The sequence below is a fragment of the Lissotriton helveticus genome, chromosome 8, assembly GCF_964261635.1.
Source record: "Lissotriton helveticus chromosome 8, aLisHel1.1, whole genome shotgun sequence".
Lineage (NCBI taxonomy): Eukaryota > Metazoa > Chordata > Amphibia > Caudata > Salamandridae > Lissotriton > Lissotriton helveticus.
In genome coordinates this window covers 646424911-646496999 of record NC_136069.1, presented here as the reverse complement: position 1 = coordinate 646496999, position 72089 = coordinate 646424911, and positions in this window count along the sequence as shown.

Sequence of the window (72089 nt, the reverse complement as noted above, 5' to 3'; positions counted from 1 at the left end):
GATTCCCTGCTCAGCAGGTCGTCACCCTCTTCTCCAAACAGTGGTGTAACGAAACTCGAGGGGGGCCCCCTGCAAAGAACTTGGAGGGCCCCCCTTCCAGCTAACTTAGGAGCTCTCAGGCCAGCATACTTTGCTGAAGGGGCTCCCTGGAGCTAGGTGTTCCCCGCACTGCAGGGTCTGTTGGGGCCTTTGTTATGCCCCTGTCTCCAACAACACTAGCAGTTTTTTGGCTGCTACGGTGTGCCTCCCAACGGATTGTATGGTGCTTTCTCAAATTGGTTATTTGACCCTGGGCACCATAGTTAGCCCAATATTTCTATACATGCATAGATAGTGGTTGGACGATTACATGAGTGTGACTCTATTGCCTGGATCATTGAAGGAGTGCATAGATAGTATATAGGTGATTTATAGAGTGCAATGATAGTGCATACATGATCCAATATCATCCAATCTGCACCTAGCAGATTGGATGAGTGCATAAGTAGTATTTCAGTGATTGTATGCTTACATGGCTGCTGCCCATGTGTTTTTGGTTAAGTGAACAGGTAGTGCCTGGGTGTTTACATAATTCAATGGGTAGTGCCAGGATAATTAAATGAGTGTATTAGTAGGTCCTGGCTGATGAGTGCATGACTGGTGTCTGGGTGAGTGCATGACTCCACTTTTGAAGCTTGAGAGATTGGATGAAAGTAAGTTTTCGGCTGAGGGTATTTTATTAGTGCTAGAGTATTGCCTCAGTAATTAAATGAGTGCATAGGTAGGGGATGGATGGATGTTAGGTTGATAGGTTTACTACAATGGCAGCACTCTCTATGTAATTATATGAGGGCATGAGTAGTGCCTGAGTGTTTGCATGAGTGCATGTGTGTGCCTCAGTATTTCAATGACTACATGGGTTGTAAGTGGGTGTTTAGATAACTGCATATGTTCTGCCCAAGTGTTATAATGACTGCACAGTTACATCTTTGTTAATTGCATAAGTACATGGTTAGTGCCTGGGTGATTAGATGAATGTATAGGTAGTGCTTGCATAATTCAATGACTACATTATTTCTGCCTGTGACATACTTGCAGTTTTACTTTCTGAAAAAAGATGTGTTCTAGGATAGACGTTAATACAGTTGGCAACATGTTATAAAACTCACATTGCTCTACCAGTTTCATCAAAGAGACTGAGCTTCCAGTGCCAGGTCTAACCAAAATGAAAGGCCCACTCCTGTTATGGCACTCTTATTATTAGCAGCAACTTTGTAAAGATCTTGATAAGGGTATCAGTGTATTTTAGGGGTAAGATGAGACATGTAAAGAATCCTTTAGGTAGTAGACTACCTCTGTTTCAGTCCATATGGTGTATAAATATGTTTTGAAGAAGCTGCATGGATCAGTTTCTGCTTTTTATACAAGGCAGCCAAGTATGAAGATTTGTGCTCAAGTGCTTCCACGATGGCTGCCTACTTAAAACATCTGTGCTTCTGGGACTGAATACTGAAGGAAGTAGCTCTGATAATATTTTTCTGGGGGAATAATAGACTGTATAGTTTTCAAGTTAGGCTCATCAGCTGCACCACATGTTTCAATCTATATGTAGAAATACAAACATAAGTGAGACATTACAGCAGCCATAGATCCAAACTTGACAGTATTTGTTTTTAGTTTCAAGCAGACACATCATTATCTACAACCTACTAAAAGTGTTCGTTTTCAGAGATCTATATGGACTAGGATAGAGGATAATACATTTGGCAACACGTTTTAAACCTCACATTTCTCTACCAGTTTCATTACAGAGGCAGAGCTTGCTTTACAAGGCCTAAGCCAAAATAAAATGCTGACTCCTGTCATTGCGCTGTTATGAGTGTCATCAGGTTTCTAGACACTTCATTGAGTGTGTCAGTGTCTTTTAGGGGTAAAATGACCCGTGTAAACAAATCTATAGATGCTAGACTACGTTTGTTTCACACTGCATTCTCTGTAAATGTGTGTAGAGGAAGCTCCGTGGATAACTTTCTGTTTATTACACAGGGTAATTGGGTCTTAAGCTGTTTGTTCAACTGCTTCCATGAGGCCTACCTTTCAAAGAGATGTATGCTTCTGGGAGTAAAGGTGAAGTAGCTCTAACAATATTTATATAGGAGTGAAAAAGATCATATAGTTTTTAAGTTATGGCCATGAGCTCTACCACACATGTCAGAGTATATATAGAAGTACAAAGATGCCTGAGACATGGTAGTAGTGAGACAATCAAATTTGACCGAATAATTAAGAGTATTTTCAATCCAGATGACATAAACATTATAGACTGTAAAAATAATAAATGCATTAGGGTAAATCCCGTCAAAACACCGTCAATCACACCAGAGGAAGTGAAACTTGCACTCCAGAAAAGCGCAAGCGGGGAAGCAGCAGGTCCAGAAGGTGTGCCGATAGATGTTTTCAGGTATGATCTGGATTTCTGGACACCGATATTAGTGACAGTTTTTAATGCTGCCTTGGGAGGAGCCTTGCCAATTACATGGGTTGAAAGTATAATCGTCCCTATATTTAAAAAAGGGGACAGGGGAAAGGCAAATTGCTACCACCCAATATCCTTTCTAGATTCCTCTTCTAAGATCATGGGCCGAATTATGTTAGAAAGGCTAGAAGACTGGGCCAGTGAAAATGACATCTTAACAGTGGCACAGTATGGTTTCAGAAGGGGTATTGGGAAGGTGGAGCAAAGCTTAAATTTTGATTTGTTAATTGGGAAGTATACGTTAGCCAAGGAAGGTACCCTCCACTTATGCTTCGTAGATTTGACTAGTGCTTTCGATCTAGTCAACCATAAATAACTATGGCAAATCTTAAGAGGGCTTGGTGCTCCCCTAGAAATGATCCTTTTTTTATCACAAATTTACACCTATTTAACCTCAAGGGTACGGTACGGAAAATCTGGGGAATGCACGCTTGACTTTGCAGTAAAGCGTGGCATTAGACAGGGATGTGTATTGGCCCCCCTTTTATTTTCCTTATACATAAACAATGTGGACCCGTTTTTACAAGAACTGGCTGTAGATGCCCCAAAAGCTGGAATACGCCCCACCCCTCTGTTATTATATGCAGACGATGCAGTTCTAATGTCCAGAACTGCAAATGGCCTACAATGCCTAATAGAACATTTCTCCCAATACATGACTAATATCGATTTACAGTTGAACTTAAAAAAAACATTTGTAATGTCATGTGGGGGAAAGAAACAAAAGTGTAGACAGCACCATGTGGGTGGGTCCCCATAACTAGAGCCCCGACCTTTTCATACTTAGGTTTGTTCTTTTTCAATAATGGCACATGGAATTCGCATATTGAATTATGTAAAATGAAATTATTAAAAACGACTGAGGGAATTCTTAGTTTCGCATCAATACTTGGGAATAAACCCCTACGAGAAATTTTAAACTTGTATAGAACCAAGTGTGTTACAGGGGTTAATTATGGAGCTGCCATATGGGGAAGATCAAACACGACAATTCTTCAAACTAATGAAAATAAGTTTTTAAAAAGAATGCTGACAGTCCCTAGTGCATCTGCAAACATGATCGTTCACAAAGAATTGTCTGTCCCATATTTAAGTGATACACTAAATATAGCTGCTCTTACACTTTGGCATGGCCTATGGACAAAGGAAGAAACAAAATGTTCTAAGGACCTAATCAAAGACTGTCTAGCGTTACATAATAGCATGAAAATACCATGGTTGTATCACATTTCTAAACTTTTGATTAAATGTGAAATATGCATAGACGATCCCACAAGCATACAAGAATATAGTAAAAGTGACTTGAAATTGAGATATGTTACTGCTACAGAACATGATAGGGATAGGACGAATAATCAAAAAAAGACAGTAGCAGCCTATTGTGAACGTCCATGCATGAGAGGTACTCAGTTATATCTTATCTTTGTCCAGAATGTCCAGCATCGTTTTTATTTGACCAGGCTAAGGTTGAGCACTTTACATTATTTAACTGCATTCCCAAGAACTGAGAAATGGCACAGAACTTTTCCCCCTTGCCCATGTGATGGGAAAACCTCCAGTCTACTTTGCACTTTATTCTCTTTTGCCTTTTTTATATGGATATCCGAAAAACTGTATTGAAACCACTATTTTTAAAAAATATGCTTTTTAATTACAAGGATGCATTTCATTTTTTATGTAGCATGGACACAATGAAAATAATAAGCTTTGTAATCTGTTACATCCAAAACGCTATCAGGAAAAGAAAAGATTATGCTTTTTTGGATGTTCTGTTGTATGAAAAAGATGATGAGTAATATCATTACTTAATCGCATTCTTTCGCACTGAACGCACTTGCACTTTATGGTACGGATTATTGGTAGATTGTATTTTTTGGATTTTTGAAATATGGGCTTGTCATTTTATTGTGTCATTATTTCCATGTATTTTAAATTGGTACATATCTTATAATAATCATTTTCCCCTTGTGAAATATGTTGAGAATGTATTTTCTATTTGATATATGTGTGTTAGTATGCTTTTATGGTGCTTGCCTTGTTGTCACCGAATAAAGCTGCTTTGATTTGATTTGATTTGACAGAATGCGCTTTCAGGTTCAAGCAGAATTATCAGTATCTACGATATCTTTGAGGAGAGTTATATGGACTAGGATACAGGTAAATACAATTGGTAACATGTTTTTAAACTCAAATTTCGATACGATTTTCATTAAACAGATAGATCTTGCAGTACGAAGTCAAGCGCAAAATAAAATGCTCACTACTGTCATGCCACTTTTATTTGTGTCAGCATCTTTCTAGAAATCTCATTGAGTGTGCTACTGCTTTTTAGGGGTGGGATGACACATGTAAAGTAGCCTATAGGTACTACATTATCTCTGTTTCACACCAATAAGATATTTGTACATGCTAAACTATTATCGAATGACATATGTCTAATACATATAGAGTCCATCACCAATATTATATTCTATATTCTTACCTTTGAAGTAATTTAGATAGATCATCTAGTAGACATATTCTTGGAGTACTATTGTCCTAAACAGTACTAAAGGTGTTTTCAATGTTGAAGTGTAACTGCTATTTAGAAGACAAATAAAAAGTAATATATAAGCACATTATTTTAAAAACTTTAATATTATATTTCTTTTTAAATAACTTTGTATTATAATTAGATGTCAGTTTCAGTTTCCCTTTTTTACTGTTCTCAGATTGCATATAACTTCAGCGTACACAGTTGTTTGAACATAGCATCATCATTGAACAGTGGGAAAAAACGATTGAATGGATTTTATAAAAAGTGAAACAGCATAGTACATCATGAATATGTGTATCTAAGCTTTATACTCACTACATTTTCTTAGCCACTTCTTTCATCAATATAAACTCTGCAACTTAACATAAATAGAGTTTATAACATTTACTATTATTTTATACCTGCCACAGTATTGAAAACAAATATATAAATCAATCAATCATTACATTTGTAAAGCGCACTACATAGCCGCGAGGGTCTCAAGGCGCCGAGGGGGGGCTGCTACTGATCGAAGAGCCAGGTCTTGAGACGTCTTCTGAAAGCCAGCAGGTCCTGGGTCTGCCGTAGGTCGGTGGGGAGCTTTTTCCAGGTTTTTGCGGCGAGGTAGGAGAAGGATGTGCCGCTGGCGGTGGTTTTCCGAATGCGTGGCACTGTGGCGAGAGCGAGGTTGGCAGAGCGGACTCTGCGGGTGGGGGTGTAGAAGCCGAGTCGGTCGTTGAGGTATGCCGGTCCGGCATTGTATATGGCTTTATGTGCGTGGGTGAGGAGTTTGAAGGTGATCCTCTTATCGACAGGGAGCCAGTGTAGGCCTCTTAGGTGGGGTGCGATGTGGCTGTGTCGGGGGATGTCGAGGATCAGTTGTGCCGAGGCGTTCTGGATGTGTTGCAGCCGTCTCAGGAGCTTGGTTGTTGTTCCTGCGTAGAGGGTGTTCCCGTAGTCCAGTCTGCTGGTGACGAGGGCCTGGGTGATGGTTTTCCTTGTGTCGGAGGGGATGCATTTGAAGATCCTGCGGAGCATTCGGAGAGTGTTGAAGCAGGACATGGAGACGGCGTTGACTTCCTTGGTCATGGAGAGGGCGGAGTCGTGGATGACCCCTAGGTTACGCGCGTGGTCGGTGGGTTCCGGGGCAGTTCCTAGCGACGTAGGCCACCAGGAGTCGTCCCAGGCTGATGGGGTGGGCCGATGATTAGGACCTCCGCCTTGTCTAAATTCAGTTTCAGCCTGCTGTCCTTCATCCATTCAGTGACGGCCTTCATGCCTCTGTGGAGGTTGTCTTTGGCGGTGTGGGGGTCTTTGGTGAAAGATAGGATCAGCTGTGTGTCGTTGGCGTAGGAGATGATGTTGAGGCTGTGTTGTCGTTCGACGTGGGCGAGTGGAGCCATGTAGATATTGAACAGTGTCGGGCTGAGGGAGGATCCCTGAGGAAAGCCGCAGATGATATATATTCTACTTGTTTTTTAAAGTCATTTTTCAAAATATATTGTCAATTAGGGAAAACAATAATCAAAACATTAATTAGAAATACTGATAGAATCCAATGCTTTCTGTTATTTAATGACATTACCCCCAATAGGCTGAAGGATGTTCTTAGAACATTGGCTGCAGAAATAACATACAAGAAGTTACTAGTTGAGAAGGCAATCTAGCTTTGAATTACAGGTGGGTATCATTGCAATGTGTCCATCCACTGTTACACTTTAAATTCACAGTATAATGTCCAGACTATATTGTAGCTCCTTCATGAAAACGAATAGCCTGTGTTGTATATGTTCTTCCTGAAATAGATATTTGACTTGCTTTAAAGTTTGTAATTTTTGTTTGCAATTTTGTTCCATCTGCTCTACAAATCTTTGCATGTGCCATGTAGAAATCATATCTAATGTACAGTTTGAGCAGGTCACATTTTTATTTGCTGTTTTAATTAATTTGTCAAAGGATACTGTTTTACATTCTGGTAATGTAAAGTATAGGAATCGTTCTGCATGTATGTAAGTGGCAGAGGTAAATTAACAATCTTCACACATATGCTGTCATTTGTAATTTACTCCAAATGTGTTATCAATATTTACTTTTTCATCCTCTAATACTCCTAGCATAATCATTAGTAATTCTTGTGCATCTTGTTGTATGTTGAGTTTAAATGTGACTGATCCACTACATGTACCGAAAATATGTTGATTTCCAGAAGCAGTATGTATTTTAATTCTGTCAGTAAGCAACTGTTGAAGTAAATACTGTTGCGAATAACAACATATTTTTTATGTATTTCCACAGTTTCATTTAAAAGATGTGGGAAATGAAAGATTACATTGAGAATCACATTAGCATAACAGTTGATTCCTAAACTGTTTTCTAACTGGTATGCTATAATATTACTGTTGCTTTCCACTTTTTTCTGCTTTATCCCTTCAACTTTGTCTTCTTTGCCTTTCTTATGATTTTCATATATTGGGTACTCACCTAAATGAGGAGCATAAAGACTTCTTAAGCGATTGTACTCTCTTACACAACTTCCATCAGCAATAATCTTTTTGTCATCAAATTTAATCAAATGAAATTCAGACAATGTTCTTAGTCAAAACAATGCAACATATGCCAGTCCCTCTTTAAACACGGTACTTTCAATATTTACAAAAGCTCCGTCTAGGCTAAAACCTTGAGATTTGTGAATAGTTACAGCATATGCAAGTGGCACAGGAAACTGCTGTTGTCGAACATACAAGTCCTTTACAGGTAAAAAAGGCACAACACAACGTTCAATGGGTTTTTCTTCATTAATCTGATCAAATTTCACAACTAAAAATAAAATTTTGTCTCTCATTTGAAAATTTACAAAATCAATTACTTTTCCCATAGCACCATTTACTAATCCTTCCTCCACATTCAAATTATGACACAAAACTTCTCAACAGTTTTTGCACACATGTTAACACTTTTCTAATCCTGCAGTCTTAGATACAATAATTTTTCTAAAGAATCCCATTTAGCTTGTAGTTTTTAAGTTAGTAGAATTGTTACTCCCTGGTGTTCCATTGTATCACTAGCTTGAATTTCCAAGATTTGTTTTTCTTCCAGTTTTAGTAGTTGTTCATTAAAGTTAGAACACTATTTTACCGTAGACATTAACAAACTATGGATTTGTTTTCTACAAGCATATTATACATTAGTTCTGCTTGTGTTATTTTCAGATGTAAACATATTACTTACTAGCCAACTTTCTGAAGCTTGTTTGCCATGTTTTGTCAACATGCCAATTCTTCTGTCTTTAGGAATATTCTATATTCTTCATCAGTTGCTTGTTGCATATTTTTAACAAGTTCCTTATATTCAAAGTTTAACCGAATATTTGCATTTCTGATATTTCCCAATGGTTTCCTTGTCTGATCAAGGAGAAGTGTTTTAAAAACAGGATGTCTTCTGACAGGAGTAAATTATAGTAGGTGTCCAAATACAATTAAATGCTTTCCACCAAACAGCAAGTCATGCTTTGTTTTTAAAATCCATGCATTCTCAAGTGTACAAAGGCCAGCATTAAGTCTGAGACCATTCTCACTTCATCGGTGATGATAGGTTTCAGTTTCTTCAGTACTCTTGAGCCTTCATAACAAGCTTCTCCAGATAGCTTCTGATATTCTAGTCTATTACCATGTTCAACAGGTAGTATAAGTAATCAACGCAAAATAATGCCTTTAATGTTGTGTGCTGCTAATCCAATTGGTGCTGTTACAACACAAGATAAATATGATTCTGTAGTCCTGTGTAGATAACATGTCAGAAATTTAATAAAGAAACTTTTTTCTGTCACAGCTTGACCGCTTCTGTTTAATAGATAGGTTGAAATGATGAACATTGACTTTCTTTTTTTCATGCAGGAAGCCATGTTCTACTTCTTGTATCACTTGCCAATATATTTATTTTTGTTCAAAGTTCAGTTGTTATTCAAACTATTATGATTGCTCCATTGCAGTGTCTACCTCATTCATGGCTATTGCTGCTTCATTTTCAATAATTGGTTGTCCAAGTAGATCTGGAGTCAATGGACCAGAACTTTGACTGCACTGTGAACTTTCTCGAGCTATTTCTCTTGCAATAGTTCCTGCTTGTTAAATCTCATCATTTACCATTATTTTCAAATAAATAGGAAATATTGTACACTGAATCGTATCTCGTGTGGTATTCCAAGAATTTTTTTAGCGGTCAAAATCTCCAAGTAATTCAGTTTCCCTGCTCCAAGGCTTGAACAGTTGCAGAAGTGCTAAATAGAAACATTCTCTCTTGTCTAGAGTTTCACAACTGAGTTTTCTGTGGTTAATACGATTTCCTTTGGCATGTTTCCCTAAACATCCATCACATCTAATCACTGCATATTTTCCTTCTTGTAACATTCCTTTTAAATCTGTAGTGTTAAAGTATTTCATACAGACATATGTTTTCAAGATTTGGACTCCTACTTGGATAGTATGTATCCAACATTTTTCACATCAGTGCTTTCTGGCTAATACTCTGCTAAGTATTGGATTTCAATACTCTGGTGTGGAGGCTAGGCCTAGGCCTACACAAATGATTCCTCTTGACTTTGAATACAAACTGACTAAGCTCCACCGATCTGAACATTCATAAGATCCTAACTCGCTATGGGAAAGCATCTTCAAGCTAAAGCTGTATCATTTCTTTCTGAGTCTCTTTTCTGCAGAGATTTCTTCCCACATTTCTATCATCTTTGACTTCTTAGATTTTGTAACATGTGACTTGATGTACTGAGCAACAGCAATTGAGTTGTCCACAACAAACTGAATATCCATATTTGCATTCCACATTTTCAAAATGACTGGATTATAGTCATTGATATACTTTGACCTTCCATTCTTCTTAAGTTATATGTATTTTTGGGAGATTTGTGAGTTATTGTATGTCTTACCACTGACAAAAAACTGTTTACTCTTCCTTTAGAAATTATAGGTCGGGGGAATCCAAAATGACATTTTGTATAAGATTTTCCTAATTATTTGAATTTCCTTTCACAATATTTTCCACATCTTTGACTTTGAAATTGTAAAACTTGTTGTCTCAAGCTCTTTTCGCTTCCTTCTTTTGGAATGGCACATGTAACATATCTGTTTGATGAAAGTCAAAACAGCCTTGTCACTAACTGTTTAGAATTTTGGTGCATCTTTTATCCATAACAGCATGTGTATATGAGGGGCACTACTGGCGTAGTACTCTTTTCGCCAGAATAAATGTGTTGCCTCTCCAGGAGGTGGTATGCTTTTATTGCAGATAAATGACATCATAGCTTGAAACCTATGGTTAAAATATCTGAAGTATAAGATAAGGGAAGATCTGGCTTGGCAGTTCGGGCTGGACTGTTCCCATGAGGCACAGGGTCAAGACTGATTTGCATATAGCTGGGTCTGAACTGAGGTGGCAAAGTGAGCTAAAGAATGATGATGGATACAGCCCATATCTGTGACTGGGGGTGAGTGTCTGAAAAGTTTCAGCTCTCAATCTATCATCCCCTTGTGTTTGCTGCATCTGAAAAGTCACAGACATTGTAAACATGCAGAAATATAAAAAACATGTATTGAGATCAGAAAGTACAGAATAGCAGACACAATAGGCTTTCAAACATTCCTCAAAACCCACAATTGCTTGCAAAATAAAATACATACCAAAACAGAATGTTGCAGGGGGTGTGCACATTGTATGTATCTAAAAATATCAAAGTCTTTTATTAATTAACTTGTATAAAAAGACTTTAACTTGTACTAAAAAAACACTACGCCAGAATTAATATTTTCACAAAATCTGACCATTCACCACACTACATATATATCTCCATTTTAAAAAGTATTCTTCTAAATCGAAATGGGAAAATGTATTGATGACTATTACTTAAAACAAAGTGAAAAGCGTATTACTCTAAAAACATCTTTGAGAGATGCTAGTTTGTCTTTGGGTAACAAATTCACTTGTAAAGTACTTTCTGGATTGAAGCAGGATATCAACAAACTTGGCAGGTAATGTGTGAGTGATGACAGAGATGCTTTCCTACACTTTTTTTTGTTTAACTTTGTTTGATTGATTTTCAGGCAATGAAGTAGACACAGTACAAACCCCATGCATTTCCATTTCAAGTAAGCAGGAACCTCCTCGAGTCCAACCCAGCCACCCTGCATCGTTGAAGTTTGAAATTAGAGTTTGTCAGTGTAGCAAGTGTCCAAAACGGCCAGGCACGGCAAAGGCCCCCCAATCAATGTGCAAACTCAGATTGACAAAAAGAAAACCCCCATACCCCATGTCCCCACCCCCCGGAAACGGTGTGCCATGGTCGTATCGAATTCGGTTTACGCCTGTGCAGGCTAAGGTGTATCTACTCTTCAGAGGTTTCCCCTGGCTTTGAGGTGTCCGTGAGTCGCAGAAGGCGAAGATATTTTGGGCATGTGATTTCATTGAATTCTAGCACCAGTATAGATAGTAATGGGTGCCATATAGTGTTAAAAGAGGCAGCAGATTGGGTAAGATTGGCTTGTATACACTCCATACCAACAATGTACCATAGTTTGTGAAGCCACCCCGTGTGAGTAGGGCGAGTCTGTTTACCCCATAGCGATAGGATGTGTTGAACAGCCATGCCCATAGCCAATCCCATCTGTCTCCCTCTTACTGATTTCAGTAGGAATGTAAGTGTATTCGCCAACCCCAAGAGTGTGTAGGCAGTAAATGCGAGGTATTCCAGTGTCGAAATATTTGTCGATGTCGTTAAGTTAAATCCTGTCAATTCCATAACAGATGAATCAATGTGCACTCTTTGTCACATCCCCTCCAGCAAGTCGGACTGGGATTAGGATTACCCCTGTTCAATCTGACTGGTGTTAAGTACCAATAAGTTGCTACTTTGACCGCTGCTTCTCTGCTCACAGTGTTCCTGGCGGTATGGTTTGCCCTATAGTATATGGCTTGCCATTCCCTTTCAGAGAGATTTCTCCCCAACTCTCACTCCCAGCGTTTCTGACCGGCTGAAGGCTGTGGGGGAGCTGGGGGACAGATCATCTTATAGAGTTTGGTGATCAGCTTTTGGTCTGTCTGCTTGGTAATAAGCCATTTCTCATAGGTTGTCAGCTTTCTACCTACCAGTGGACGTATCTCCTGCTGCATCAACCTGTGTCTAATTTGGAAGTACTGGAATCGTTTTGGGTCTGTGATTTTGTATAGCCGTGATAGATCAGAGAACTTTAGGAACCCTTCAAGGTCGAATAAATGGCCCACCGATTTGCACTCCGAGGAGCGCCACTGCTGGAACGCTCCCCTTTCAATCCCAGGTGCAAATTCAGGGTTGTCGAACAGTGGGGTGAGCGGCAAGGGGAAGGAGATGAGCCCCCTCTTAGTTGCTACAATATCCCATATGCGCATCACTGTGATGGGGGATTTGAGGAGGTACGTCAGTTTGTCAGGTCGCTGCAGGAAGGGTATCCTCCAGAGGGCTTACTGCGCCATTGCTCTATCTTGAAAGAGCCAACTCTTATTCGATTCGGGCTGGCTCCATTCCACTAGGTATCGGAGTTGAGATGCTTGAAAGTACCTCAGTATGTTAGGGATCCTCTGCCCTCCCTCATCTGGAGGTCAGTAGGAGAGGTCCCTGCACATCCGTGGCCTCTTCCCAGCCCACATGAATTGTTGCACTGTATGTTGCAGCTTAAGGATGGTTCCTATGGGGGGCCCAACTGGGATGGTTTGAAAGGTATATAGTATTTTAGGTAAGATGGATATCTTCACTGCCGCGATGCGGCCAAGTAGTGATAGTGGTTGTTTCTGCCATCTTCTCAGATCCCTGTGTATTTGGGAGGCGAGATTCATGTAGTTCAGGGTGACTGTCTGCTCTGTAGATGGGGTTAGGACTATCCCCAGGTATGGGATCGAGGCATGTGACTGAAGATCCCCATATTCCGGAGATGCACATTTTGGCATATTTTTGTTGCGCCCTAGAGGTAGGAGCATCGATTTCCCCATGTTTATTTTGAAGCCGAACATCCTCCCAAAGGCCGCCAGCTCCAGCAGGAAGGCTGGCACTGAGCGCTTGGGTGAATCTAGAACTGCCAGGATGTCATCTGCGTACAAACTGATTGTGTGTTGTTCCCCTCCGAAGGGCATACCTGCAATATCAGGGTTGTCTCTGATCCTCTGAGCTAGGGGTTCTACGTAGTGTGCGAAGAGGAGGGGTGACAGCGGGCACCCCTCCTTTGTGCCTCGTCTAATATCAGACGGCTGCGCGATTGTACCATTAACTCGTATCGTGGCCCTCAGCTTATCGTAGCAGCTCGCAACCCAGGCCCTAAAGCGGTACCGATGCCAAAATGTGCCATTGTTTTGTCTAGAAAGCCCCAGTCTACCCTACTGAACACCTTTTCAGCGTCTACTAACAGCAGCATAGCGTCCATCCCCATGTAGTGGGCCTTGTCGATTAGGTGCATGACGCATTTAGTATTGCCGCTACATTGTCGGTTTGAAATAAATCCAGATTGATCTGGTTTGATGATGTCAGGCAGTTGAGGTCCAAGTCTGGCCGCGAGGACCCATGTTAAAAGTTTTAAGTCTAGGTTAAGTAGGGATATCGGTCTATAGGCGGCACACTGGGTGACGCCCTTCCCTGGTATGGGCAGTACAATTAAAAAGTCGGGTTAAAACCGGTGCCAGGAGCGGACAAAAAGTTTTATAAAAAATGGCTGAAAAGCCATCGGGCCTAGGAGATTTCAGGCGTTTGAGGCGGGAAATCGCTCCAATCACCTCCTCTATTCTAATAGGCGCATTTAGTGCTGTGCCTCCGATTGCATTAATATCCGCTGTCGCTGCGTGTCGGAGGTAGGCCTTCCCATCGGTGTCGAAATTCAAGTCCTTGCTATAGAGAGAGGCATAGAAGTCCCTAATGGCCTCCACTATCTGGTAATTGTTTCCCACCTTTTCTCCTTGGGAGTTGTGGAGGGCTGTAATTTTAGATCATTGAACGCGAACTCTGAGGTTGCTTGTGAGAAGACGCCTGTTTTGTCCCCTCCTACGTAGTATGTATGCTTGAGCCGCAGGGCCGCATACTCAGCCCTGTCGAGGTCAAGGCCTGCGAGCTGCACCCTGGCAGCCTTTAATTGCCGTCATATCCTGGTAGCACCCGTGCGACTATGCACTCTCTCTAGTTCTACTACCTTGGCCATAAGTACTTCCCTTTAATCTTTTCGCTCTTTGGTTTCTGCCACCGATATAGCTATCAGTTCCCCACTCATCACCGCTTTAAGAGCCCCCCATAGCGCAGTCAGGGGTGTGTCAGACTTGTCGTTGGTTGTGAGATAGTCAGTGATGCATTTGTGTAGCTGTTGGGTCACCCCCTTCCTTTGTAATAGGGTCTCCCATAGTCGCCACCTCCCTCTAGATGTTTTAATTTGGGGGACTGCGATAGTCACTGATACAGCGTCATGATCAGTAAGTGCAGCCAGGATGATGTCCACATCGTCCACTAGTGTGTTGAACTCCGAGGATCCAATAAAGTGATCGAGCCTGGCGTATGTGTGGTGCGCGTGTGAGTAAAAGGAGTATTGTGTGCTCTGGGGGTGGGTCTCCCGCCAAAGATCCACTAATCCCCTGTGAATCATCCAATTCCTCCCCTCTGCTGATATTGCTCTGGTGGAACCATAGCGGTGGCCCAACCGATCTGTCTCTGGGTCCATGACTAGGTTGAGGTTGCCTCCCACTAGGACGTGCCTATCTTGAGGACTTAGAATCTCTGACAGGGCTCCCTTGAAATAGGATTTTTGACCTGAGTTAGGGACGTAGAGAGACCCTATAGCCATGGAAGTGCCACCCACCCTCACCGTATGTGCCAGAACTACTGTCCAGTGCCCGCCTTCCAAAGTCGCAGGCATATGGGAAAGAAAGAGTGGGGTCCTCGTGGAGCCCAGACGACCCCGGCCCCCAACCCACCCCCGACCAGGCATAATTGAGTGCGTTGGAATCCCCATGTGCTGAGTAAGTTTACTCGGGAGTCGAGGTGTCCCGTGACACTGCGTCTAGGGCCGATGCCCTCTCCTAGGGACATAGTTGTGTGGTCTGGTTTCGAGTCAGCGGTGGACGAGCATCGGCGACCCACTCTCTGCCATCTGCTCCCCGTTGATCGTGGCGAAGGGTTACTGGAGGGCTCCGGGCTTCGGTGTGCCAGTCCCAGAAGATCACAAGTCTCTTGGAGTGATTGCATCTGTCGTACCTTGGCATTCTCTTTAGAGATCAGGCAAAAAGGGTGGCCCCAAGAGTACGGCACTCCTTTGACTTTTAAGTAGGTGGTCACTTACTTGAATGCTTTCCTCTTCTGCAAAGTGATGGAGGCCAGGTCTTGGTAGAGGGCTACGGGATGTCCTGGTATTTGAGAGGTTGTTTCAACCTATTCTCCCGCAATATGCGTTCCTTCAGTGGGAAGTCTGGCAGGAAGGCCAGAATGTTGGGCGGCGGGGCTGGTGCTCGTCTCCCGGCTCCCACTCTGTGTGCTCGATCAATGCGAATCTCAAAGTCAGAGGGCTCACCTAGGATCTCCCGTAAGAGGCCCTGGAGGTATCAGGCCATGTCCGCCCCTTCTTCTCGCAGCGGAAGTGAGGTGGAAATACTTTCAATAACTTCAAGCTAAATTTAAATATTTAGAGAAGGCGAGCCAGACTAGAAGAGACCAGAATATTTATAGTAAAATCGCTTGCACGATCAATTAAAGACAGACCAATAACTTTTTGAGCAAAAACGCTGACCATGTGCTTTTGTGCTTGGCGCAACCTATGCTCCAGAATGTTACCACACAGGAGAATATAGCAAAAAACCTTTCTCAGACAGTTTATAATGCCAATTTCAAAGTTACATACTCTGCTAAATCAGTCTACATTGATTTGAGGCTAAAAAGGAATGATAACAAGAAAAATAAAGTGCCGCAATAATGTCGCTAAATTTCCATTTTTGCGCTGCTAAAATTCAATTTTTGTGCTGCTCAATTTGCATATCTATGCCGCAATATCCAGGGGTATGATAGACTGTATGGTTTTTAAGGTAGATTAATCAGCTGTGCCACACAAGTCAGACTATGTGTACAAGTAGAGACATACATGAAACATAGTAGCAATTAGATATTGAAACTTAACACAATATGCTTTCAGTTTCAAGTAAAAACATCACTATCTACAGCCTACTTGCATTGCACCTTTGCAGAAAGTTATATGCACTAAGATAGACGTTAATACACTTGGCTACATGTTTTCAATCTCACATTTCTCTACCAGTTTCATTACACAGACGAAGCTCACAGTGCCAGGCCTCCCCAAAAACAAAAGGCTGTCTCCTCTCATGCCACTCTTATAAGTATCAGCATATTTCAAGAGACCTCAATGAGTGTGTTAGTGCCTTGTAGGAGTGAGATAACACATGTAAAGTAGAGTATTGGTAGTAGCCTACCTCTGTTTTACACTACATGCTCTGTAAATGTGTGTAGAAGAAGCTGCATGAATCACTTTCTACTTATTTTTCAGGGCAGCCTGGGATGAAGCCTGGGATGAAGCTGTCTGTTCAAATACTTCCATAAGACCTACCTAGCAAACAAAGCTGTACTTCTGGGACTGAAAGGTGTAGTAGCTCTCACAATTTGTGTCTAGGGGATTGATAGACTTTATAGTTTTTTAAGTTAGGGTCACCAGCAGCACTACTCATGTCAAACTACATGTAAAAGTAAAACCATATTTCAGACATGCTAGCAGTTAGGGTTTAAAACTTTACAGAATATGCTTTCAGTTTCAAGCAGACACATCGCTATCTATGGCCTATCTGCAATGTAACTTTGTGGAGATATATATATAGACTAGTATTCAGGTTTATTCACTTGGTAATATGTTGTAAACCTCACATTTCTCTATTAGTTTTATTAGAGAGATGGAGCAAACAGTGCCAGGCCTGACCCCAAATGAAAGGCTGTCTCCCCTCATGCCACTCTTATTAGTATCAGCATCTTTCTAGACACCTCAATAACTGTCTGAGTGCCTTTTGGGGGTGAGATGACACATGTAACATAGCCTATAAGTAGTAGTCTACTTGTGGTTCACACGGCATACTCTCTAAATGTAAGTAGAAAAAACTGTATGGATCACTTTCTCTTTATTATAAAGAGCAGCCGGGGGTGACATTGTGTGTTCAAGTGCTTCCATGAGGCCTGCCTAGCAAACAGATCTGTGGGCCCGATTCACAGAACTAACTTAAGACAAAATCCTAAACTTACTACCATTTACGTATTCACAGAAGGCACTTACTAATTTTGGTATTCACAGAAGTTAGGACTCATAACTTTAGGACTCCTAAATGCATTCTGTGAATAACGTAAGTCTTTAAATTAGGATTTTTCTCTATTTAATAGTAGTAAAGTTAGGACTCCTAACTTTAGGACTCCTAAATGCCTTCTGTGAATACCGTAAGTCTTAAAATTACGATTTTTCTCAATTTAGTAGTAGTAAAGTTAGGACTCCTAACTTTAGGACTCCTAAATGCCTTCTGTGAATACCGAAAGTCTTAAAATTAGGATTTTTCTCAGTTTAGGAGTCCTAAAGTTAGGAGTCCTAACTTTACTACTACTAAATTGAGAAAAATCCTAATATTAAGACTTTATGTATTCACAGAAGGCATTTAGGAGTCCTAAAGTTAGGAGTCCTAACTTTACTACTACTAAATTGAGAAAAATCCTAATTTTAAGACTTACGGTATTCACAGAATGCATTTAGAAGTCCTAAAGTTTATAGTCCTTACTTCTGTGAATATCGAAATGAGTAAGTGTCTTCTGTGAATACCAAAATGAGTAAGTGCCTTCTGTGAATACGAAAATGGTAGCAAGTTTAGGATTTTGTCTTAATTTAGTTCTGTGAATCGGGCCCTGTGTTTCTGGGACTGAAAGTTAAAATAGCTCTGACAATATTTATCTACAGGTATAATAGGACGTAAAGTTTTTTAAGTTAGAGTCTTCAGTTGCACCACATGTGTCAGAAAACATGTACAAGTACAGACATATCTGAGACATGACAGTAGTCGGACATTCAAACTTGAGAGAATACGCTATCCGTTTCAAACAGAGACATTACTATCTACGGCCTACTTGCAGTATACTTTTGCGTAAAATTATATACACTTGGATAGAAGTTATAACTAAGTTTGGGCGGTAAACTCCATTCTGCTCACTGAATTTTTCGGAACTCTGTTCCCCTGAGTTCTTTTCCTTGCTAGCATTCGTAAACATCAAGTTGGCTAGCGCGAGCGGGTGAAAACCCACCTCCCGGCGAGATTTTCCCTCATTCTCGGTCATCAACATCAAGTTGGCGAGCGCGAGATTTCTCAACGTGGGCGGCCAGATTGTCGAGTAAAAATCTACTCGAGCAGCAGAAAGGAACAGCGTCCGCTTGCACTGTGCCGTTTGCGATGATTGCACAGTGCGGACAAGCACCTGGCACTGAAAATCATCGCAAACAGCATTTATCTAACACACTCCTCCACTTGCGAAGCTCTGCTTAGTTTTTTGCACTTTGTAGAGTTCTGCATAGGTAAAGTCCCCAAACTCCACCCAGGCTTAGTTAATACACTTAGCAACATGTTTTAAATCTCACATTTGTCTACCAGTTTCATTACAGAGCTGGAGCTCCCAGTGCCAGGCCTCACCCAAAACAAAATGCTGTCTCCTCTCACATTACTTTTAATAATGTCAGCATCTTTCAAGAGAGTTAAATGTGTGTGTTAGTGCCTTTTAGAGATCAGATAACACATGTAAAGTAGACTATATGTAGTAGTCTACCTCTGTTGCACACCACATGCTCGGTAAGTGTTTGTAAAACAAGCTGCATGAATCACTTTGTATTTATTATCCACTGCAGTTGGGGATTAAGCTGTGTGTTCAAATGCTTTCACAGCGCCTGCCTAGTTAAGTTATCGGTGTTTCTGGGACTGAATGCTGAAGAATATTTCTCCTGGGGTATAATAGACTGTATCGTTTTTAAGTTAGGGTTATCAACTACACAACACTTATGAGACTACGAGGCAGATTTACAAGCCCCTTGCGTAATTTTTGCGCCGCTGTTGCGTCACATTTTGTGATGCAGCGGTGGGGTAAAAATGCAGCCCATTTATAACGTGACACCTCTTGGGAGATGCTTCACATTGTAAAGCCTTGTATCACATTATTCCTGCATCAGGTATAATGTATTCAGGGTGGGCAGTCCGACGCAAAAAAGCCTTGTAGAAGTGACGCAGTGAAGTTTACAAAATTTCACTGCGCCACTTCTAGGACCCCACTGCCTCAAAACCTTACGCCTGATTGGAGCAGGAGTAAGGAGTGATGCGGCACAATGAGGATAGGCCTCCCCTTGCATTGCTGGAGTTGCGTTGTGCCTGCAACACAACTCCAGCAATGCGTGACTTTGGCTCCAACAGATGTGTCAGAATTTCTGACACATCTGTCAAACTTATGTCATGGTGCGCCGTATTGTAAATACCTGCATCCATGGTGGCGCAAGGGTTTCTCAGAGTGGCGCAGGGAAAGTGACGCATCTCTGCAGATGCGTCACTTTCTTGTATATCTGCCCCCTATATGTTAAAGTTTCATGGTACCAGTCATACAATACAAACTTGACAGAGTACGCTTTCAGTTTATAGCGCACACACCACTATCGAGGGCCTACTTGTAGTGTACCTTTGGAGACCCTTAAATGGACTAGGATAGAGGTTAATACATCTGGCAACCTGTTTTAAAGCTCACATTTCTCTACCAGTTTCCAGACATAAGCCAAAATAAAAGGGCAACTACTGTTTTGCTACTCTTGTGAGTGTTGGTGTAATAGCAACAAGGGGTTGGGCCCTAGGCGGCTGGACGGGGCCGTAATAAACTAAGAAAAAATGTGTCCTAGCCATCACATTCAAATGCTAGTAAACCAATTCAACAGACCGAAGGCCATCAATTCAATTGATATAGGCTTGAAGCATTTATTTGCTATCTCATTCTATGCACTTGACTCCATATATAATCATAGGTTAGGTAAGTGCTGATACGTTTTAGTCAAGAACAAATTATACATATTAAGTTAACAAGTTAAACAAAAACATACAGATTTTGTGATGAAGTAATGTGATGTAACAAACAATACATGAAGAGTGATACATAACAACAATTAGCTAAACATTATATCACCAGTCTTGTGAGTGTCAGAATCTTTCTAGGGACCTCTATGACTGTTTCAGTGCCTTATAGGAGAGAAATAACACATGTAAAGTAAGCTATAGGTACAAGACTACCTGTAATTCATATACCCTCTGTAAATATGTGTAAATAAAGATGCATGGATCACTTTTTGCTTATTATACAGAGTAGGCAGGGAAGAAGCTGTATATTCAAATGCTTTTCTGAGGTCTGTCCAGCTAAGAGATCCGAACTTCGGGGCCTGAATGCTAAAGTAGCTCTGCAAGATTTATTTAGGGGTAGGAGAGTCTGTATAGTCTCTGAGTTAGAGTCATTAGCTGCACAACACATGTCAGACTACATGTACAACTGCAGACAAGAAGAGATGGTAGCAGTCAGACACTCAAATTTGGCACAGTACTCTTTCAGTTTAGAGCACACACCTCACTATGTATGGCCTTCTTGCAGTGTATCTATGCAGAGACGCATACCAATCTTTTGAATGGCAACATCTTTCTAGAGACTTCAATAACTATGTCAGTGACTTTTAGAAGTTTGATAACACATATAAAGTAGCCTATAGGTACAACACTACCTTTGTTTCACATCACATCCTCTGTAAATTTGTATAAAAGATTCTGCATAGATCAATTTTTGCTTACTATATAGAGTAGCCAGGGATGAAGCTGTGTGTTCAAATGCTTCCACAACACCTGCCAAGCTAACTGATCTGCGCTTTTCAGATGGAGAACTACAATAAAACCTGAGACATGTGAGCACTAAGACATTTAAATTGCTTTTAGTCTCAAGCACACATATCTATAATATGTACGACCTATTTCCAATTTATTTTTCTATAGAATTATATAGACTAAGATACAGGTTAATACACTTGGCAATGTGTTTAAAACCTTGCATTTCTCTAATACTTCACAAGCTTTATAAATACTCCATCTCATAGTTAAAAAATGAATTGCAATCACTAAAGCACTCCTACATCATACATCACATTCCTTACACATTTGTAATTTTCATGTGAAATCCTGCTGAAGATTAAGAAAATATCAGAAATGTTTAAATAATTTTGTTTTCCACACAATAAATGTGATGCATTTTTGTGGAGAAGTGTGGCTCAGGGGTTAGAGGCAGCAGACCCGGAAGCTAAGATCGGTCCTGGACCAGGGTTCAATTCCCCGCCTCGGCGGGTCTTGGGCTAAAAATTCCACGGACTCGATAATTCTCGCCCCGGTGCCTCCTCAACTCTCGGGTTCACACTCTGCGACTCTGGGCAATAGCTTGCTTAATCTCCACAACGGCCCCTCGCGGCGGGATGCCTGACTTTCACCTTGTGGATACCCTGATATCCCACAGGGGAATACCAGGACGGGTTCCCTAAGCAAGTGCCGGGAAACCCACTGCGGGTAGCTGTGCGCTATATAAGCTCAACTACATTTACATGCACCACTCTCAATAAATAAAAAAACAGTAGTGGCAATCTCCCTCTCGTTTTCCATAGAAATGCATATAAGTAACAAATAAAATTACTCCCTTCCTTTTTTCAAAAGTCAGGTTCTGTTACTTAGTGGAGTCGCAACTCCACCACAGTGCCCACCGCAACCCCCAGTGTAATGTTGCGATGTACTCATGAACCCTTACGGGACTTCAAAAACCCATTAACAATAATAGTAATATTAGCTTTTAACGATATATATATATATATATATATATATATATATATATATATATATATATATATATATATATATATATATATATATATGTATATATTCACTGAAAAGACCATATATAGTTAGGAATTAGCATTTACAAAACCTTGAAAATTCACTGAGAAAACCATAGGTTATACACCATATATAGTTAGGAATTAGCATTTAATTTGTCATTTGAGATGTCATCAGTGATGTCATCAGTGATGTCACTGACCATGTCATGAATGATGTAATATGTGACATGATCAGCAGTGGATTGAGGGTGCGCGATATATAGTTAGTGCAACTAACTATATATGCGAATTTCAATGGTTTTGTGTGAGTAAAATAAGGTTTTGTAAATGCTAATTCCTAACTATATATGGTGTATAACCTATGGTTTTTTCAGTGAATTTTCAAGGTTTTGTAAATGCTAATTCCTAACTATATATGGTCTATAACCTATGGTTTTTTCAGTGAATTTCAATGGTCTTTTAATAGCAAATATCAAAAGCTGTAAAATGTATTCTTCTTTTAAAGGAAAAATATATTTTATATGTTTTTAATATAATTTTTTTATGTATATATTTTTTTTTTATTATTTTTTTTTTGTTTCGCTACCGGTCCGCGCACCGGGTAGCTTCCTGTTAGCTCAATTTGGTGCCGCGACCCGGTCCGCGAACCGGTAAACGTTCCGTTAGCGCAACGGCCGCGTTAGAAAACAACATCGCGACGTATAGCGTTGCCGCGTAATGCGTCTTATGACGCGCCGCGTTAGCGCACCCGGAAGTGCTCCGGAGCGCGAACCGAGGCGCGAAGCGCAGCACTCCAGAAGCGCTCCGGGTGCGCAGCGGGACGCGTAATGTAAGCGTAACAAGTCATGTGACTTGGTAATAAAACTTTTTATTGGTTCATTTCACTTTTGGTTTCCTAATGATGTAAGGCTAGGTCATGTGACCTAAAAATAACACTTTTCATTGGTTTAGAACATTTTTGTTTCCCAAATGATGAAAGCCCCCACCTTTTTTCTCACTCTGACTTTCAACTTTGTGAGAGGAAGACCTATTTTCATTATTAGGAGATGGCTTCAATAGTAGCTGCAGCTGGTGCACCCCCACCACCACCACCACCTCCAAGGAAGGAAGGACCACCTACCCAGTTCCTTCCCAACCCTGAGGAAGAGGAGGAAGAAGAGGAAGAGGAGGTACATGAGAGAGTATTCTTGCCTGAACAGCCCGGAAATCCCACCACAAGGACAATTTCATTTGGCAATTTTTTACATTCCCTGAAGGCCAAAAAAAAGCCAATGCCCGTCATGTGACATGCCTGATCTGCAAAGGAGTTCTGTCCCGAGGCACAGATAAAAAATATAGTTATGGGAACTACACTATGCATCGCCACATGCAAAGGTGGCATCCAATAAATTACAGTGTGGCTGAGCTGCGTGACCTCCGTGAAAACCCACAAACTCCTGTGGCCACCACCTCAACACAGGAAAGTCTTTTGGGACCAGAGGCGAGGGAGACGGTCCCCAATGTCCAGAGCAATTTTCAACACATCAAGCTAGTGTGTAGATATTATGGCGGACTACTTTGCTACGGGGAGATGAGTGTGATTTTAATGAACAGAGCATTTGAAAATCACAAGTGCTCAAAACGCCCCAAAAAGTGATTTTTTTTTTGCTCCTGTTGAGCCGTTTCTAATGCCTGTTTTTTGTTGTTCCCCCTCAAAAAACCATAAAAAATGTAAAATTGTTCAAAAAAAAAAAAAAAAAAAAAAATGTTCAGAAAAATAATAAAAAAAATATAAAACAACAAAAACAATTTAAAAAAAAGTTATTTTCAGAACTACCTCCCATTTATAAAAAATTGTTAAAATGTTTAGCACTCTTGCAATTTCTTTTTTTTTTGATTCGCTTCCTGGTTCGCGCGCCGGTACGCGAACCGGAAGCGAACCAAAAAAAAATAGAGTGAATATAAGGGAAGGAGACAGAGAGAATAATGTTAACAGAAAGACAGCTAGAGGGAGTAACACAGAGATACTGTATAATAGATAATTATACAAAGAAAAGTTATAAGAGGGAAAAATTGAGAAAAAGAAAACAGAAAAGGAAGTGAAGGAAAAAAAGAGTGTAGAAGAATAATAAACAAAAGTTACTTGGAGAATGTGAATGAATCTTCAAATTAAAAAGAAAGAGAGTAAAGGATGTGGAGTAAGAGGTAGGGATAGAACCGGACTAAAACAACAACCCTGAGAGAAGGTGTTAAAAACAGTGAGTGAAAGGATAGGATTAAAACATGTGGAATGACAGAGAGAAAAAACAGAAAGAAGAAAAGAAGAAGTGATAGAAAAAGAATAATTGAAGCAGCAAAAAAATGAAAATAAGATACTGTGCTAGAACTACAGAGAGAAAGCATAAAGAACAACTAGTAAAAGAGTGAAGAGACAGTGACAGTTTTTGTTAGAAAGACGGACTGAGTGAAAAGGAGTTTTTTTTTTGGGACATATATGGGTCTCCTCATCCACCCTCACAAAACCTAGGGGGTCAGGATATGTCTCCCTTGCCCCCTTTTACACAATCCCAGCATTGTTTAGCATCCATCTTGTGTCCAAATTACACCTTAACGCAAGATGGCGGACTCCCGTTACGCTACCGGTAAGCTACCCGGTTCGCGTACCGGGTAGCGCTTCCACCGCGAAAAATCAAAAACATTTTTTTTATTTTTTTTTGCCCCGCGGGGCCCTTCAATAGGCCCCACATCAATCCTAGGGGGTCAGGAGGGGTCTACCTTGCCCCCTTTTATTCATTTCCCCCTTCGTTTATTTCCACCTCTTGTCTCTCGATCCTACCGAGAGACAAGATGGCGGCCGCACCGGACTGTTTAGAATGTTGACAGTCGCCGGAGAGTTGTGATAATCCAGACAAAAGAGAATTTTATTATTTGGCTCTTTTGCAACTGTTTAAACCGTGGCGTGAAGAAGAGGAACTTCTTGGAGATTTTCTTTTTTATGAAGACTCCTTTAATGCAACGAAGGATACCATAGAATGTCCTGTTTTTCCAAATTATCTGCAAATGTTGAATGAAGAAATAGAGCAAGAAGCCACAATTGCTGCAGAGATTGCGAGAGACAGTTCTCAAGGCAGTCAGAGTTCTGCTTCATTGAGTCAGGATCCACTAGGAGGACCAATTATCCAAAATGAAGCTGCGACTGCCATGGATGAGGTGGAAAGAGCTATGGAACAAGCTCAAGATGATGAAGTTAACTTAGAAGATTTGGTGAAACAACTAAACCTTGAGCAGAAACAGATATATGACGAAGTAACAGAACAGATTGAACATGGATTCAGTCATGAGAAAAAAGAGTGCTCATGTACATCATTTAAGCCTGTCCAACTGTACGTGAGTGGAGAAGCGGGAACTGGAAAAAGTTTTCTGATTAAAGCCATTGCAACTTATCTGCAGAAAAGGACTGAATCACCGCTGTCTTGTGTTGTTACCGCTCCAACTGGGCTGGCAGCATATAACATTAAAGGGATTACTTTACATCGTTTACTGATGCTGCCAGTGGAGCATGATAACAAATTGCAATATCACAAGCTATCTGGAGATGCGTGTTCCGAAGTTTCAAGAGTCCTGAAGAAAATGAAACTTCTTATCATTGATGAAGTAAGCATGGTGTCAAATATAATGCTTGCTTTTGTGCATTTGAGGATGCAAGAAATTCTTAGAACAGACTATGATGTCTTATTTGGAGGAAAACATATTATTGTTTTTGGAGATCTTCTGCAGTTGACTCCAGTAAAAGGACAACCTTTGTTCAAAATAATCACTCATGAAGATACCAGGAAGTGCTTAGGGAGCATCGGAAACATTAATATATGGTTAAACTTTAAATATGCAGAACTGCTTCAAAATATGCGGCAGGCAAAGGATGAAGATTATAAAAATATTCTACAAGATGTAAGGATCGGAAAAGTAAGTCAGCAAGGGAAAGAAGCTTTACATGCACGATTAATTTCAAATTTGTACCCAAATGAAAACATTCTTCCAGAGAACATATTTAAGAAAATTAACGAGAAGAAATCTGGCATATGTTTGTTGCTAACTCTGAAAGAATGTTCCATGTTCAACAACAAAATGTTACAGTTAGTAAATGAAGAGATAGTGAAACTGGAAGCTATTGATAAAATAGAGCATATGGGAGCAACAATTATTTTGTCTGAAAATTTGAAATCAAAATTGGATTCATTAGAGAAGACTGTATCTAAAACTGCTGGTTTTGAAAAGACTCTGAATGTGTGTTTGAATTGTCGTGTCATTTTAAGAAGGAATGTAAATGTTGAAAGAGGTCTGGTAAATGGAGCAATGGGTTATGTTGTTGGTTTTGTGAATTACAAAAATAGAGATGTAATTGAAATTTTAAAAATTACATTTGATGACATTGATGAAATAGAACAAATTTGTCGTTGTTCAGCTAGATTTTTGCTTGTGAAAGACTTATATGTTCGCCAAAAACAGTTTCCTATTTGTTTGGCATATGCGGTGACAATTCATAAGTCTCAAGGTTTAAGTGTAGATAGCGCTTTGGTGAACATTGGAAGTTCTGTGTTTAAAGAGGGTATGGCATATGTGGCATTATCACGAGTCAGAACTTTAGCAGGATTGTACTTGATTGAGTGTGATGAAACAAAGATTTGTGCAGATTTAGATTGTGTAAAAGAATACAATAGGTTAAGAAGAGAGTATGCTCCACATTTGCCTCAATATCCTCTGATTGAAAAACGTGTGGTAGGCCGAAAAAGAAGAAATGAGAGTAATTGCAGTGAGGTATCAGCAAAAAGGCATAAAGTAGATAAAAGTGTAATTGTAAAGAGAAACAAAAAGGATTCTGTTGAAGATGTTGTTGGATTTCAGTTTGAAAACAGTTCTGGTGTCAACTGCTATGCTAATGTAGCAGTTAATGTTGTTCATTTCGTCATTTGAGATGTCATCAGTGATGTCATCAGTGATGTCACTGACCATGTCATGAATGATGTAATATGTGACATCATCAGCAGTGGATTGCGGGTGCGCGAAATATATAGTTAGTGCAACTAACTATATATGCGAATTTCAATGGTTTGACTTGGGCACTTTGACTGGGGTAGGTCTGGAAATGCTTTTAAAGGACACCTTTGATCATTTGATGGCACTTTTTCCACAAACTGCCTTGGTATATTCCAATATATGCCAAAGACAGAAATGGAAGTGGTCCAATCAATTTTGTCCACAATTTGAGAAAGCACAGAAACATGTGAATAAATCTGTTTCTGCTTACATGAGAGACTATGGAATGGGTTCAATATACAACAACAACTTGCGTTACAACATGCAAGATATTTACAGAGAAGATGGTGTGCACTTCTCAGATGAAGGGAATAGAATATTCCTCCTGAATTTAAGACTGTACATTGGTACCTACTTGTAGTTACCTAAATCAGCCACAGAACCCAAAAGCCCTTTTCAGGGCTACCCTATCTCTGATCACTCCAATGATTATCTTTTTCTAACTTTTTTCACTATTTTTCACTATAGTACGCTTCCCGGTGCGCGTACCGGGCGCTCCCCCCGCGAAAAATAAAAACATTTTTTTTTTGTTTGCCTATTTGGGCCTCCTAAGACCCCCTCAGAAAACCTAGAGGGTCAAGGAGTGCCTATGATGCCCCCTTATACCCATTACCGGGGTGCGCACTAGGAAGCGCTCCCTAAAAATTTAAAAAGTTAATTTACATAAAAACCACGGAGACACTTTCACCAAATATAGAATAGCTCATACTACATACCAGTCCCTACCATTTTCCCAAATAAAGTGGAATTCCATTGAGCCATTTGGCCTGTAGCCCTGTCTAAATATCCTGAGGTAAATGACATAACAAAAACACATCTGAAGTGTTAGAATTGACAACCAATTAAAATGTTACTTTCATTTTCTATTTTTTTTTTCCCTGACATTGATTGGTTATGTACATGAATATAAATGAAAAATGAGAGGGAAACACGCCCATTTTGACTACAACTACCTGAGGTACATCTTGAAAGGATTTTTGCATTTTGTCTTCTTCACCTCTCCGTAAAGTAAGTTGATAATTTGTAAGGGGCACTTTAAGTTATTTTTTAAAAACATTTTCTGATAGTTATTTACTGTCCCTCTGCTATAGTTATAGATAGAGATAGGCTCCTCTGTCATATTTCTAGATTGACTTAGGCTTCTCTGCTATAATTATGAATTTACTTACGCTTCTTCACAGGCACTTTTTAATATATCTACTTCCTGCCTGTTACCATACATTGCCCAAAGTTAATTTCACTATTAAAAAATCAAAACTACCTGTCTGAACTTAAACCCAACTGTGCCATATTTCTACTGATTTTTTTAATGCAAATTTCAGCACAAAAATGGAAGGAGAACAGAACATTTCCTTTGAAATTGTCCTAGAGATGAACAAAATGAGGAAATCATTGAACCCATTGACTTGGAATTCATGGATGAATCACGGGACCATGAACTTCTACAATGTGTACAATCTGTGGATTTGTTAATTCAATATGAGGACGTTTCTGACAGTCAAATGTTGGAAGTTATGTTCAGTCAAAAAGAAGACATTTCGGACAGTCAAATGTTAGACGTTCTATTAAATTTTGAAAAAGAATCAGAAAAATAAATTTATATTTAATAATCAAAAATTGTTCGAGACATTATTCATTATTATATGTAATTCATAAACTAGTACCAAATTGATTACAATATAAACTCAGACTTATAGTATACTGTGCAACGTATTTCTGTTACATAATAATTTTGAATAACAAGGAGAGAGGTAGGGAGAGTACACTGACACTCTTGTTCCCCGGTAAGTAATCAATAATCAAAAGAAGAGTGCTTCAGCATGTCATCACTAGGTGGTGAGTGAGGGCTTTCTTCAACATCCCAGTGTGGTTGTTTTTTGTGCTCCCTAGAATGGCTTAGCCTTCTCCATAGACACTCTTCTTTTGATTATTGACATAATAATTTTGCTCATAGTTACTTCCTTTCTCCCACTATATTATCTCCAATGTGTATTTGACATCTCTTTTTCATCTCCTGCCTCCATGTTGTTTCTGCTTCCCTGACAGACTATGGTATAGATTCCATATACCACAATAACTTCTGTAACAACATGCAAATTATCTACAGAGGAGACGGTGTACATTGACTTTAAGACTCAGCATTGGTACCTACATGTTGGTACTTAAAACACCCAAACAACACAACAAATCTATTCAGAGATACCCTACCTCTAAGCACTTTAAATTATTATTTTAGTGTTTCACTTAGTTTTTCCCATGTGTAGACATGGGGGAGGTGTGTGTGGGGGATGTGCGGGGGGTGTCTGTGAGGTGTGTATGTGTGTGTGTGTGTGTCTAGGGGGGATGAGGTGTATAGGTGTGTGGGGTATATGGATGTGGGTGGGGATATGGGTATGTAAGGTGTGTGTGTGGGTGTGACTGTGTGGGGTGTTTGAGTATAAGTGGGAGTGTGGGTGTGTGAGGTGTGTGTGGGAAGTGTGTGGGTGTGGGAGGTATATGTGTAGGATGTGTATGTATGTGTGAGATGTGTAGATGTGTCTGTGAGTTGTCTCTGTGAGTGTGGGGGGATGTGTGTGTGGGATGTGTGGGGTGTGTCTGTGAGATATTTATGTGTATGTGCATGTGTGTGTGTGTGTGGTGGAAGGGGGTGAGGTGTGTGTTTGAGTGTGGGTGTGTGGGATGTGGGTGTGGGTGTGGATATGTAAGGTGTCGATGTGGGGGTGTGGGGTGTTTGACTGTGGGTGGAAGTGTGCATGTGTGAAGTGTGTGTGGGGAGTGTGTGGGTGTGTGGGTGTGGGGTTGTGTGCATGTGGGTGTGTGTGGGACACACTTGTAGGTACCTAAAACAACCACAGATCTCAAAAGCTCTTTTCAGTGCTACCCTACCTGTAATTACTCAAAATGATTATTTTACACTATTATTTTCACTATTTTTCACCTAAGTACGCTCCCTGGTATGCTCCCCGGTGCGCGTACCGGGCGCTCCCCCCGCAAAAATCGAAATTTTTTTTTTTGTCCCACGGGACCCTTTTATGGCCCCCACATCAAACCTAGGGGGTCAGGGGGGGTGTACCCTGCCCCCTTTTGCTCATTTCCCCCTTTGATTTTTGCCACCTCTTGTATCTCAATCCTACTGAGACACAAGATGGCGGCCGCTGCTGACTGTTTCGAATGTTTACAGACACCCGAGAACCAATCAGCTTGCCGTGCGCAAGTCGTGTGGCACGCCCGGAGTGCTCCCCGGTACGCGTACCGGGGCGCGCTTACAGATATATAATTTTTTTTAAACCTAAATTACTCAAAATCCACTGGAGCATATATCTTGAGACATAGCAAAGGCACATCGGGCTACCAGTCCCTACAATTTTGCCAAGTTTGGTGCAAATCCATTCAGCCGTTCGAGCTAAAACTGCGACAGACCGCCCTATAGAATCAGCCTGATTGCTCAACCGGCGCCAAAGTTATTCCAAATAGAATGTTGCGATTTCCCTATGGAAATCGATCCTAACTATATATACCTACTGGCGACCGCCAGTAGGTAATATATATATATATATATATTCTTTACCATACCAAACTTCTGATGAAAGAAGGCGCTGACTCCGTGAGTTTCAATTCAAACGTTTTATTTCTTTGCTCAGTTTCTGCTCAGACGCGTTTCGGCGGCCTGCTCCCGCCTTGTTCACTAACAAATGCATACTAACATCAAAGCTATATATACATAAGCACATTGTCAATGATTAGGTAGGCTCAACTGTTGCTATTGGCAGTTGCTATGGTTACATGGTTACACCCAAGGTGATGACGCTGCCTCCTACATGACTTGCACATTTTAGCATCATGGAAGTCTTTTTACTGTTACTGTTGAATTCACATATAACGTAATTGTGCGGCATATCTCAACAATATAATTTGTGCTTAAATTATAACATGTGAATAATTGTGTCTAACATTGTGAAAAAACGAACATTCAAAACTCCCTCGTTACACCGATTACTGGTACATGTGTGTCAGGCACAGATGAAAACGAATCCCGTGTGCTCCTACAAACGGTATGGACATGTCTGCTCATATAAGCACAGTGATTGGGTTGGCGCTGTAACCTCATTATTACAAGTTGCCTTGGCGCGCTCTGAAGTGTGCTGTACACGCTTCTCATCCTGACTCGGTAAGTCCTAAAGCTGACGGTACATGTACCCTGTTGGGCCCTTACTCTCACCGAAGCTTAACTAATGTTTTAAGGATTATGCTCCTGCTCATAATTGGGATAGCGAGCGGGACCTACCACTAATTTATGTACTGCTCATGTAGTGCTTGGTAACGGGGGCTGCCTACTGCCTGCTCATAATTGGGATAGCGAGCGGGACCTACCACTAATTTATGTACCGCTCATGTAGTGCTTGGTAACGGGGGGTGCCTAATGCCTGGCATGGCTTGATATGTTCGGTGCAATGTTTTGTGTCATCACCCTATAGTGACAATTATGTGTGCAGTGTATTTACAGTGATACAATTAAATGCAATTGTTCTAGGGTACTCGGGAAAGGAGAAGCGGACAAAACGCTTGGAAGTGTTTACTTAAATGTGGACACTAAGGGCTTCATCCGCATTCAAACCTGAAGGGATCTTGGAGTTCAAGAGAATTATATATCTTGACTCCAGGCGGCGTAACGCAAGTTTTCGATTCCCTCCTCTCGGGCTCTTGGGGATGCTGTCTATAACAAAATATGTTAGACCATCTGCATTGCCCCCATGGGACTCATGAATGTGTCGCGCCACTGGGTATGCTTGGTCCAGATTGACAATTGCCCTCAAGTGTTGCAGAATCCTCACATGGACGGGGTGAATGGTAGACCCTACATATCTTTTGCCACATTGGCACGTCAAAACGTACACAGCAAACTCGGTTTTACATGTGAAGTGTTCCCTTATGGAATACTTTTACCTTCTGAATGGTAATTGGACCTCAGTGGTGTTGATGCCATGATTGCAGGCTTTGCATTTCATGCTTTTTTTTAACCCCTTTTGGGACTGTAGCAAATTCTTTTTCTTTTTCAGAACTGGTGCATTACACACCAGGGTGTTGCGCATTGATTTGGCTTTTCTGAATGATATCAACGGACTCTCGCCTACCTCGTTCCCTATGGTAGGGTCATTGTGTATTAATGGCCAGTGCCTTCTTAGGATTTTTCGGAGGTTCGAGTGGTACCGGTTATAGCCTGTTATGAGTCTAGGGGGTTGTCTCGCCTGGCTCTCTATAACGACTTCCTTTGCCACCGGGAATATTAAATCTTGTCGAGTCTTGGTGTTACACTTCACTTCTGCTTTCTTGCATGTTTCAGTGTGTACCCTCTCTGTTGGAGTCTCGAGAATAAATTCTTTTTAGCTTTTGCGAGACCCTCAGTTGTGCTGCAATTACGTGTCATCCTGAGGCATTCTGCATATGGAATTGATTGTTTAAGAGAAGTGGGGTGGAAAATTTGGGCATGCAAGATCCCATTACCAGCAGTTGGCTTGCGGTATGTGCGTGTTTGAATCCTTTCCTGTTCCACAAACAACTCTATGTCCAGAAATTGTATGGTTTCTGTGCTAGTGTTACAAGTAAATTTCAGATTCAAACCATTTTCATTCAATTCTTCTGTGAATCTCACAGCACTTTCCACATTGCCCTCCCACAAAATGAATATGTCGTCAATGAATCTGTTGTATACAACCACATTATTTGTCATAATTTCTTTGTGCAGTACCCATAGTACCTGCTCCTCCCACCAGCCCATATGAAGATTCGCATAGCTGGGGGAGAAGCAAGTTCCCATGGCCGAACCTTGGACCTGTTTGTAATACAGTCTATCAAACATAAATGTGTTGTTAGTGAGACACCATTCTGTCATTTCCAAAAGCATTTGTGTGTGTTGAAACAAGCTTATGGGTCTCTTTCCCAAGAAATGTTTGATGGCGTTCAGGCCATCCTTGTGTCTGATGCTTGTGTATAAAGCTTGGACATCCAATGTCATGAACACATAATCCTTCTTCCATTCAACATTGTATATTTTGGATAGGAAATCTCCTGTGTCCTTTATGTAGGCAGGTAGTTTTTTGACTTCTGGTTGCAGGAAATGGTCAATGAAGATGCTCGTGTTCTCAAAAAGGCTCCCTATCGCCGATATTATCGGTCTTCCCGGCGGTGTTTTGTCATCTTTGTGTATTTTCGGGATTAGGTATAATTGTGCAGTCACCGGATAATCGTTTTTCAAAAATTCGAACTCCTTTTTGCTCAAAAGGCCTTTGCCCTTCCATTTGTACAGATCACAGTGATATTTTTCTTGAATACCTACAATATGCGTGGGGCTGATTCTTGTGTAGCATTCTCTGTCCTGCAGTTGACTCATTGCTTCTTTGTTGTACATTTCAAGGGGCCAGAGCACTATGTTTCCGCCTTTGTCGGACCATCTCACCACAATATCTGACCTTGCCTTTATTTTCTCCATTAAGTCGTTGTATTTGCGTGTGTGATCCTGATTTTCCCAATATCTTTGTTTGGTACTTAAAATTGAAAGTTCTTTGAGGTCTTTTGTGACACATTCGGCAAATAGATCCAGCCCATCTTTTGGCATTGCCGGCATGAAAACTGATTTTGGTTTGAAACCAGTTTTAGTTGACTGATAGATGTCTATCTCTGAGCTCAAGGCTGCCCCACTTGGTGTGATACTTTCAGATTCATTTTCATTCTCCTGTTCAAGATCGATCATAATTTGTAGTGTTTCTATATTTTCCACATTTAGCCTTACGTTTGGTTCTTCTGAAGTTACAGTCTCAGAGGTGCTTAGATTTGAATTGGCGAAATATTTTTGGAGTTTAAGTTTTCGGACATATAAGAACAAGTCAATTCGTGTCTGGGCATAGTCAAAGTTAGTATTACTGCAAAATGTCAAACCTAGCGATAAAATTTCCACTTCCTGTGCTGACAGCTCCATGTTGGAAAGGTTTATAACTGTATTGTCTTTTTCCATGCTTAGTATCTGCGTCTGTTTTGTCTGTATTTTGGCTTGTTTTGTCTTTGTGCTTCTTCTCCCCACCTCCTGTTTTTTCTCCTCCTGCTTTTTGTTGCTGTTTTTGGTTTTGATTCTGTTTCTTTTTCCCACCACCGTCTCCTTTGTTTTGTGGGTTCCGAGGACGTAGGGTTCTGAGGCGCTGCATCCTTAAAAAAGCCAGTTCTTGTGCCGGGGTTGGGGCTGGACCAGACATTGCAGAACTATGGTTGCTTTCAGAGTCTGTTTCATATTCAGAGCTGATCTCTGTTTCACTCTGTTCAACAGTTGCACTTTTGCCCCCGTCTGAAGAAACGGGTGGCTGCTTTCTTATTTGGTCAAATTTTTTCGCAAATGTATATATTCTCCCGTTTAGATAGTCATTGCGGTCCCTCTGAAATTTTATCGCCTTCCTTTCTTTGATTTCTGTTTCAAGTTTCTCTAGCCTTAGTTTGATCTCATTCATTCTTTCTGCTATTTCTTCTTTGTTCTCTTTTGTGTCCAATTCTTTCAGTATTTCATCAATGCGCAATATCATTTTGGCTCTATCGCTTGCCGCGAATTCTATGAGGATTTTCAACATATTCTCTGAGGACTTTGCACTGTTATCGGCCCACTTCTGTAGCATCAGGGGATCCGGGTCCTCATATGTCGGAGCCACCAAAATTCTTAGCCCTCGTGGTACTCTCCCTACATCCAGGTATCTGCTCAGGGATTTCACTTCCCACCATTTGGACATCTCCTTTTTACTAATTTTTTCCAATTTGTTGAGTAATTTTTTGGTTTCATCTTTTTCAGTTATTTGCACTTGAGTTTCTGTGTTAGTTCTATCGCCTTTGCCCGTGTCTTTGTCCACAAACACATCCAGTGCCGCTTCCTCCCTTTCCCTTTCCCACTCAGCAGCCATACTGAGGAAATTCTGGGATAAATGTTACGTTTGTACAAACTCACTGCCCGTGTGCTCTTTGCTTCTTTGCACCGGGGCTCACTCTCCCTTTGAACCCAATGACTATCGCCCGCTGCCTATTACTCACCACGGGTCGCCCCTTACCTGGAAATCTCCAACTACTCTCCAGCGGTCGCAGATCTCCGGTTTGGTGCGAACTCCGTCGTTTTCCCAAGTTACTCGGGTCCTCTTTGCATTCCGGTTCCGGGGGGCACTGTGTCTCTTTTTTCAAAAGTTCAACCATCAATTGTCCTTGTTGACTTAGTGCTGCCAAATCGAGTAGGGTCAACGTAGGGTTTTGTAGGACACAAAACCTGTTGTATTCTTTACCATACCAAACTTCTGATGAAAGAAGGCGCTGACTCCGTGAGTTTCAATTCAAACGTTTTATTTCTTTGCTCAGTTTCTGCTCAGACGCGTTTCGGCGGCCTGCTCCCGCCTTGTTCACTAACACATGCATACTAACATCAAAGCTATATATACATAAGCACATTGTCAATGATTAGGTAGGCTCAACTGTTGCTATTGGCAGTTGCTATGGTTACATGGTTACACCCAAGGTGATGACGCTGCCTCCTACATGACTTGCACATTTTAGCATCATGGAAGACTTTTTACTGTTACTGTTGAATTCACATATAATGTAATTGTGCGGCATATCTCAACAATATAATTTGTGCTTAAATTATAACATGTGAATAATTGTGTCTAACATTGTGAAAAAACGAACATTCAAAACTCCCTCGTTACACCGATTACTGGTACATTTGTGTCAGGCACAGATGACAACGAATCCCGTGTGCTCCTACAAACGGTATGGACATGTCTGCTCATATAAGCACAGTGATTGGGTTGGCGCTGTAACCTCATTATTACGAGTTGCCTTGGCGCGCTCTGAAGTGTGCTGTACACGCTTCTCATCCTGACTCGGTAAGTCCTAAAGCTGACGGTACATGTACCCTGTTGGGCCCTTACTCTCACCGAAGCTTAACTAATGTTTTAAGGATTATGCTCCTGCTCATAATTGGGATAGCGAGCGGGACCTACCACTAATTTATGTACTGCTCATGTAGTGCTTGGTAACGGGGGCTGCCTACTGCCTGCTCATAATTGGGATAGCGAGCGGGACCTACCACTAATTTATGTACCGCTCATGTAGTGCTTGGTAACGGGGGGTGCCTAATGCCTGGCATGGCTTGATATGTTCGGTGCAATGTTTTGTGTCATCACCCTATAGTGACAATTATGTGCGCAGTGTATTTACAGTGATACAATTAAATGCAATTGTTCTAGGGTACTCGGGAAAGGAGAAGCGGACAAAACGCTTGGAAGTGTTTACTTAAATGTGGACACTAAGGGCTTCATCCGCATTCAAACCTGAAGGGATCTTGGAGTTCAAGAGAATTATATATCTTGACTCCAGGCGGCGTAACGCAAGTTTTCTATTCCCTCCTCTCGGGCTCTTGGGGATGCTGTCTATAACAAAATATGTTAGACCATCTGCATTGCCCCCATGGGACTCATGAATGTGTCGCGCCACTGGGTATGCTTGGTCCAGATTGACAATTGCCCTCAAGTGTTGCAGAATCCTCACATGGACGGGGTGAATGGTAGACCCTACATATCTTTTGCCACATTGGCACGTCAAAACGTACACAGCAAACTCGGTTTTACATTTGAAGTGTTCCCTTATGGAATACTTTTTCCTTCTGAATGGTAATTGGACCTCAGTGGTGTTGATGCCATGATTGCAGGCTTTGCATTTCATGCATTTTTTGAACCCCTTTTGGGACTGTAGCCAATTCTTTTTCTTTTTCAGAACTGGTGCATTACACACCAGGGTGGCGCATTGATTTGGCTTTTCTGAATGATATCAACGGACTCTCGCCTACCTCGTTCCCTATGGTAGGGTCATTGTGTATTAATGGCCAGTGCCTTCTTAGGATTTTTCGGAGGTTCGAGTGGTACCGGTTATAGCCTGTTATGAGTCTAGGGGGTTGTCTCGCCTGGCTCTCTATAACGACTTCCTTTGCCACCGGGAATATTAAATCTTGTCGAGTCTTGGTGTTACACTTCACTTCTGCTTTCTTGCATGTTTCAGGTGTGTACCCTCTCTGTTGGAGTCTCGAGAATAAATTCTTTTCAGCTTTTGCGAGACCCTCAGTTGTGCTGCAATTACGTGTCATCCTGAGGCATTCTGCATATGGAATTGATTGTTTAAGAGAAGTGGGGTGGAAACTATGGGCATGCAAGATCCCATTACCAGCAGTTGGCTTGCGGTATGTGCGTGTTTGAATCCTTTCCTGTTCCACAAACAACTCTATGTCCAGAAATTGTATGGTTTCTGTGCTAGTGTTACAAGTAAATTTCAGATTCAAACCATTTTCATTCAATTCTTCTATATATATGCAGAAAAACTCATTCCCAAAAAGAAAGAGCAGGCAGAGACCCAAGGGGAAGCAGTTGGAGGCTTTATTTTGCAGTGTATGGCGGATGCATTTCTGGCCGTGGATAGCCTTCGTCAGCGCCCAAAGCCTCCTCACGAGATACAGCACCCAGCTGATAGGTCCCGCCCCTTTTGAACCCGTGATGACCGGTCCGCACCGCCCCTCAGTTCGTTAGCCAGCACACCTGTGTAGTATCCGGAAAGTAGAGGGAAACTACAGGTCTTAGAGTTCCATATGTCAGGTTCCTGGAGGTGTTGCTGGGGGGAAGAAGCAAAAGTTTACTCCCTATGCGTGCGTGCGGGAAGCCAGGTGTGTTCTACCAATTAAAAAAACAAAATGTGATGATTCCTTAATGAGCAGCTTTTCAGTCCACAAAACAGCGCCTCCTCAGCTCCCCTATACCGCTTCAGCCAAGACGTCCTGGGATTCCAATAGCAGGGACTACAGTGACAATGCACGCAGCCCAGCGCAAGGTTGCAATAACCTAACAACTGCCGAAACTCTTCCCGGGCTCCTTGGCGGGCGCGTTTCGCTAATCCAGCTTCGTCAGACACTGACGAAGCTGGATTAGCGAAACGCGTCGGTCAGGGGTGAAGGGGGTTTGCATTAAAGAATTTTCATACCGGATTCCAGTGTGCTTGCCATTTCTTCAACTGGATAGTTGGATGTGTTGCAATATATATATATATATATATATATATATATATATATATATATATATATATATATATATATATATATATATATATTTAATTTATAAAGCTGAAACTAAGAAGCTCTTGTTCTTGTCTAAGGGTGAGAGGCAAAGTGTTCCATAGTCTTCCCACTACCTCCTGGTCCGGATGAATTTTGGCACCGATTGCAAATGTTGGGCCAATGACCTCAAAGTCCTGGCTGGGGTACAAGGCATAATTCTCTTGCTGATGTACTGAGCCCCACTGTTATGGAGAGCCTTAAAGGCCAGCACAAGAGACTTAAAAGCAATCCTATTTTTCACTGAAAGCCATTGTAGAGTTTTCAAATGAGTCGACATGTGAGTCCTAGGCCCTACCAAAAAAATCGCTCTGGTGGTCGCATTTTGAACAACCGGTAGGCCGCCCAATAATAATTTGGGATGCCCATGTATAACAGATTTGCATAATCCAGCCTTCACATAATCAAGGCTTGGACCACAGTTTTCCTATGGGACAAAGGCAACAGTGGTAGGAAGTTTCTCATAATTTTCAGGAGTCTGAAACACATGCCAGCCACAGATTGAACCTGCGACTTCATTGAGAGATCCAAGTCAAGCATGACTCCAAGGTTTTTAACAGTGTTGACTGGTCTAGAAGGTAGAGGCTGATCCTGGGGCCGTATCACTTCCAAACATACTACTGATTAGTAAAATATTATTTTTCAAAGATATATTATATATATAATACTCAACTTTATATTTTAGAATCCCATTTTATTTTAAACCCTTCCTCCACACTGCTTCACCTTAGTTTCCATAGTAACAGTTTCTTCAAAATGTAACTGTACCAGTAAGTCTCTCCATATTTTTAAATGCAGCACCCTAGCTTCCAAATTCATAACAACAAGTGTGGTTGATTACTACAAAGTATTAGCGTATATCTAATCTATTCTATCTTTCAAAGTTTTCTCTGTAACCATTCAGAAAGATACTTGTTTTGCTAAACTAGCATGCAACCTATTTTTAACTATACAATGTTTATGAGCACCGAATGACTTATCTCCTTTTTGTTAAACCACATTCTGTTCACCATGGCTGATGAGGGCTGATAGCCCAAAACCGGTTCCAGGATTCTTGTTTCCGGTCCAGGGAAGACACGGCTCGGCATTTCGGGCTGGACTGTTCCCATCAGGCACAGGGTCAAGACTGATTTGCATATAGCTGCGTCTGAACTGGGGTGGCAAAGTGAGTTAAAGAACGATGATGGATTCAACACAGATCTGTGACTGGGGGTGGGTGTCTTGAAAGCTTCAGGGCTCCGTCCATCAACTCCTTGTGTTTGCTTTGTTCGCCCTAAGTTGGCAGGGTATGCCCAGACGTAGGTCCCTTGCTCACTTTGCCACTAGATTCAAGCTAACCTAGCTGATGAGGGCAGTTTGCCCGAAACCGGTCCCAGGATGCTTGTTTCTAGTCCAGGGAATACATGGCTTTGCAGTTTGGGCTGGACTGTTCCCATGAGGCACAGGGGAAGACTGATTTGCATATAGCTGTGTCTGAACTAGAGTGGCAAGTTGAGTTAAAGAACGATGATGGATTCAACCCAGATCTGTGACTGGGGGTTATTGTCTGAAAAGTTTCAGAGCTCCGTCCATCATCTCCTTGGGTTTGCACCATTTTATATACCTTTCATATACCAGCTGACTTACTCAGGTTGAGTCGTCTTTTGATCCATTGCACACTTGCCTTCAAAATGCTTACAGTATGGATTGTAGGTCACGGCTATATTTTATGTGTAAACAAGTATGCTGGAGACAAAGATATTGACAAAGACTTGGGTTTGCATAATGTGGATATTAAATGGTTTGAACAAAGAGGATTAAAGTGTTACCAACTGCTACCGCACCAACAGATGGCTATTGTTTAAAGCATTTTGAATTTCCAACCCCCTGACCTCATGATTGTGCACTCTGGTGGCAATAAACTAGAAACTCCAGCTGGGGTAGACCTGGAAATCCTAATGAAGGATACCTCTTCACAATAGAGATCACTTTTCCCTCACACTGTCGTGGTGTCCTCTAATATATGCCCAAAGACAGAAATAGAAGAGGTCAAATCTGTTCTGTCCACAGAGAGACAAAGCCAGAAAGCATGTTAATAAAACTGTTTCTGCATTCCTCAGAGACCATAAAATGGGCTCAGCCTATAACAACAGCCTGCGTTTTGATATGTATGGAATCTATAGAAGTGATGGAGTTCAGAGGAAGGCAACAGGGTGTTTCTCAGCAACCTCAAAATGTGCATTCACACTTACATGTAGCTGCAACAAACTCATAATGAACACAAAGGCTCTTCTCAGAGCCACCCTATAACCCAACACGGAATAGTATTTTTTTTAACCATATTCCTCAAAAATGTTTTCCGGGTTCTTGATTTCACTGCGAAATTACATGGGGGGGGCTGCGTTGAGTGCCACAATGGGGTTGCGACTCCCACCATATGCGAAAAAATAAATGTATTATTATTGGACAAATAAAACTGTGCAGCCACTCTTCTCTAACCCAATTTTACCCCAGGACCCCATACCCCCCAGCATACCCTTCAATTTAAAAAAGGAAAACAAGAGAGAGTGGTCGCTGGTTCCGGCTTCAGGACCCCATTCGCTGGGAACTGCCCATTTATTTATTTATTTATTAAAAAGGGGAGAGGGTCCCTATGACCCCTCTCCCAGCTGATTTTGTCCCCATGGACCCCATTCCCTGGGACAAGGCTTTTATATAACGCTTTTTTCAAATGGTGGTGGACAACAGGGGAGCACGAATGCCCCTGTGGTCCCTGCTGACTCCCCGCCTCCTGCGGGAGCCAGAATTGCTTTTACACAAAGGGAGCTGCTGATATTTAGCTACCTGTGTGTAAAAAGCAAAGTGCTCCGCTTTGTGCAGCTTGCTCAAAGAGGAGCACTTGTTTGCTATGGCATGCCGGGAGCACTACTCCCACCACGTCATAGCAAAGGGCAGTGTCCCGGGGGATGGGCAATCTGGGACATTGCTTGAGCACGCCCTGGGGTGTGGCAATCCACAGGGCCATCTAGGGATCCTGGAGGGGGACTGTGCGGTCCTCCTCTATTCTCTAAATTTGCCACAGGAAGGTGGTGGTCCCCGGGGCTGGAGGTTCACAAAGGACCCTCATTCAGTAGTTTATTTGTGCCCTGGGGTGGTGACAGTCCCCGAGGCTGCATGGGAGGGCCGGAGCCCCCATGCATCATTATTTATTTTAGCCCTGGGAGGCCATTTAAAAAAAATACGTATGTGCCCCCGGTGGTGGCGGTCCCAGGGCTGTGGGGGTTGTCGCTGGGGTAACCCCAGCATACATATTAAAAAACTGGCCCGTGAGTTTGCGGTTCCCAGGACTTTAGGTATTGTAGGAGGGGGGCCAGTGCAACCGCCTCCTATATTTTCAAATGCCCCTGGAATCTGGCCTACCTAGGGGCCTAACTAAATGAAGTGTAGAAGCCCGCACGTCATTTTTATTTTCTTCCGGCAGGAGTCAATAATCCAAAGCGACTCTCACTGAAAATGTTTTGGCCCTGGGGGGCCCTTTCGGACCCACCCAAGAGGCCTAGGGTGTCAGGGTATTTCTACCCTGCCCCATTTTCTTTGTTCTAATCTTTTTTCTAGTGAGCCAGTTTAACTGACTCACAAGATGGCTGCCAACACTTCCTGGTTTGAAGTTCTGGCAGCCAATCAAATCTCAGGCAAGAGATCAGGAGGGGTTGCAGATCCACCTTGGCCTCAGTTGTATATCTGAGAAATCTTTAAATCAGCAACTACTGATCAGATTTACACTATTTAACAAAAAGAGTGATGGGAACAAAATCTACCTTTCTATCAAATTTGGTGTAATTCCATTCAGCAGTTTGGGCTATAGCCGTGTCTAAAGTTTCCTATGGAAATTACCATGGAGAAAAAACATTTTGCCCCCCCCCCCCCACTTTTTCTCAGCCCCTGCTTGATGGTTCACTCTGAAATTTCAAGACAGCAGTTGTAGTTACTGACCCAGTAGTTTTGAAAATTTGTGAACATTCGCCAAACAGTACCAAAGTTATTGGCAACACACAAAAGGTCCTAATATAACCACCTACTGTTTAATTTTGCTGAAACAGCAAAGGTTAATGTGATGTTATAGTTAGGTAAAAATGTCAGTTAAAACTTAACAATGAAATCCACCAGTCATAGTTTACTGAGCCAACTATAACTTGCACCTCACCATGCACTGCTTATAACCTCCCATATTACATCAGTGATGGAATGTTCAATGACATCATTGATGGCATCGATGATGACATCATCCAGTGAGTGTAGCAGTATGCTATACGTTTCTGACACTTAAGATTTTTAGTGAGTTACATCTAGAGTAAATTTGGTACCACTTCTGTAGTGCTAATGAGTGTTAGTTTTTGCTACATGCTTGGCCTCTTAATGGGGCTTGCATATGTGTAGTGTGTTGACTCTCTGTGAAGTGTTGTCCAAAGGCTGTGCATAGTAGAGGCTTCACCACCTAAAAGGTTTTGCGTGCCAGTAGGTAGTAGGACTGCAGTGAAAAGTTAAGCAGAGGGCGATCATTCTGCATAGCAGGTTCTGGTGAGAGACTGGCCTACTCTCCACACAGGCCTTTGTAGAGGGAAAAGTCTGGTGTAGTACAGTTTGGAGAAGGATTAGCCTCTCCACAAAGGCCTCAGTACTGGGCAAAGACTGTGTGTAGCTGGGTTTGGTGAGGAACTGGGCTCTCCGCTGAGACCTCTGAGCAGGGTGAAGGTTGTGCAAAGTAGGGTGTACTGAGGAAATGGCCTCTCTGCTGAGACCCCTTTCCAGGGTGATGGATTTGCATAGTAGGGTCTGATAAGGAAGTTGACTCTCCGCTGACACCTTTGTGAAGGAGAAAAGCTTTATATAGTAGGATGTGTTGTGAGAGAATTATGGGGCATATTAACATGACAGGCGATAAAATAATCGCCGCTTTAGCGGCAGAAAACTGCCACTAAAACGTTGATAATTGGCTTGATATTATGCTCTATGGAATTCCAATTGAAGCCCATGTTAGATGTGAAGGACATCTAACATAGGCTTTAATTGGAATTCCATTGAGCATGTTATCAAGCCCATTATCGCCGTTTTAGCTGCAGTTTTCTGCCGCTAAAGCGGCGATAATTTTAACGCCTGTCTTGATAATATTCCCCTATGTTTTTTGTGACCTTCCTTTTAAATGATCTATCTCTTTGTAGTATCATTTGTAGAGCAATACAGTGAGGATGTCACCAGTGATGTCATTAGTGTTGCCATCAACAATTTTACTTGAGATGTCATCAGAGATGTCATCTGTGATGTCATAGAACATAACATGAGTGATGTAACACACCAGGTCATAAGCAGTGCATGGCAGAGGGCATGAGATATAGTTAGCTTAGTAAATTCTAACTGCTGAATTTCAGTGTTTTTGAGACTATAAGGTTATGTTTTAATAGACATTTTGTACCTAACTATAACGTCACTTTAATTTTATTTTATTCAGTGTATTTCTATGCTTTTTTTTACCCACCATGCATTTGTTGGCTGCAGGTCCTAAAAATATAAGTGGGTGTCATTTTAAATAGGGCAAACCTATTGGCTTTGCCAATATATGTAATATACATCTACAGGTTATTTCAAAGGGTCATCATATTAATAAATCTACCACATATTATAATGTACCATTAAAACCAATGCAATAAATAACCATAATTCAATGCATTCATTATCACAAATCACATCCCGATATTTATTAATAGCAGCTTGGACTGAAATAGTTGTAATTAAATCACTCTGAATCAATACTACATAATTGTGTTTGAGTCTTTTTTATTAACATTCATTGATCCACACAGTGCAGCCACATGACCAACCACAGTACTCCTGATAAAGACTATACAGCTCCATCTTGGAGTACTTTAAAAATGGTTAAAAGCTCTCTTGGGGTCATGCATTCAATGACCCAGAAGACTTACTGTGTTTTATTTAAAACATTCCCTGGGTCTGCTGTGCTACCCTACATCACTTATATTAAAGGTTGGTGGTGCCCCTGCTCCTCTTTGGGTCAACACAAGAACTAAAATATTTTTTCAAAAGCCCTTACAAGCCATTATGGGGTGTTCCAGCAGTTGTACTGTGATCATATAATGAGTGGGCGCAATGAAATAATCTTTATTTGATAGTTATTACAACTATTTTAGAAAAAAACAGTACTGATCCATGCATTAGTCTGACAATAAAAGCAGCATTATTTAAAATTGTGTGTTGGAGAAATTAAATATTGTAAATTTCAAAACACAACTGTACACAATTGCATTGAGGTTCAGCAGCATTACAATATCCCTAATACTAGGACATCTTATATCATCAAACGTTTAAGACCAACACTTCATAGGCTAATAGATCATACAATAAAAATGTAAAATGTACTACAACATAGTTCATAGTCTTTAAGTTCACTGTGACAGCCACATTCCACTTATGATGCGGTTGCGATACGGAAGTGAGCGACGTCGTTTGATTGTTTCTTTGACTCGCTGGCTCGGAGTATTGACTCAATGCAACTTGCCCTCAATGCTGTCCAAAACATGCTGTTTAAAATACTGTAGACAAATAATGAGATAATATAGCGCACCATTGATACATGGTTTGTACCTACGACTGTGTGTTCGTGTCAATCACGACCACAGCTTTGCTTGCACTACGATCAATCCATGTACATTTGTGTGTCAGAAACATCATTTGCCTATCACGCCGTCCATTTAAATGAAAAATATGGAAAAGTGATTTGTCATACTTTCAGGAGCCTGGTTGTAAGGCCCCCTTCTTTTGACCTACAAGGCTTTTACTGAACCATATATTCGAATATAGGGACTCATTTAAACAATTGCCTATATGTCCTGAGATGGTCTGATGGACGATTCTACCACAACAGATTGAAGCATCGACTGTTATGTCTATTTCCTTGTCATTAATTGTCCCTGAGGAATTATTATCTATTGCTTTAGATTAATTTTCCCTTGATTGACTTATTTGGAATAGATGTACACACTCATGATTTGTAGGTTCTGATGGGATCTAAAATTGATAACATGTACTATTGGCCTAATATATACAATATAACCTCGTAATTATATAATCATGAAATTAGAGTTCACTATAATCACATATTATTCGATGATTCACTTTTGACTTGTTTGCTCCTATTGATATGAACGGAGCCATTTTGTTTCGTTTCTCTATGTGCAAGTGCTGTTTCCCTGAAATCACGTGATTACGCTTTCTGCTCGAAACCACGACGGCAGCCAAGCTGCCTGCTATAGTTGTTAGCTTGTAGCTCAAGGAAACCCAAGGTCACACCTGCCCTGTTTGTGGGATGCGCACATTCTAGCAGAGCCCGTTCCTGTACTCCCCGAGCTACAGATAGACAGGAAGGCACCTTACTGACCTGCCCCGGAGTAGCTTAGGCCTTGGCTACTAGCAAATCAATTGAGCCTTTTATGGGTATTCCTCTTGGCTTACGGACAAGTTGTATCTTTCCTTGTAGGGTGTCATCGTGAACGCATGAAACGTATATATGCTTTGTATTGTGAACATGTAGTCAGTCTCCTCTGCGCACCTCCGAGGGTCATGTAGACTGAGGCTCCCCTGCCAGGGCTTGTATTTGATGAATAAACGATTGAACCTTCTCCATTGCCGACTGAATTATTATTACATAGAAAAGTATATGAGCTATTGGTAAGTATAGCCCACTAGATTAATTTTGAATCCTTTAGTTGGCGACTCCGCCGGGACTCCGTGATAGGGTCGTCCCCTCCTGTAAACAGGGGTGACGGGACAAGGAGGAGTTCTGGCCGAGTGGGTGGACAGAAAGAGGATCCTGAATCAAGACACCCGTTTGTGGTATGAAAGCAAGCCGTTCCACTCTCGAGCCCAGTATCCCTCCCAGCTACTGAAGACCCTATGCCGGAGTCCTACGGGCTTAACCCGAGAGAAGAACAGACTGTGTCGGTCTGTCTAGGTGTCAGCAGTGGAGAATTGGCTATCGACCTGAGTGCACCAGGTGAGTGATATTTGTGATTGGATTGGATAAGGATCACTCAGAGGAAGTGTTTCTTTTTGAATAACAGTTAAATGTCTTTTGTTTGAAGGTGGCCGGGGAAGCCGGACCACGAGGGAATCTGGGGATCTACCGTTGCGGCGAAGGGGCTGCACGGGTAGAGACCCCACAGACTTGTTTGGTGAATAATTGAGACTACATCTGATGCCTTAGCAGGGTACGGTGTTGCTCGCTCGGCCGAATTCTCTCCGGGAAAGCCCTGGGAGCAACTGGGTAAGCTAGGGTTCTGGAGACGTGTCCAGATGCCCGGCCCAACCAGAACAGGACCATGGGATGGCCTGTGAGAGAGTTCATGGTTCGCCTATCAGGTGCTCTCAGAACAGTCTGAAGACTGTTCCTTTTTGGTGAGATTTTGTTGGTCTGGAATTCCTTTGAATCGATTCCCCGAACAGGAGTCGACGGGCTCTGTTCGTATTTGAAGACGTCATTTGCATAGAATAGATTCCGAGAAGTATTTGCCTTGCACTGTTTTACAGCACTTTATTGAGAAGATTGAATGAAGAGTGTATGAGTGACCGGTGAAAAGGGACGCGTCCGAATGGGCATGTGTTTTGTGATTTTGTGTGGCAAAACGTGTAAAAATCATCATAATGTCTTGTTTTAGTAAAATATGATTTGGGTGCTGTTGTCGGCGAGGTGCACGGCTTGAAGAAAGACAGCCGGCCCCTCCTGAGGGCAGTCCTAGTTTCGATATGTATGTCAAACATGGTCTACAACCAATTTTGTTTAATACTCTTTGGAACAAGTACACTAAGGATAATTCGGATTTACAATGGCCTCTTACGGGGTCTTTTGATGAGAAAAAGATTAATTATATACAGAATACATTTTTTATGAAGAAAAGCCGTCAGTCGATGTTTGATTCCTTGAACTTATGGTTGAAGGAAGCAAAAAGACAACGAATTCGAGAGGAAAAGCTGGGGAGGGTGAAATCAGGTCAGACAGTCACTCAGAAAGCAGTGGCGTATGATAAGGAAAAGGTGGAAAAAATATTGAACGAATGGATAGGCAATTTCGGTTGGAGACCGATAAAAGCTATGTGGCTAGACCAGAGACAGGAGATGAATTAGAAGAACTGCTGGAAGCCCGACCACCTCCTCCTTATGCCCCGCAAGGCTTGTATCCGACCATGCCTGTGGTACGAGTTGATCAGACGGAAGCCGCTTCGACCGCCAAGCCACAGATAGGGGTGGTGGCCACGGCCCCCGTTGGCAGATCGGGACCTGATGTTCCGTTTTCCCCTCCTTCTCTTCGACCAACTACCTCACCCTTAATATCCCTTCAGCCGGACGCGGCTGTCCCTTCTCCCTTGCACCCTGTGTTTCTCTCCCCTCCGACTCAGACTACTTTAGATCTCCGAATGCAATTAGTCCGGGTGCCACGCCCAAACAACCGTTGTCTGACTTGAGAGATCAGCGAGCTTTCACTCGGTCGTTGTTGGGACAGGAGGAGAGGAGAGCTATTATAATTCAGACATCCCAGTGGATGCAGAATCCTATTTATACTTTGGAGGATATTTGGAGTACCATGAAGGATTTTGAACCCGTTGCACAGCAGTTGGTTCTAGAGAGCATGGCGATCCAATTGATTTCACTATGGGAACAGTGTTTTGAGGAAGGATTGCCTCCTAAAATACTGCGTGACATCAGGGATCATGCTCATAAATTTCATCTCCAAATTGAGGAAGTGTATCAGAATGTGACGACGCTTTTGCATTATCGGGAACGGATGCACCGAAAGAGTGCCGAATGGGGAGCGCAGCACCCCATGAGAGAGGTGCATCCTCTTTTCTTCCCGGAACTACCTGAAATAAAGGATAACGGGGGCAATGTCACAAGAGCACGAGTGGACGTTAGACTTCAGGAACAATGGGTCTACACCCCTTGGAAACGAAGTGAGGTCCTTACGTTAAAAGCCCAGCTCCCTGACCCACGTAAAAACCCTACAGCTTATTATAAAGAATTGGCTGAAGCCGCCAATTCCGCCATCATGACTATAGCTGATATTGAGCTATTTTTTGGTCTCCTGATTCTGGTGGATATTTGGAGACAAATTCATGATACGGGCCATGTCCCCGAATTAGGAGGAACATGGGATCAATTAAAAAACTGGGATAAGGAACGAAAGCCAGGTGAAAAACCCCGGGTTGAAATATTAGCAGTACCAGATAAAATTGTTACATACATGAAGACTCTTCTCCTTCCTAGGAAAGTAGATTGGGATAAACTGACAGCGTGTAAACAGAAAAAGGATGAGAGTGTGTCTGATTACTTTACTCAGTTTGAGAAAGTTTTCATAGATTTCAGTGGCCAGGATCTCTCTACAGAGGGAGGAATTTGATTATTTGTAAATAGATTTGTTACAAATTTACTCCCGGAGGTTATGACCCGTCTCCAATCAGCTGAATGCATGTGGACTACGGCTGCACCATCCGTTATTCTTAGTATGGCCCAATATTATGAGCATTGTGAAAATGAGAGTAAGGAAAAATCTGAGAAGAAGACTAAAGATTTAAAAACCAGAGTACTACTGCAGCAAGTCAGTAGAGGGCAAAATTCAGGACGAGGAGTGCGAGGCTCATTTCAAAGAGGCCAGATGACAGGAAGAGGTAGAGGAGGTCCTCCGAATATTGGGATAAACCAATGTTCTTATTGTAAAGAGGAAGGACATTGGAGGGCGGATTGCCCTCTGTTGTTGGCAAGGAACGGACCTAGTAGAGGATGAGGAAGGGGTCGAGGGAATATAGATCGAAATAGCATGAGAAGGGAGGAGTCACAACATGAAGGTTCTCGTAAGAATCATTTTGATGACCCTCAGAACAGACAATACTACAATGAGACTTATCAGGATGACAGGTATGATGAACGAGATTATGTATGAGACAGCCATGGACAGAGCAGGGGCCATATTACAGTACCAGTTGACCAAGAGGGACCTTATGTAAAAGGAGAACTGTTGGGTACATCAGGGAAGTTTTTTGTGGATACTGGGGTGATGAGTAGTTCAGTCGCCCATACACTGGTCCCAGGGGCAGCTCTGTCTGGCCAAAATAATGTATCAGTAGGATTCTCTGGAATACCGGTAGTGAGCCCCGTTTCAAAACCTCTGCCTTTTATGATAGGTCCCATCTCCATGCATACACCCTTTCTTCTAACTTCTAATTGTGGTGAAAACCTCTTAGGGTTAGACATTTTAAAGAGATTACATGCACGTATTTTTTGCTCCCCGGATGGTGTTTTTCTGACAATGCAGAAACCACCTGTGAAAGAGACTCAATACTTTGCTAAAAATGAGACTTTGCCCCCTGAATTCTCTACCATTCCTCAGACACTGTGGGCGACAGGGGACACCGATGTTGGTCTGTTAAGAATAGCCCCGTGTCAATAACATTGAAACCAAATGCACAGATGCCACGCATTCCCCAGTATAAGATTTCACCAGAAGGTGAACAGGCCTTGTTGCATATCATTCGTGACCTCATTGACAAGGGGGTGGTGGAAGAAACAGCTGCTAACGTTTGTAATAGTCCTATTTTGCCGATTCTGAAGAAGACACCAATTGATGGCGCCCACGATTATAAGACTGCATATCGTTTTGTGATTGACCTTCGAGCCGTCAATAAAATAGTAGTCCCTCAATATCCGGTGGTACCAGATATTACAGCAATTCTCACCATGATTCCCCCTATGGCACAATATATTTCTGTCATAGACTTAAAAAATGCTTTCTTTAGCATACCAATTCATCCTGATAGTAGGCATATCTTCGGATTCTCATTGGGAGGCCGAAGCTTTAGATTTACACGTGCACCCCAAGGCTATACAGAAAGTCCCAGCATATATAGCCAGGCTCTGAAGGCAGTCCTGGATGAATTAATTTTGCCTGCTAGTAATGCAATTATCCAGTACGTGGATGATATTTTGTTGGCCTCCGATACAGAGGAAGGCTGCAAAGAAGCGACTATGAAATTGTTATGTCATTTGGCTGATAAAGGAAATAAAGTCTCCCTCTCCAAATTTCAATATTGTCAACAGGAAGTGACCTACCTTGGCCACTTACTGTCGAAAGCGGGGAGACGACTAACACCAGAACGAATATCTGTAATTACTAACATGTCTGTACCTCGTACTCAACGTGATGTCCGTGCTTTTCTTGGCATAACCCCTTACTGTCGCCAATGGATTCCTAACTATTCACTCCTCTCTAAACCCTTGTTGTATCTGACTACCAAAGATGTGCATGAACCCCTACCCTAGACGGATGAATGTCAAGAAGCCTTTGACTCTTTGAAATCTGCTTTGTGTTCTGCACCTGTCTTGGGTACCCCGGATTACTGGAAGCCTTTTTCACTTTATGTGCACGAGGTGGACGGTTGTTCCCTTTCAGTATTAACACAGGGTTTTGGCGGAAAACAGAGACCCTGTGCTTTCTTTTCATCAGTACTAGACATGGTTGCACACGCCCTTTCCAGTTGTCTGAGGGCCACTGTGGTGGTAGCAGTGGCCATCCGGCAATCAGAAGGTATAGTTTTGAATACAGAGCTCACAGTCTTGGTACCGCATGCTGTGGATATTCTGTTGAATAGAACTAAGACCCAGCACCTTACAAGTGCTCATTTAATAGGATACGAACTAACATTGTTTGCACCACACATTACAATTAAAAGATGTGCTACATTGAATCCAGGAACATTATTGCCTCTCCCTTCAAATGATAAAAATGATGATATCCATGATTGTATATTTAGAACTGAAGAAGAAACAAAAGGGCATGTAGATCTTACCGACACCCCTTTACCAGAGCCCCAAGGAGAGTTGTATGTTGATGGTTCTTGTTTTAAATTACCAGACGGTATCGCCACAGCTGCATATGCTATTACGACCCTAAAAACGGTGGTGGAAACCGCTAGGATCTCACACCACTCAGCCCAGGCAGTTGAACTAATAGCTTTGTTACGAGCATGTAAAATCAGTAAAGGCCTGAGAGTAAATATTTACACAGACAGCCAGTACGCCTTCGGCGTTGCCCATAGTTTTGGGAGGCTGTGGAGGGAAAGGGGTTTCTTTACCATGCATGGCCAGAAAATTCAACATGGTCCTTTAATTGACCGATTGTTATTTGCCTTGACACTACCAGATAAAGTTGCCATCATCAAATGCAGTGCTCATAAGAAAGTCATTGATTCTACGGGAAAGGGAAATGCCTTTGCTGACTCAGTAGCAAAGGAAACAGCACAAACTATGATGACTCCCATGTTTCCTAGTGCCTTAGCTCGGTGGGTGGCGGAAACATCTGTGTTCGACAATACCATTGAAAGTGTAAGAGAGTTACAGAAAGAAGCTACCATAGAAGAGGCACAAAGATGGGAACAGGAAGTGGGACAATTGAATAAGAATGAATGTTGGATAGATCCAACTGAGAAGCAGCGTTGGTTACTTCCTAATGCATTGGTATATGCTGTAGTTAGCATGGCTCATGGTCCAGCACACATAGGAGCAAAAGGTATTTGTGCAGTGTTAGACCCAGTCTGGAATAACCCAAATATTCCCAAAACTGCAGTACATGTGGTTAAATACTGCCCTGTGTGTTTACGTTACAACCCAGGGGGCAGAGAATCTGTCCTGAGTGGAAATTTTGCACCGCCATCCTTGCCATTTGAAGTTATACAAATAGATTACATACAGATGGAGAGAGTGAACAATTTGAAATATGTACTGGTGGTGGTTTGCGCTTTCAGTAAATGGGTTGAAGCCTACCCCACCAAGGAAGCCACTGCAGTTGCAACTGCCAAAGCTTTGGTTAAAGAATATTTCCCCCGATATTGCTTGCCTCGGATTATCTGCTCTGATAACGGGGCACATTTTAATTCCTTACTGGTTTAGAGTGTTTGTGATGGATTACAAATTAGGCAGAAATGTCATGCAGCCAGGCATCCCCAGTCAGCTGGTCTAGTCGAAAAATATAATGGTACATTAAAACTAAAGATGGCCAAAATTTGTGCTAGTACTGAATTAAAATGGCCCGATGCCCTCCCTTTAGCCTTATTGTCTCTGAGAACAACACCACACACAAGAACGGGGTTATCACCTTATGAGGTAATCTTTGGCCATCCTGCAAATGTGTGGGGAGTCCCTAGGCCCAGGTCCTTTAGAGATATTGATTATCCTTTGATGACAGACTACTTGTATGCCTTGACTAAAGATCTGCGTTCTATTCATCCGAAGACGCAGTAAACAGAAGGCTCCCGAGGCAGACGGTATATATACAACGGTCCCGGTCGCGCTGGAAAGTAAGACACAAAGGAAGTCTTGCTTAAATGCATAACGCATATGCGCCAAAGAAAAAGTTTTTGAAACGGTCATTTCTTCTCATTCCTCAGCGCGTACCAAGGCGAGGGACCAAAATAAACGATACAAGTCTAAAGCAACCGCTTCATGAAGTAAGTTGACCTCACGCCAAAACTTTTTCAACAATCCTTTGTTTATCACTGAGGGCTCTGTTTACAAACCGTGTCTCTTAAATCCATAGTGCAAGGACATCGCGAAGTATCCACCGCAAGCCCTCCAAAAGATTAAACAAATCCAGACCCCAAAAATTGAATGTAAGTGTCTAAAAAGTGTGTCATGTTGCTGAAAATACAGCATAGAGGGTTCTAGAATATAGCGAAGCGCCTGAACTAACTTGCCTTTTTTGGAATAAACTTAGCACTTGTTGTGTTTAGAGAAAAGCGAGGTCTGTTAAAGGGTAACGAGTAGTGTTTCCGTTGATTTTTGCAGCAACCGACGGCAGATTGAGTCTGGTGTTCTAACAAGTCCCTTCGGAGGTAAGAGAGGATGTAGCTGGAAAAAGAGGGTAGGAAGCAGACTAATAAGAATGAGACTAATTAGGTTATTTTGTATCTCTTCCCACAGCTTGTTCTTTTGTGGTCCTGATGAGAACTCTATAAATTCTCAGAGTTCGAAACGCGTAGACCCCCCGTTTTCCAGCCATAAAAGTCTTGCAAAGCAGAAGTGCTTTAAATTAACCGCTTAAAAAGAAAATTAATCTGAACGCTTTTATGGCAAATATGAAATGTTGTGTTATGTTTAAAAATGTTGAACCATTGTAAATATTGTGATGTTGTGTAGGATGAATGTGTAGAGTGGGTATGAATGTAAGGCTGTAAAGCACACAGGTTAATGTCAAAAAGGTTTTCGGATTTGTATTTTTGCACAATTTTAATTGTATGATCGTCGCTATCAAAAAATGAAAAAACTGAAAAACATTTTTTTCTAAAATATGAAATAATTTGAATAAACCAATATCTGATTCAATCGGACCAAATAATAGTCCTTCCACCCTTTTTGTTCCAAATCAATCAGAGGTTAATAATAATAATAATAAATTCTTTATTCGGTTAATCACAGAGAAAACCATAAAAGACAACAATTTCAGCAATAAAAAATACTGTTAATACAATAGACATGCGTTAAGACGAGGGCATTTGAATTTTTTAAAAGTCATTGTTTTTTCTTATACGTATAACTAAAGGTTTTTTCTATGATTCATGATACACTTTAAAAAGTTTAGGACTAAATAACAGAGTTCTTCAGACTCTAAGGATTGCAGACGATAAAAGGCCGGTCGGCACTGTCTAAGACCCCACCTCCTGCATATCGGGAGGATCCAACGTTTTCTGTGAGGATGGTAAAATTTACAGAACATAAAAGCGTGGATATTTGATTGAATAGATGTCCCATCGCAAGGACATGGGGGCAAGCTTTGTTCCCAGGCCTTATTTATAGGAAACGCGACCAGTCTGAAAAAAAGGTTCAGTCTAAGCCTGGTCAACAGCATCCTCTCGTATAGTTTGGTCTCTAAGGTGAGATATTGTTGAATACCAAAGGTTTGCTGGACTATATTCGCCTGAATCACTGATGGTTTTGCAGCATCAGCGGACAGCCTTAGTGTTTCCAAATGTCGTAGAGCAAGTTCTTTGAGCTCCTTTTTTGGGAGAGATGCAATCGCCGCTGGTTGAAGGTAATATTGTTCAAGCCCGAGGTCAATGAAAAAGGATCTAATGTAACGTAGCCATTTCAAACTAGAGGAATGGTCGAGTGACATTGTATCGGTCACGGCCAATTGAGTTAGTGTGTTTGTGTCCGATACCCAAATACGTCTCCACAGCAACAAGGGTTGAATTTTGATAAGATCCTGGAGATAGGGAATTCCAAGTTCCATGTGGGAGGCGTAAGTTGATGCGCCCTTCGGGGTGGCAAGAAGAAATCTAATGAATTTATTTTCAATTTTTTGGAGGGCGCCAACCTCCGTGTGGCCCCAGATTCCTGCTCCGTAGAGAGCGATAGCCTGGCACTTAGCTTTGTAGATTCTCAGGAGTTCTACTGGACGCCTCCTTCCCAATTTCCGTGAGAAAGACTGCAAGGCCGCTGTCGAGCGCTTAAAGAGATGACATCTATTATCCACAGCTGGTTTCCATGTTAGCTTGTGGTCTATCATGATCCCAAGATATGGGTATTAGGTGGTAGTCTTAAGAGGTTGGTTGTCGAGAAAGATATTTTTTGTGTCTTTCTTTGCCCCCCCCGTAATCATGACAAAAGTTTTCTTTACATTGACCTTTAGGTCCAGTGAGCTCATGAATGAGGTATATCTGTTGAGTGAGTACTGGAGTTCACGAGGAGTTCGGGCCAGGATGACAGCGTCATCCGCGTAGAGGAGTGCTGGGATTGGTCTCTGTTTCAGTTTTGGGATGTCCTGAGCCCCCCTCAACATCTCTTCCTCCAGGCCGTTTGTGTAGAGTGAGAAGAGAAAGGGGGCCAGGACACAGCCCTGCCTAACTCCCCGCTCCACCCCAAACGACTCCGTCAGCTCACCACTCTTTCCAAAGCGAACTCTCGCCGAGGCCCCAGAATACAGCTCTCTCAAGAGATCCAACATGGAGGGCTCCATACCCATTTCTCTTAGGACCGCCCATAGTTTGGCGTGTGAGACACAGTCAAAGGCGGCAGACAGGTCTACATAGACCATGTAGACCGTGGTTTTCTTGGCGTGCATGTATTTAGCCATTATAAGACTAAGATTGAGTGCCTGCTCTACTGTCCCAAGGCCTTCTCTGAAGCCGAATTGAAGATCCGAAATGATGGCATTGTCCTCACTCCACTGTTGGAGTCTCTCCAGAATGACCCTCCCCACTACTTTGCCAAGAGAGTCCAAAAGCGAAATAGGGCGGTAGCACTTCGGATCCTGGCGATCCCCCTTTTTGAAGATGGGGACCATAAAGAAAATTAATCTGAACGCTTTTATGGCAAATATGAAATGTTGTGTTATGTTTAAAAATTTTGAACCATTGTAAATATTGTGATGTTGTGTAGGATGAATGTGTAGAGTGGGTATGAATGTAAGGCTGTAAAGCACACAGGTTAATGTCAAAAAGGTTTTCGGATTTGTATTTTTGCACAATTTTAATTGTATGATCGTCGCTATCAAAAAATGAAAAAACTGAAAAACATTTTTTTCTAAAATATTAAATAATTTGAATAAACCAATATCTGATTCAATCGGACCAAATAATAGTCCTTCCACCCTTTTTGTTCCAAATCAATCAGAGGTTGGTAATTGGGATCAGAAACAACAGGTCGCAGTATTGGTAATTGTTGTAGTTATATTGGATTACAAATTAGGCAGAAATTTCATGCAGCCTGGCATCCCCAGTCAGCTGGTCTAGTCGAAAAATATAATGGTACATTAAAACTAAAGATGGCCAAAATTTGTGCTAGTACTGAATTAAAATGGCCCGATGCCCTCCCTTTAGCCTTATTGTCTCTGAGAACAACACCACACACAAGAACGGGGTTATCACCTTATGAGGTAATCTTTGGCCGTCCTGCAAATGTGTGGGGAGTCCCTAGGCCCAGGTCCTTTAGAGATATTGATTATCCTTTGATGACAGACTACTTGTATGCCTTGACTAAAGATCTGCATTCTATTCATCAACAGGTATCCGAGACATTGCGGCCGCTACCAGAGGGTCCTGGACATCGGTTGGAACCGGGCCAGTGGGTCCTGGTGAAGAACTATCAACGGACATCGAGTTTGGAACCCTAGTGGTCCGAACCCCACCAAGTCATACTTGTCACGAGGTCGGCCGTGAAGGTGCATGGGCGCAAGCATTGGATCCACGTCAGCCACCCGAATCGCCTCCCGCTCCCTTTGCCCTTTGATTTGCAAAACGGCGAAGGAATCCTAAGCCAAGAAGGAGAGTCGCTTCAGAGCCTTGTACCTTTTTCAGAAGCCCGAGAAGAGGGGCAGCCAAGTGAGGCGTTGCCCCCAGGTGACAGGGCGGCGGCTCAATCGGCAGAGGCCGTTGTTTCTGGTGCATCACAGAGTTCGAATGCATCTGATGCCCTTGCAACCGAGTTGTTTTCGGACCAGGAGCAACCTGGTCGCTTCACATACGACCTGCGGCCCCGAAAACAGCGCGGTACCCCAATTTTCATTAGGGAAAGACTTGAATTGAGAAACATCGGATAAACGCATACTGGGGTACTGAGCGAGACACTGGACTGAACCCGTTGAGAGCTTGGAACACTGTGTTTAGTAGCTCTGTTAAGAAAGAAAGACTAAGTTGAGGGCCGCGGTTGTTCTGCAGGACGACGGAAGTTGTTTGCCATCTTTTCCTTTAGATGGATGATCAGAGTCTGCCTGTGAGGCTCTAAACGGACACAGGAAAGAAGATCCCCTGTGGTGGCGTGCGTGCTTTGTGGATACAAAGATAGTTTTTGGACTTATAGGGAGGGACTGAGTTAGAATTGGACTTTTAGAGAGCATGTTCCCGTTTGCTCGATTTGCAATGGAGGATGAAAGGCCGCTGGCTCCTCGACGATATATGGATAATGTGCATTTGTTTTCCGGATGGTCCACCAGAGTGAAGGTGGCATTAGTTGCTTTTATTGTTATCATTACAGTAATTATGATGTGTGTATTTGTATACTTAGAGTTTCAGCACCCTGTACAGAAGCTGTTAGGAACTACTGTTGCCCCGGAAGAGCATATCTTCTATTCCTTGCCCCCTCATAAGGCAAGACATAGAGAAACCTATATGAAAAACGCTTTTATTGAAATGTTGCATCAGACTCACAGCACCACGAACAAAACAAATTGTTGGGTATGTGGGTTACTTCCCTCAGTGATGCATCAGCACGAACTTTTCATCTCCTTACCAATGTCCTATTTAGCTAGCTGTGAAGCCTGGTTCCGATTACTGTCTTTGATGTATTCACATTATATAGCCGAAGCAAAAATATATACTGAAAAAGACTATGAGGCCATTTTAAAGTATTTAGAGCAACATCAAGGATTTGACGCTGAAGGAAATGGCGGAGAGGGTTCTTTAGACCCCAATGCTTGCATGAATGTATATACAGATTACAAAAATATTACGTGGTTAATGGAGGAAATGCAGGATTTTGAAGTTTTTAATGGCACTATGTATTTCCAGCATTTTAAGGAACGGAATGTTACGAATGCCAAAGCATTGCCAATCCCCATTATCAATACTACCTCTCCCTTTTGCATACAGGGACGAGGTCATGTTAAGGTAGGAAAGAGCAGATGTAATCATACCTACACACTACAGGTATATAGCACCCCACCCATGATTACTCCACCAGATGTATACTTCGTATGTGGTGAGAATGCATACACGTGGCTCCCAAGGGGATGGGCAGGAAGTTGCTATCTCTCGCTTCTCTACCCTCCTGTGTATATTGCTCCGCCCGATTATCATAGAACCCATCAGTTGGTTCAAAAGGGGGCAGTAGTTAGCCGAAATATTAGGAGCTTTGACACTGACAGTACTGATCAAACAGACACCTCCCTGCAGCAATTTGAGGATTTTGCTAAGGGTCTCACCCCCTTTTGGGGACCTATATTCAATAGCCTCAGTATCAGACGCTTGTCCCGAATAGTTGAGAACGTGGTCCAAACCACCACAGGGATCTTAACAAACATTACCGTAGAGCTTCAGGCGACGAGGCTTGTTTCGCTTCAGAACCGGATGGTTCTTGACGTCGTCATCCTCACCGATAGGGGAGGAGCCTGTCGTGTGATCGGCAGCTCTTGCTGTGTGTTTATTCCTGACTCGGCCCCTACCATTCATCTTGCTAAACAAAAACTGCATCGATTAGCCAGCAAAGCACATGTGGATAACGGCACCTGGTCCCTTAGTAGTTGGTTCTGGGGTCTTTTAGCTACTTGGGGTTGGAAGATATTTATGGTGCTTGCTGGAGCTTTTGGAGTAATATTTACGTGTTGCCTGTGTCTCCAATGTGGCCCGGCCTGCTGCTCATTCTGTACAGCACGAATAACATCGGCTTTGAACTTTTCTCGTCAAGCAAAAATTGACAAGCAGATGATCCAAAAGGAGGTGTCAGATCTCATGCAGATCGATGAAGGAGTTTTCGTAGAATGAATATAGTTATATTGGTTATAGTAGGCCAAAAGGGCCGTCTGATGGGATCTAAAATTGATAACATGTACTATTGGCCTAATATATACAATATAACCTCGTAATTATATAATCATGAAATTAGAGTTCACTATAATCACATATTATTCGATGATTCACTTTTGACTCGTTTGCTCCTATTGATATGACCGGAGCCATTTTGTTTCGTTTCTCTATGTGCAAGTGCTGTTTCCCTGAAATCACGTGATTACGCTTTCTGCTCGAAACCACGACGGCAGCCAAGCTGCCTGCTATAGTTGTTAGCTTGTAGCTCAAGGAAACCCAAGGTCACACCTGCCCTGTTTGTGGGATGCGCACATTCTAGCAGAGCCCGTTCCTGTACTCCCTGGGCTACAGATAGACAGGGAGGCACCTTACTGACCTGCCCCCGGAATAGCTTAGGCCTAGGCTACTAGCAAATCAATTGTGCCGTATATGGGTATTCCTCTTGGCTAACGGACAAGTTGTATCTTTCCTTGTAGGGTGTCATCGTGAACGCATGAAACGTATATATGCTTTGTATGGTGAACATGTAGTCAGTCTCCTCTGCGCACCTCCGAGGGTCGTGTAGACTGAGGCTTCCCTGCCAGGGCTTGTATTTGATGAATAAACGATTGAACCTTCTCCATTGCTGACTGAATTATTATTACATATAAAAGTATATGGGCTATTGGTAAGTATAGCCTGCTAAATTAATTTTGAATCCTTTAGTTGGCGACTCCGCCGGGACTCCGTGATAGGGTCGTCCCCTCCTGTAAACAGGGGTGACGGAACAAGGAGGAGTTCTGGCCGAGTGGGTGGACAGAAAGAGGATCCTGAATCAAAACACCCGTTTGTGGTAAGCCGTTCCACTCTCGAGCCCAGTATCCCTCCCAGCTACTGAAGACCCTACGCCGGAGTCCTACGGGCTTAACCAGAGAGAAGAACAGACTGTGTCGGTCTGTCTAGGTTTCCTCCATCTTGGTGTTTTATTGTTTTTTTGAATGTACCCTATTGACTTATGATTATATTAAATTTGTATTTAAATAACTTTATTGATGATTAGATTTATTCTAGGCTATGCTACGAATTTGAGCTCAACACTCAAATCACCAGTTGCAATTTAAATCTGAGTAAGATTAATGACCGAAATCCCTTGTAGGCATTATTACTTAATATTGGTTTCCCTGACTATGACATCCTGTGAATGCACCAGCAAAGAAAGAGCTTTGCATTGCTAGCAAAAAACATTCTAGTTGTTAGAGACCAAGGGCCAGATGTAGGAGCGCTAATACCGGTCGGTAACAGCCGAATTCGGCCGCTACCGACCGGTATTAGGGTTTTCTGATGTAGGGGGCCTATATTTTACCGATTCTGTAAATGTACCGACTCGGTAAATTTACAGAATCGGTAAAATACCGAATCAGTATATTTACCGATTCGGTAAATCTATATGTAGCTGACACTCCTAAGAGTGCCACAGGCCCTTAAGAGTCGGTATTTTACCACCCAATCCTATTGGGTGGTAAAATACCGAATTCAGGTGTGCATGCACATCTGTGCATGCACACCTGTGCAATGTGACACACAGACATGCCCTTAGGGCATGTATGTGTGCCACATGTCACACAAGCCTGTACTTGGGGTGCTAGAGGGTGTCAAAGTGACACCCCCTGCACCCTTGCAGGATTCAGTATTTACCGATTCGGTAAATACCGAATCGGTATTGCCCATTGATTTCTATGGGCTTCAAGGCCCATAGGAATAAATGGGCAATACCAATTCGGTATTTATCGAATCGGTAAATACCGAATGTTACAGATTCGGTCATTCAAAATAAAAAATTACCTACATCTCCCTCCTTCTAATTTACCGATTCATAAATACAGAATCGGTAAAATTCGGTATTTATGAGTCGGTAAATTAGAGTTACCTACATCTAGTCCCAAATGCTTAAGGCCTTTGGTAAAGCTAACACAATAATAGAATAAATGCAAGACAATAATAAATCAATATAAGAGTATATACGTATGAAACTCCAGTAAAGCAGTATACCTCAAAATACACAAGTGTAAATGTGAACGAGAACTGCAATGTGTAACATTAAAATAGAAACGTTAGAGCACACACCTATGTGACTGACAATTTTCTTTATTGACTACACTCCAGCAGTATGTTTGGTGCTTCACTTTTCCTTAATAGCGTTAAGGCACATAGTACATATGGTGCAAAGTTCAAGTAAATATTGCACTTTTGTGACGTGTAAGGGTGGAGCTAAAGTTACGCTGGTCCACCGCCCGGGATTCCTTTGAAGTGCAATATGGTAAAGAGTCATTGTTTGAAATGTTCTATGTTAAAGAGCCACCTTGATTTTCAGGTAATTTATTGTAATCATTAGCTTGGTTTTCCTGGTTTGATGTAGAATTAGAGGTTTGAAACTCCACTGTGGCAACAGTGGTAAAAACTGAGAGCCCCCACCAGCTGTGTTAAGGCCCTCCAGTGCTGCATTCAAAGAATTCATGTGTACCTGTGCTGTAAAGTTCCCAAAGGGTGGACTGCGGACTTCAACTGTGAATGTTATTAGTCTTGCCTGTGTGACTTTATTTATCTTGTTAACCATACCAACTGGTCGGTTAGATAAAATAAAGAGGTTAGTTGTCTTAAATTCTTTTATCACTGATTGCAGGATAGCTGGGAAGTCTTCTAACTTTAAGAGATGGACAAGCGCTTACAATTGGTGCATGCAAAGAGGCTCTGTTAGTGAGTTCAAATCATTGTGTTTGGAGTTAATTCCCCCAACCTAGACTGCATTCATGGGTGCAGGCAGTTGCTTTTCCATGATCGCGATTTTCCTTGATCGCGCACAAATCATTACATGCAGAGCTGCTCAGAATTTATACCAATGCATTGATTCATTCTTTAAGTCATGCATGTTGTTTATTGAAGAGTCTGTTGGACCAATCCACGGGATCATTTAACTGAGTTCAAGAATCTCTCTTTCTGTGACAATAAAAGGCACCCCCGTGGGCTAGATGGTTATTAGCAGAACATTCCCTTGTTGCTTTTGAATTCAATGAATCAGGAGCAAGGTCTGCTACTAGCCATGAGCCCCCTTGAAAGTTGACAGGCACTGGTGAATAAGGGGCGGCTTCAACACACAGGTTGCATCATAATTTCATTATCTATCCCAGACATAGTAGATACACCCGTGAAAAGCCTCACTTGGGGCAAAACTTATGTCTTGTTAGATGCTATTTTATGGGAGCTCTTTCCTTTTGAAAATTTAGATTTCTGTGGATATGACTTCACTCTTTTGTACAGGAAATACAATTGAGTTGCCCCAGAGTGATTATAGGTTGAGCATCTTATTAAAGTTTGTCTATTAACTGTCTTGTTACAACGCCATTTTGAGTATTGTGCCTTTATTATGTGTGCAGCTCTGTTGGCCCTGTTTCCTGAAGGCTTCTTTAACCTCCTTGGGAGCAGAGGGTTTATAGAGCCCCGCATTATCGGTCTGCCTGAATATTAACCTGGGTCTTTAAGCTCAGGTGCTGTGTCTCGATGCAGTGCCATGCTTTGGGTGACTCCCAGCAGACTCCTTGTAGCACTTGGGGGTGCATGGAGACCCTGAAATCACAAGGGGCGCCATACACTAGATCGCCCGCTTCTGTGCACCGCAGCCACTCAACCTGCTGTGCCTCCCACAAATCATGCTGTGGATCCCCTATCGTTGCAATGTGCTGTGCCTGATGTTCACACCTGGAGGCAAGCGTGTACACAAAATGAAGAATGGGTGACCGTGCCTAATGGGACAGGCACCGAAACAGGGTGCAATGTACCTTGTCCAATCCTTGCACCTTAGATATTTTTGATTTCTGGCACTGCCTGCAGTCTCCCTACATCCTGCCAAACCCACCCACCCACACCGGTCCGGCTAGCCAAGCAAGAATAGTACGAAGATGTTGGGTGGGCAGGGGCTGGCTGATTGGTAATGAAGTTGAATGATCAACCACCAGAGGGTCTGATGTCAGCGACCAGTGGCTCAATTCAGCATTAGCCTCACTGCTGCCCTTCTGACTTCACTCAGTCAATCTGTTGCTGGGTGGCTCAACTGGTCATGGCTCAGCTGCTCAGTGGCTCAGCTGCTCATTGCTTAGCTCAGGGCTCAGCATGCTCGACCTGTGGGCTTAGGTGCTCTGCTCAGTTGCTCGGGGCTCAGCATACTTAACTTTCACTTGACTAGGCGGCTCCACGCAGCTGCTTCTGCCCTGTGCGCCTGAGTTTTTCAAATCCTGGATGTTTTTAGGAAGCCAGCTACGCCACACCACCAGGAAACACCTGAGATCTCCACATTTTTTAAGTTTCTTGGAATCCAGTTCTGCTGCACGGCCCGATAACATCTGCAGTTATGCCTTGCGTAGTAGCCAAATAACTCAATTATTTTTCTCTTTTTTAGTTCTCGTCTAGGCAGTGCAAGTGCAGCATACACTGTCTCTTCGAGAAATGCAGTATTTAGAATATGGGCTTTAAGCACCGCCCATCTTTCTAATTGGCTCCTTTTACTGTCCTTAGTAAATCTTAGTAAATGGCTGCTTTTCATTGGTTAATATGCTCAGTAGTCCCTAACATTGTAGCCATCCATGAGGACTGACACTTTTACATGTGCTCTTACTCATCATGTTATTTATTACTTTCTGAGAACTCTTTCTCTTTTTGCTTGTTTAGGTTCTGGACTCTCTCGTGCCCACATTTGCTCCCTCTCTTCAGGCCTCCGCCGCCTCCTCCCCTTCCCTATACACTTTCTCTCCTTGACTGCAGCTGACTCCTCTTCCCTCCCGCTTGTTTCACATTAACACAGCACTTCCAGCATGGCCTGCCGCGATGCCATGCTTTATCTTTAAGTATTTATATTTATTTACAATGTGCACTTATGTGGGTGCTTGTGCGGCCACCTGTTGATTATATAAACTCTAAGCTAGGATTTTAATTTCTCCTAAAATTATAGATACGTTCTAAATATTTTTCTAATGTAAATCTCACATTAAACCTGCAGTTATATAGTTCAGACTGCACCTAGATCACACGGCACATGAACCGATTTTGAACACTTATTCAGTGGATTCAAATTGTGATTATAGTAGACATTTGTGACTGATACATGACACAGGGGAGGCTGTGGGCTGTTTTATATCACTATATTCTATCATGATCATAAATATATTTCACAAGACAGTCATACCTAAAAGCCTACATAGATTGATTATAATCCCAACTTCAGCATTTCAATACTGGGCGTACCTGCCTGATGTTTTTCTGCCCCAAACTATAAATATGTGAGCTTGAACAGTGAGGTTCGAATTACAACACTCCTTCCCCATCCACATCGGATTTCAGATTCAGTTATTTGATGTAAACCCCAACACAAATAGCAAAGGGTTTGAAGTGGAGCACACTATGCTTGTGATGTCTGAGCTTCAATAAAAATGTTCTTTGAAAGCGCTATGATGTACTTTAAAGTAGGGTCAACTCCATACCACATTCCTGAACTAAAATGCATGTTTTTTTTAAATATACTTCAACAAAAAGCACAGGCTTAGCAACATCCAGAGTCGAACTCGGTTCCCCTGGTCAGAAGCTGGCACCTCTGGACGTTACACCACAGCCTCTCTCTTCTGCTAGACATTCGCATCATTGTGTTTGGCTGCAACTTTCATTTTTCCCCCTCTCTTGTTGTTATATATAAAAACTACTGTTTAGTCAAAAGGAAAAGGGCAAAAGGAGGGTAATGATAGTTTCTTACTTTTAGTTTTCTTTGATGCACGTTCACAGTCGGATGGCTGAGGACTGACTCATCAGGCCTACGGTTTGCACTTTCGGAATGCATGCTGCTGTGACCATTTTCTAAACCGATCATCTGTATCATATTTCTAAATTTCACATTTCTGTTCTCTTGCCAATGGCTTTGATGCAATGGTGTGAGTTATTGAAAAGTGGTCAGTGCTTATTTTACATTGCCATGGTTTATTTTTGAATTGTAACTGGTGATTGCATTTATTAAAGACTTCCTCTCAAGCCACATCCTTTGCAGCACCCCGTTGCTGTGTTTACCTTGACTGCATTCTTGCCTTCTAATGGTGTATTTATGGGGTTTCCGGGTCAATCTATCTATTCTTAATGGTCATTACGAAGACCGCTCCTTCTCACTTGCCCATAATCCCGGCATCTACTGAATCAGAAGTGGAGGACGCTCCTTCTCCCACATCACAGCAACAACCTGGAATAGCCTCCTTATGCACCTCTGGACCATCACCTCACTTCCAGAATTCCAAATGGCCCAGGTTGTTCTAATAAGCCTCTGGGGCCTGCAAGCGCGTGGATACCCTATCTGGTGATTAGCCACACATTATCAATCCTGGTTATTTGATTTATGAAAACACATATGCTGTGCTAACTATATTCGTGGCAACTATGTGTATGGCATAGATCCATGACTTTTTCCTAAACTGCTGTAGGATTTAAATGCTTTGTACACCATAAATGTGCCGAATAAATAAACTGATCTATCCAACGTACAATAATGTTGCATGTTTTATCTGTTTTTTCATATTAATACCATATAAATACACCCTGCATAAATCCACTCTATCCCACATAACAACAATCCATATAAATACACTCAATATCATGCCGCATAATTCCACTCAATATCATTTCACTTAACACCACTCTGTTCCATGCCGAACTATTCAACCCCACACAAATCCATTCCACGCCACATAATTCAACACAAATACACATTATTCCTCTCCACTACACAATTCCAATACATGCCACATATATCGAATTTACAACACATAATTTAACATCATACCACAAAATTCAGCAGCATACCACATAATTAAACACCACTACATAACATGTCACAACACAAAATACCATTCCACATTATTACACCCCATTACACACACTCCATTACACAAAATCCCACTCCACATAACTCAAATACACTCAAAAACACATAATTAGTATCCACATATTACAACTGCACACCATACCACATAATACCACTATACAAATCCACTCCACACGACACAATTCCACAACACACTATGCCACAGCTAACAATTCCAATCCAACACACATAATTCCACTAAACACCACATACATCCACTCCAATCCATAACACACAGGTAAGAGACGTTTACATTTTCAACATCCCTAGCTCTAACTTGCTTCCTTTTTTATAATACGCAAACATACAGATTTTGGAGCTTAGCTCCTAACTATTTGTTTTTTTGTCACTAAAAATGCAAAGCAATCCACACAGTTCCACACCACACACTTCAACTCCACACATTTCCTGTCCACACCACATAATTTGACACCAAACTACATAATACAACTCAACAACACAATTACACAACACACCACATACATCCAATCCAGACCACACAATTCCACATTGTACCACAGCACAACACCTAATTAAACTCCACTACATAGCACTCCACAGCACAAATTATCATTCCACATATTTACACTCCATAACAAACACAATCCCACTTCACGTAATTACACTACTCTCAATACCACATAATCTATTATCCACATATTCCCACAGCACACCTTGACACATAGTTCCACCACAGAAATCAACTCCACACCACACAATTACACACCACACAATTACACAAGCAACTAATCCAATCCAACCCACATAATTCCATTACACACCACATACATACTCTCCATACCACATAGGTAAAAGACATTGATATTTACAATGCCAATAGCTCTACCTCAAACAAATGTGAGACTGGTTGCATTTCCAGTGCTTAATAATACATATTGTCGGTAACCCGGTCCCACCCGGGTCAGCCACAACTTTCTTAATATTTTTGCCAATTGCAGAGCAGTAAGCCCACTCCCTCATTGCCAGTTTTGCAAACTTGCGCCACAGCATTTTTTTGTGTTTGCCTGCACCAATCCCTCCCAAGGCACCCACAGCTTTCCTTCTATTATTTCTTAGCGCAAGAATCTAGAGCCCACTCCCATGCTGCTGTACCTAGAGTACCTTGCTGGTAATGGGGCCCAGAGGCTTACCTTTCTTTGCCTGCTTAAATGCGGGCATGGTGTGTGCATTATGTGAGACCTGCACACCAGAGGGTGTTGGGTTTACAGCAGCACCCCCCATATTATTTGCTTTGGGGGCTTTGAGATGGGGACCCATGACCCCTCCCAACAGCAGAGGCCCCATGGAGATGAGGGCTCCAGTGTCAGGCAATATTTCGGGGAGGGTACCTCAAACATGCCAGCTCGACATACTTTATTTTAAAAATAAAAAACATGCCAACCCCCAAGCCCTGCCCCACCCCAGGGGTATTTTAATGCAAAAGGAGAACCTGCTCTTTATAAAAAAAAAAAACAATTTCAGCAGAACCGCAGTGTCAATAACTTATTTTATTTTAATTTGTGACCACAAGGGGGTCCCTCTAGGTCACCCCCTACAAGGCCTTACAAACGCGTTCACCTGGAGGCCTGGTAAGTAACGTTACTGCAGCCACTCTTGCGCGCTGTTACTGAACTCTCTCATTCAACAAAATTACACGCGCCTGCTACCATCAACCAGGGCTCTAGCCGGACTCAGGCGGCGGATCAGTACACTAATTACACGCACCTAATAACATCAACCAGGGCTGCAGCTGGGCCTCAAGCGGGGAATCATGCGCCTGCTAACATCAAACAGGCCTGCATCTGGGCCTCAAGCGGAGGAACACGCAAATGAGCGTGCCTGCGGGGACAATTACTGCAGCCTCTCCTACTCGCTGTCACTCAACTCTCCCATTAAACAGATTTACCCGCGGCTGATAACTCTCTCATTCAACGACATTACACCCGCCTGCTAACATCAACCAGGGCTGTAGCCGGGCTCAGGCAGCGGATCACTACACCAATTACCCGCTCCTGCTAACATCAACCAGGGCTGCAGCTGGGCCTTCTCCGTCCCTATTCTAATGAAACAAAAAATGTTGTCTACCGCGAGATTTTAAAATAAATTGCCCTTGCCAAATACACACATTACACACATTCTATTTCATACCCGGACAACGTCGGGACGGGCTGCTAGTCAATAATATAGGCGCAGAGAATGCTGCAATTAAATCACGATCTCTGAGAACCACTGCTTCTCTCTTCACACAGAATAATATTTCATTTCATTTTCTAAAGACATCTGAGGACCAGCAGATAAATATATTACATGTGATTGGAGATACCAGATACTGAACAATGGCACCTGAGAGTGAAAGGAAGGCAGTATGCAAGGAATGTTCAAGAAGAGTCATCCACTTCCATCTGCATTAGTAAGTGAAGATGGCATGCAGGTGTTTGAATAACAGCATTATTTTGAAATGTTTATATGGCATGAAATTGGCCCAAGTAAATTAATGAGCATCAAATTACGTTACACAAGGTCAGATATATATATATATGAACTTGTGTAACGTAATTTGATGCTCATTAATTAACTTGCGCCAAGTATTAGTTGGGTTTGGAGTACAGTCCTGCAAATGCCTGACAATCTACATATATATATATATATTTATATATACACTGAAAAAAACGACTGGTTTCAGGGACGATATAGTATGGCTGACATTTCACTCGTACAAAACCAGAGAAATTCAGCTGCTATAGTTAGCTGAGCTAACTTTAACTCATGCCCCCGCATTGCACTGCTAATGACGTCACATATTACATCACTCATGACATGGTCAGTGACATCACTGATGACATCACTGATGACATCTTAAATGACATCACTGACAAAATCACTGATGACATCATCCAGTGACTGTGTGTTTCCAAAAAATTTAAGAATGTTATATATATGCACGTCAATGTTTATTGAAGAATGAGTGGGTGTATGAGAGCGGGCATCTCAAGACCAAGGCCAAATTTCACTGGTTTTGTACAAGTTAAATGTCAGCCTAACTGTAACGTCCCTGAATCCTGTGATTTTTTCAGTGAATTTCTAAGGTTTTTTAAATGCTAATTCCTTACTATATCATCCCTAAAACCTCTGTTTCTGTTCAGTGAATTTCCAAGGTTTTTAATGTTATTTACTAACTATACCGTGCCTGAAACCTGAGGTTTTTGCAGTGAATTTTTAAGGTTTTTTAAATGCTTATTCTAACTATGCCTACATGGGTGGAACATGTACAGAAAGAGGAAGAAAGACGCAGAAAGAAGCAGGAGAAGTGCATAAAGAGGGAAGAGAGGTGCAGAAAGAGGAAGAAAGGTACCATCTTCAGATACATGTAAGAATACATGTACGAGTAGACATATACCTCAGTCCTGAGAGAATGCGGACCTTTAAACTTGAGAGCTTGCACTTACCATTTGGGTACAGAAAGAGGTGATAGAGGAACAGAAGGAGGCAAGAGAGGTGCAGAAAAATCAAGACAGGTGCATAAAGAGTAAGAAATGTACAGAAATAGGCAAAAGAAGTACAGAAATAAGCAAGAAATGTATAGAAAGAGACAAGAGAAGTACACAAAGAGGCAACAGAAGAGCAGAAAGAACCAAGGGAGGTGCAGAAAGAGGGAAGAGAGTTGCAGAAAGAAGCAAGAAAGAGGCAGAAAGGAGCAACAGAAGTCATGAAAGAGGAAGAAATGTGGAGAAAAAACAAAAGAAGTACAGAAAGAGGTAACAGAGATGCAGAAAATGTCCTACTTTGACTGCTCCTTTCCACAGACTCATACAAAGTACCCTAGTCACTAATCCGTCTCCTAAGCTGTCTTAAACCTCCCTTTTCTCTTCAAGGTTCACTATTTATTGACTGCTCAGAATGTTAGGCCTACCAAATGTAAAACAGCAATCCTAACCATATCACTGTTGTAAGTCTCACCAAGTTTGTGAAGGTATGAATGCATGTGTGTCTGATTTTACATAGTGTCATTTTACATAAAAATAAACATACAAATACTTGAATACCTGTGTTTCAAACAGCATACTCTGTAAGAGTGTGTACAAAAAGGTGTATGCATTTCTTTCTGCTCACAAAACAGGGTACATTGGTTTTCAGTAGTATTTTGAGGGGCTCTATTTCACCTATATACATAAGACATGTCTGCCTGTGCAACCGAATGACAAAGCAGAACTGACAAGATTTGACCACCTATATGAGAAGTTACTCGCTTTTTAAGCTACCATCTTCAGATGCACTATACATGTAAGAATACATGGACAAGTAGACATATACGTCAGTCCTGAGAGCACGCAGACCTTTAAACCTGAGAGCTTGAACTTACTATTTGAGTACGGAAAGAGGTGAGAGAAGTACAGAAAGAGGCAAGAGAAGTGCCAGGAAAATGCAGAATGATGCAACAGAGGTGCAGAAAGAGGCAAGAGGGTTGCAGAAAGAAGCAAGAGAAGTGCAGAAAGAAGCACAGAAATGTAGAACGAGGCAAGAGGAGGGATGAAGTCCACTTTAGTCCTGAGGTCCTGAGAACACAAGAGGACCTCATCGCCCCCCAGCAGTGCACTAAGAGGCGCTTTGCAGAGTGGTGTAAAAAGGGGTGTGACCTCAGATCACCTGTCAGCAATCCCACTGTGGGGCCTACTGGAGGTACCTGGTGGAGCCGTTGTCCCATAAGGACCCTTAAGAATCTAGGGGACTTAAGCCCCCAACCCAAAAAGTGCCAGGAGGCACATTTAAAGAGTGGTGCAGGGAGGTGGTGGGCCTCCAGCGAGGTGCCTTCTTTTTTTAATCTATTTTCCTAGAAGGTGGGGGCTGTCTGGCTCCCCTTCTCTTGGTAATGTTTGGGCCCTGTTGACCCCAGGAACTGAGCCTTTTTTATCAATAAAAAAAACAGGAAAGGGGCAGCACAGCCCACCTATGAGGCCAATTTCGGCTCAGGGGACCCCATCCCCACGGGGCATAGCCACTTGTTTTTTTTCAAACTACATTTAAAGAAGTTAATTTTACATTTAAACTACATTTAAAGGAGTGAATTCTACATTTAAACTACATTTGAAGGCCCCTTCCTGGGCCACTTTTGGAAGCCCTGGCCTGGTAAGCCTTTATTTATTTATTTTATTTTGGAAGGGGGCCCCCTTCCTGAGGCCAATTATGGCCCTGAGGACCCCTTCCCTGGGTCCTGGCCTCATGTTGGGGACCGCGGGGTAGCCCCAATGCCCCCACGGTCCCAGCCGGTTTCCTGCCTCCTGCTGGAGCCAGCATTACTTTTGGACAAGGGGAGCTGCAAACATGCAGCTCCCCTTATCCCTCTATTTAAGTGTATTGCATTCTGCAGCAAATTTCGAAGAGGAAAACGCTTTTAAGGATTGTTTTGTGCAGGCATGTGTCCAAAAAATAGTTCTTGTTGTAATGCAGGCATCATTGCACCATGGCGCAATGGTGCCTTTATTGGCGCTTGGCAGCCACAAGTGCGGCAGCACAGAGAGAGAGAGTGAATACGCCATATGTTAGTAATTATGGCACATTATTACGTTCTATTCAACAAAAGGAGAGGTAGGGAAAATGTAATCATACACTCTTAGTCCCCAACTATACTGGTTCAAACAAGAAAAGAGTGTAAAAAAACTCTAATTATAACAACAAGAGCAGAGAATGCAGGAATACAGAACCCATTCTGATTTGTATAGAAGGCCCTCACTCACCGACCTGGTCGGTGACATGCTTCATCATTGGGCCCCACTGGGAGAGGCCGAATGCCTCCCCAGTGTGCTACAACACCAGATTTACTGCGGAGCAGGTATTGTGAAATGGTTAGTGCTAAGTGATAGTAGTGGCGGTGAAATTTAAAAATGTCTAAGTTGTATCAAAAAAGTTTTTATTAATTGATCAATTGGACATATTAAAAACAATGGGTAGGAAAACAGGCCAAATAGATTGTTTGGCTATTTCCATTAGCTTATAAGTGGGTCAACATGTTTCTGCCAAGAAAGGTGTAATTTTACCAGGCATTCGTCAGGACCATGAGTGGACTAAACCCCGGCAGTATGGGCACGCTAAGGCCCACCCTAACCTAGGGACGTGAAAGTGAAAAATTATAATGTAAAAAATGCATGGGAAGGAAAAATTCCTTCTTTGGTACTATCAACTTTGAGAAACCGAAAAATTATTTATAATGCACCTGTAAAGGAAGCGACATAGACATACAAAAAAGAGACATAACAAACAATTAGTTATTATTCTCAGCTCACGAGCATATCTATTGTTGTCTTGCTG